General features: G+C 42.3%; 1 protein-coding gene and 1 long non-coding RNA gene across 2 annotated transcripts; one reads left to right on the top strand and one right to left on the bottom strand.

Moving 5' to 3' along the window:
• Window positions 1–32,554: 32,554 nt before the first annotated feature.
• sft2a (Vesicle transport protein SFT2A) lies at window positions 32,555–64,601 on the bottom strand. The gene is given in 8 exon segments (NM_001146389.1): window positions 32,555–33,348; window positions 40,773–40,802; window positions 48,748–48,806; window positions 49,078–49,113; window positions 50,362–50,443; window positions 58,782–58,864; window positions 63,209–63,295; window positions 64,443–64,601. Coding segments are annotated over 8 exon segments (483 nt in total). The 5' UTR covers window positions 64,509–64,601; the 3' UTR covers window positions 32,555–33,308.
• A 4,981-nt stretch (window positions 64,602–69,582) lies between these two features.
• On the top strand, window positions 69,583–69,969 carry LOC123731443 (uncharacterized). Its single transcript, XR_006762567.1, has 2 exons — window positions 69,583–69,648; window positions 69,700–69,969. It is a non-coding gene; the product is annotated as an uncharacterized lncRNA (long non-coding RNA).
• Window positions 69,970–72,089: the final 2,120 nt, after the last annotated feature.

The raw sequence follows: 72,089 nt of genomic DNA, 5'->3' as shown, positions 1-72,089 counted from the left end.
ACCACATAACAGCCTTCTGAGGGGGTGTTATTCCACTACATAACAGCCTTCTGAGGGGGTGTTATTCCACTACATAACAGCCTTCTGAGGGGGTGTTATTCTACCACATAACAGCCTTCTGAGGGGGTGTTATTCCACTACATAACAGCCTTCTGAGGGGGTGTTATTCCACTACATAACAGCCTTCTGAGGGGGTGTTATTCCACTACATAACAGCCTTCTGAGGGGGTGTTATTCCACTACATTACAGCCTTCTGAGGGGGTGTTATTTCACTACATAACAGCCTTCTGAGGGGGTGTTATTCCACTACATAACAGCCTTCTGAGGGGGTGTTATTCCACTACATAACAGCTTTCTGAGGGGGTGTTATTCCACCACATAACAGCCTTATGAGGGGGTGTTATTCTACCACATAACAGCCTTCTGAGGGGGTGTTATTCCACTACATAACAGCCTTCTGAGGGGGTGTTATTCCACCACATAACAGCCTTCTTAGGGGGTGTTATTCCACCACATAACAGCCTTCTGAGGGGGTGTTATTCTACCACATAACAGCCTTCTGAGGGGGTGTTATTCCACTACATAACAGCCTTCTGAGGGGGTGTTATTCCACTACATAACAGCCTTCTGAGGGGGTGTTATTCCACTACATAACAGCCTTCTGAGGGGGTGTTATTCCACCACATAACAGCCTTCTGAGGGGGTGTTATTCCACTACATAACAGCCTTCTGAGGGGGTGTTATTCCACCACATAACAGCCTTCTTAGGGGGTGTTATTCCACCACATAACAGCCTTCTGAGGGGGTGTTATTCCACTACATAACAGCCTTCTGAGGGGGTGTTATTCCACTACATAACAGCCTTCTGAGGGGGTGTTATTCCACTACATAACAGCCTTCTGAGGGGGTGTTATTCTACCACATAACAGCCTTCTGAGGGGGTGTTATTCCACTACATAACAGCCTTCTGAGGGGGTGTTATTCCACTACATAACAGCCTTCTGAGGGGGTGTTTTTCCACTACATTACAGCCTTCTGAGGGGGTGTTATTTCACTACATAACAGCCTTCTGAGGGGGTGTCATTCCACTACATAACAGCCTTCTGAGGGGGTGTTATTCTACCACATAACAGCCTTCTGAGGGGGTGTTATTCCACTACATAACAGCCTTCTGAGGGGGTGTTATTCTACCACATAACAGCCTTCTGAGGGGGTGTTATTCCACTACATAACAGCCTTCTGAGGGGGTGTTATTCTACCACATAACAGCCTTCTGAGGGGGTGTTATTCCACCACATAACAGCCTTCTGAGGGGGTGTTATTCCACTACATAACAGCCTTCTGAGGGGGTGTTATTCTACCACATAACAGCCTTCTGAGGGGGTGTTATTCTACCACATAACAGCCTTCTGAGGGGGTGTTATTCCACCACATAACAGCCTTCTGAGGGGGTGTTATTCCACTACATAACAGCCTTCTGAGGGGGTGTTATTCCACTACATAACAGCCTTCTGAAGGGGTGTTATTCTACCACATAACAGCCTTCTGAGGGGGTGTTATTCTACCACATAACAGCCTTCTGAGGGGGTGTTATTCCACTACATAACAGCCTTCTGAGGGGGTGTTATTCTACCACATAACAGCCTTCTGAGGGGGTGTTATTCCACCACATAACAGCCTTCTGAGGGGGTGTTATTCCACTACATAACAGCCTTCTGAGGGGGTGTTATTCCACTACATAACAGCCTTCTGAGGGGGTGTTATTCTACCACATAACAGCCTTCTGAGGGGGTGTTATTCTACCACATAACAGCCTTCTGAGGGGGTGTTATTCCACCACATAACAGCCTTCTGAGGGGGTGTTATTCCACTACATAACAGCCTTCTGAGGGGGTGTTATTCCACTACATAACAGCCTTCTGAAGGGGTGTTATTCTACCACATAACAGCCTTCTGAGGGGGTGTTATTCTACCACATAACAGCCTTCTGAGGGGGTGTTATTCCACTACATAACAGCCTTCTGAGGGGGTGTTATTCTACCACATAACAGCCTTCTGAGGGGGTGTTATTCTACCACATAACAGCCTTCTGAGGGGGTGTTATTCCACTACATAGCAGCCTTCTGAGGGGGTGTTATTCTACCACATAACAGCCTTCTGAGGGGGTGTTATTCTACCACATAACAGCCTTCTGAGGGGGTGTTATTCTACCACATAACAGCCTTCTGAGGGGGTGTTATTCCACTACATAACAGCCTTCTGAGGGGGTGTTATTCCACCACATAACAGCCTTCTGAGGGGGTGTTATTCTACCACATAACAGCCTTCTGAGGGGGTATTATTCCACTACATAACAGCCTTCTGAGGGGGTGTTATTCCATTACATAACAGCCTTCTGAGGGGGTATTATTCCACTACATAACAGCCTTCTGAGGGGGTGTTATTCCACTACATAACAGCCTTCTGAGGGGGTGTTATTCTACCACATAACAGCCTTCTGAGGGGGTGTTATTCTACCACATAACAGCCTTCTGAGGGGGTGTTATTCTACCACATAACAGCCTTCTGAGGGGGTGTTATTCTACCACATAACAGCCTTCTGAGGGGGTGTTATTCTACCACATAACAGCCTTCTGAGGGGGTGTTATTCCATTACATAACAGCCTTCTGAGGGGGTGTTATTCTAACACATAACAGCCTTCTGAGGGGGTGTTATTCTACCACATAACAGCCTTCTGAGGGGGTGTTATTCCACTACATAACAGCATTCTGAGGGGGTGTTATTCTACCACATAACAGCCTTCTGAGGGGGTGTTATTCCACTACATAACAGCCTTCTGAGGGGGTGTTATTCCACCACATAACAGCCTTCTGAGGGGGTGTTATTCCACTACATAACAGCCTTCTGAGGGGGTGTTATTCCACCACATAACTGCCTTCTGAGGGATGTTATTCCACTACATAACAGATGATCCCTCCTTACTGAACCTGAGAGGATGCTCCTGATGGGAAGATACACAGCCCACTGCCCACCACTGCAATGCACCACATACACACACACAAAGGGACTCACACACACACACACACACACACTTGCCAGGGATGCAGTCACTGTCATATCTTATTAAAAACACCTCCTATGACAAGGGACTCACTTAGGATGTTACACACTACTGCTGTGATCAGACAGGAAGCAGAATCTACTTCTGTGATCAGACAGGAAGCAGAATATACTGCTGTGATCAGACAGGAAGCAGAATCTACTGCTGTGATCAGACAGGAAGCAGAATCTACTGCTGTGATCAGACAGGAAGCAGAATCTACTGCTGTGATCAGACAGGAAGCAGAATCTACTGCTGTGATCAGACAGGAAGCAGAATCTACTGCCGTGATCAGACAGGAAGCAGAATCTACTGCTGTGATCAGACAGGAAGCAGAATCTACTGCTGTGATCAGACAGGAAGCAGGATCTACTGCTGTGATCAGACAGGAAGCAGAATCTACTGCTGTGATCAGACAGGAAGCAGAATCTACTGCTGTGATCAGACAGGAAGCAGAATCTTTGGGGAGTGGATGGTCACTCTTCCTTGGATAGTAAATGACATGTATTCATATATTATCTAGTGTTATATACATATATTATATGGGCAACACTGACAGTGGTAGTGTGTTTATTGTGTATACTGTATATGCCAAGTGCAAATACAGAAGGAGAGACAAGAGAGAGAAGTCAGGGGAGGGGAAAGGCTTCTCAATATCTGTCTGGAGGGGAAAGGCTTCTCAATATCTGTCTGGAGGGGAAAGGCTTCTCAATATCTGTCTGGAGGGGAAAGGCTTCTCAACATCTGTCTGGAGGGGAAAGGCTTCTCAACATATGTCTGGAGGGGAAAGGCTTCTCAATATCTGTCTGGGGAAGTAAATGCCCAAATCTGGAACTCTCTTTAAGTTTGTTCATCATCAGTCTCATTCTCATCAGGTTGTAGTGTTCAAGTCCCATTCTCATCAGGTTGTAGTGTTCAAGTCCCATTCTCATCAGTTTGTAGTGTTCAAGTCCCATTCTCATCAGGTTGTGGTGTTCAAGTCCCATTCTCATCAGGTTGTGGTGTTCAAGTCCCATTCTCACCAGGTTGTAGTGTTCAAGTCCCATTCTCATTAGGTTGTAGTGTTCAAGTCCCATTCTCATCAGGTTGTAGTGTTCAAGTCCCATTCTCATCAGGTTGTAGTGTTCAAGTCCCATTCTCATTAGGTTGTGGTGTTCAAGTCCCATTCTCACCAGGTTGTAGTGTTCAAGTCCCATTCTCATCAGGTTGTGGTGTTCAAGTCCCATTCTCATCAGGTTGTAGTGTTCAAGTCCCATTCTCACCAGGTTGTGGTGTTCAAGTCCCATTCTCATCAGGTTGTGGTGTTCAAGTCCCATTCTCATCAGGTTGTAGTGTTCAAGTCCCATTCTCATCAGGTTGTGGTGTTCAAGTCCCATTCTCATCAGGTTGTAGTGTTCAAGTCCCATTCTCACCAGGTTGTAGTGTTCAAGTCCCATTCTCGTCCCTTTCTCCCCTGTTAAAGAGCACGTTGCCTCCTTGGTCACCACTGAATAACCAAGTCAAATCAATTTGCATTGGTCGCATGAACATATATTGCTGTTGTTATCGCAGGTGCAAACATATGTGAAATGCTAATATTAATATGTCATGGTGTGTGTATAGACAGTAATCACAGTATATGAATAGAAAAGGTGTGTACAGCAGTAGTTACATAGGATGAACCATAACTAGAATACAGTATATACATATGAAGTGGACAGCAGTAGTTGTTATATAGGATGAAGCATGACTAGAATACAGTATATACATATGAAGTGGACAGCAGTAGTTATATAGGATGAACCATGACTAGAATACAGTATATACATATGAAGTGGACAGCAGTAGTTATATAGGATGAACCATGACTAGAATACAGTATATACATATGAAGTGGACAGCAGTAGTTATATAGGATGAACCATGACTAGAATACAGTATATACATATGAAGTGGACAGCAGTAGTTATATAGGATGAACCGTGACTAGAATACAGTATATACATATGAAGTAGGTACAACTGTATGTAAACATTATTAAAGTGGCCAGTGATTCCATGTCTATCTACATAAGGCAGCAGTCTCTAAGGTGCAGGTTAGAGATCCGGGTGATCGCTGGCTAGTTACAGTAACTAAGGTTCAGGGCAGGGTACTGGGGCGTAGGCCGGCTCGTGGTGACTATTTAGTAATCTGATGACCTTGAGATAGAAGCTGGTTTTAAGTCTCTTGGTTCCAGCTTTGATGCACCTGTACTGTCTCTGCCTTCTAGATGGTAGAGGGGTGAACAGGCTGTGGCTCGTGGCTGAGGTCCTTGATGATCTTCTAGATGGTAGAGGGGTGAACAGGCTGTGGCTCGTGGCTGAGGTCCTTGATGATCTTCTAGATGGTAGAGGGGTGAACAGGCCGTGGCTCGTGGCTGAGGTCCTTGATGATCTTCTAGATGGTAGAGGGGTGAACAGGCTGTGGCTCGTGGCTGAGGTCCTTGATGATCTTCTAGATGGTAGAGGGGTGAACAGGCTGTGGCTCGTGGCTGAGGTCCTTGATGATCTTCTAGATGGTAGTGGGGTGAACAGGCCGTGGCTCGTGGCTGAGGTCCTTGATGATCTTCTAGATGGTAGAGGGGTGAACAGGCCGTGACTCAGGTGGCTGAGGTCCTTGATGATCTTCTGGATGGTAACGGGGTGAATACCCCACATTACTACTGACTGTTACTGAATACCCCACATTACTACTGAATACCCCACATTACTACTGACTGTTACTGAATACCCCACATTACTACTGACTGTTACTGAATACCCCACATTACTACTGACTGTTACTGAATACCCCACATTACTACTGACTGTTACTGAATACCCCACATTACTACTGACTGTTACTGAGTACCCCACATTACTACTGACTGTTACTGAATACCCCACATTACTACTGACTGTTACTGAATACCTCACATTACTACTGACTGTTACTGAATACCCCACATTACTACTGACTGTTACTGAGTACCCCACATTACTACTGACTGTTACTGAATACCTCACATTACTACTGACTGTTACTGAATACCTCACATTACTACTGAATACCCCACATTACTACTGGCTGTTACTGAGTACCCCACATTACTACTGGCTGTTACTGAATACCCCACATTACTACTGACTGTTACTGAGTACCCCACATTACTACTGAATACCCCACATTACTACTGGCTGTTACTGAGTACCCCACATTACTACTGGCTGTTACTGAATACCCCACACTACTACTGACTGTTACTGAATACCCCACATTACTACTGACTGTTACTGAGTACCCCACATTACTACTGGCTGTTACTGAATACCCCACATTACTACTGACTGTTACTGAATACCCCACATTACTACTGACTGTTACTGAATACCCCACATTACTACTGACTGTTACTGAATACCTCACATTACTACTGACTGTTACTGAATACCCCACATTACTACTGACTGTTACTGAGTACCCCACATTACTACTGGCTGTTACTGAATACCCCACATTACTACTGGCTGTTACTGAATACCCCACATTACTACTGGCTGTTACTGAATACCCCACATTACTACTGACTGTTACTGAATACCCCACATGACTAAGTGGTCTGTGTCTCCCCTCACCAAGGCCATTAGGATTGATTAGTGTGTGTGTGTGTGTGTGTGTGTGTGTGTGTGTGTGTGTGTGTGTGTGTGTGTGTGTGTGTGTGTGTGTGTGTGTGTGTGTGTGTGTGTGTGTGTGTGATGGGAACACTGCAAGGCGAAGGCAGCACGCTCTAACAATATGAGAGAGGAGATAGAGAGGAGAAGGGGGAGAGAGAGGAGAAGGGGGAGAGAGAGGGAGGGAGAGAGAGAGAGGGGGAGAGAGAGGGGGAGGGGGAGAGAGAGGGGGGAGAGGAAGAGAGAGAGAGGAGAAGGAGAGAAAGAAGGAGAGAGAGAAGGAGAGAGAGAAGGAGAGAGAGAAGGAGAGAGAGAAGGAGAGAGAGAGAAGGAGAGAGAGAAGGAGAGAGAGAGAGGAAGAGAGAGAGAAAGAGGAAGAGAGAGAGAGACAGAATGAGAGCGATGGCAGGGGAGGGGAGAGGCGGGGAGGGACGGGGAGGGGAGGGGCGGGGCATGGTAAACAATACTATGATTGAGATTTTACAATGGAGTTACAGTTAGAACCCTGATGTCATTCTAAATGGCAGCCTATTCCCTCTATAGATCATTACTATTGCCCTATGGGCCTGGTCAAAAGAAGTGTGCTTCATAGGGAATAGGGTGCCATTTGTTCCTCTGTACCGGACTGGCAGCATCATGTCATTGCAGATACTGTACAGTACAATAGAGAGAGAACTAGGTCTTGGTACCCAAACGTGCACACACACACACACACACACACACACACACACACACACACACACACACACACACACACACACACACACACACACACACACACACACACACACAGCTGGCTTGGTACAGACAGGACACACTGCTAGCCATGACGCCATATCTGATAAATTACTTCCATTCGAGGCTTTCATTATCAGACCCAAACAAATGTTTTAGTGAACTCCTTCAGTAAGAACACAAATGTTTTAGTGAACTCCTTTACACTCCTCCCGCTCTACCCTGAACAGCATGTTGTTATGAGTCCATAGGCTAGGGTTTACACTCCTCCAATAAAACTCTATGGTTACTCAATAGAAATGTTCTATTGTGTTATTGACTGTACGATTGTTTATCCCATGTGTAACTCTGTGTTGTTGTTTTTGTCGCACTGCTTTGCTTTATCGGAGGGCCTGTTGTCCGGACCTCTGGCAGTCTCTATGGGGGTGCCACAGGGTTCCATTCTTGGGCCAACTCTTTTCTCTGTATACATCAATGATGTTGCTCTTGCTGCTGGTGAGTCTCTGATCCACCTCTACGCAGACGACACCATTCTGTATACTTCTGGCCCTTCTTTGGACACTGTGTTAACTAACCTCCAGACAAGCTTCAATGCCATACAACTCTCCTTCCGTGGCCTCCAACTGCTCTTAAATACTAGGAAAAACTAAGTGCATGCTCTTCAACCGATCGCTGCCTGCACCTGCCCGCCCGTCCAGCATCACTACTCTGGACGGTTCTGACTTAGAATATGTGGACAACTACAAATACCTAGGTGTCTGGTTAGACTGTAAACTCTCCTTCCAGACTCACATTAAGCATCTCCAATCCAAAATTAAATCTAGAATCGGCTTCCTATTTCGCAACAAAGCCTCCTTCACTCATGCTGCCAAACATACCCTCGTAAAACTGACCATCCTACCAATCCTCGACTTCGGTGATGTCATCTATAAAATAGCCTCCAAGACTCTACTCAACAAATTGGATGCAGTCTATCACAGTGCCATCCGTTTTGTCACCAAAGCCCCATATACTACCCACCACTGCGACCTGTACGCTCTCATTGGCTGGGCCTCGCTTCATATTCATCGCCAAACCCACTGGCTCCAGGTCATCTACAAGTCTCTGCTAGGTAAAGCCCCGCCTTATCTCAGCTCACTGGTCACCATAGCAGCACCCACTCGTAGCACGCGCTCCAGCAAGTTTAATATCTCACTGGTCACCCCCAAAGCCAATTCTTCCTTTGGCCGTCTCTCCTTCCAGTTCTCTGCTGCCAATGACTGGAACGAACTGCAAAAATCACTGAAGCTGGAGACTCATATCTCCCTCACTAGCTTTAAGCACCAGCTGTCAGAGCAGCTCACAGATCACTGCACCTGTACATAGCCCATCTGTAAATAGCCCATCCAACTACCTCATCCCCATACTGTTATTTATTTATTTATCTTGCTCCTTTGCACCCCAGTATCTCTACTTGCACATTCATCTTCTGCACATCCTACCATTCCAGTGTTTAATTGCTATATTGTAATTACTTTGCCACCATGGCCTATTTATTGCCTTACCTCCCTTATCCTACCTCATTTGCACATGCTGTATATAGACTTTTTTTTCTGCTGCATTATTTACTGTATGTTTGTTTTATTCCATGTTTAACTCTGTGTTGTTGTTTTTGTCTCACTGCTTTGCTTTATCTTGGCCAGGTCGCAGTTGTAAATGAGAACTTGTTCTCAACTAACCTACCTGGTTATAATAAAGGTGAAATAAAAATAAATAAAATAAAACACAGAACAATGTGAAAGACAGCTTATTATTATATATTTTTTTACCTTTCAATCAAATCGATGTCTGACCGGCTATAAAAATTGAATTAGCTAAAGTGTTATGAAAGGAAAGGACTAATTATTTTTACCTTTATTTAACTAGGCAAGTCAGTTAAGAACAAATTCTTATTTACAATTGACTACGCCTATCTATTGTACCCTGATAACTCACTAAGTTCTTCCGCTGCTCTGCCCGTTCGCTTCGTCTGTGGTAAGTAGGCGAAAGTTGTTTGAGGTAACGAGGGGCACAAGGGGTTGTCGCTAGTTACCACAGACACAAAGTCAAAAATGACTATATAGTCAAATCAAATCAAATGTTATTTGTCACATGCGCCGAATACAACAGGTATAGATAGACCTTACAGTGATTTGCTTACTTACAAACCCTTAAAAATGCTTTAAGAAGTTAAGAAAAAAGAAAGAAAAAGTGTTAACTAAAAAGTAGAAAAATAAAATAAAAGTAACAAGTGAGGCTATATACAGGGTGTTACGGTACAGAGTCAATGTGGAGGCTATATACAGGGTGTTACGGTACAGAGTCAATGTGGAGGCTATATACAGGGGGTACAGGTACAGAGTTAATGTGGAGGCTATATACAGGGGGTACCGGTACAGAGTCAATGTGGAGGCTATATACAGGGGGGTACCGGTACAGAGTCAATGTGGAGGCTATATACAGGGGGTACCGGTACAGAGTCAATGTGGAGGCTATATACAGGGGGTACCGGTACAGAGTCAATGTGGAGGCTATATACAGGGGGTACAGGTACAGAGTCAATGTGGAGGCTATATACAGGGGGTACAGGTACAGAGTCAATGTGGAGGTTATATACAGGGTGTTACGGTACAGAGTCAATGTGGAGGCTATATGCAGGGGGTACCGGTACAGAGTCAATGTGGAGGCTATATACGGGGGTACCCGTACAGAGTCAATGTGGAGGCTATATACAGGGGGTACCGGTACAGAGTCAATGTGGAGGCTATATACAGGGTGTTACGGTACAGAGTCAATGTGGAGGTTATATACAGGGGGTACCGGTACAGAGTGAATGTGGAGGCTATATACAGGGTGTTACAGTACAGAGTCAATGTGGAGGCTATATACAGGGTGTTATGGTACAGAGTCAATGTGGAGGCTATATACAGGGGGTACCGGTACAGAGTCAATGTGGAGGCTATATACAGGGGGGTACCGGTACAGAGTCAATGTGGAGGCTATATACAGGGGGTACCCGTACAGAGTCAATGTGGAGGCTATATACAGGGTGTTACGGTACAGAGTCAATGTGGAGGCTATATACAGGGTGTTACGGTACAGAGTCAATGTGGAGGTTATATACAGGGTGTTACGGTACAGAGTCAATGTGGAGGCTATATACAGGGTGTTACGGTACAGAGTCAATGTGGAGGCTATATACAGGGGGTACAGGTACAGAGTCAATGTGGAGGCTATATACAGGGTGTTACGGTACAGAGTCAATGTGGAGGTTATATACAGGGGGTACCGGTACAGAGTGAATGTGGAGGCTATATACAGGGTGTTACAGTACAGAGTCAATGTGGAGGCTATATACAGGGTGTTATGGTACAGAGTCAATGTGGAGGCTATATACAGGGGGTACCGGTACAGAGTCAATGTGGAGGCTATATACAGGGGGGTACCGGTACAGAGTCAATGTGGAGGCTATATACAGGGGGTACCCGTACAGAGTCAATGTGGAGGCTGTATACAGGGGGTACCGGTACAGAGTCAATGTGGAGGCTATATACAGGGGGTACCGGTACAGAGTCAATGTGGAGGCTATATACAGGGGGTACTGGTATAGAGTCAATGTGGAGGCTATATACAGGGGGGTACCGGTACAGAGTCAATGTGGAGGCTATATACAGGGGGTACCGGTACAGAGTCAATGTGGAGGCTATATACAGGGGGTACCGGTACAGAGTCAATGTGGAGGCTATATACAGGGGGTATTGGTACAGAGTCAATGTGCGGGGCCACCGGTTTGTTGGTGATGTGGACACCAAGGAACTTGAAACTCTCAACCTGCTCCACTACAGCCCCGTCGATGAGAATGGGGGCATGCTCGTTCCTCCTTTTCCTATAGTCCACAATCATCTCCTTTGTTTTGATCACGTTGAGGTAGAGGTTGTTGTCCTGGCACCACGCAACCAGGTCTCTGACCTCCTCCCTATAGGCTGTCTCATCGTTATCGGTGATCAGGCCTACGACTGTTGTGTCATCGGCAAACTTGATGATGGTGTTGGAGTCGTGCCTGGCCGTGCAGTCATGGGTGAACAGGGAGTATAGGAGGGGACTGACCACACACCCCTGAGGGGCCCCCGTGTCGAGGATCAGCGTAAACATTCATGAAAACCCCCCCAAAAAATGTTGGTCTTAATTTAAGGTTAGGATTTGCCATAAGGTTAGCAGTGTGGTTAAGGTTAGGGTTAGGCTTAAAATTAAATTTTAAGATGAGAAATTGTAGAAATAGGCAAGGTTTAGACATAATTCTGACTCTGTGGCTGTGGTAACTAGTGACGACAAGGGATGTTGTACAAAACAAAGTCATCAGAGATTGGATCATCTATAACCAATCAGAGTATCAAAGACAATTTTTCAAACCACAGTTTTTCCCCACGTGTGTTCTGGCTCTGGCCCAACCCGCCGGTTTCTGGACCAATCAGACGGCCCCGAATGTGTTCTCATTCGGTGAAGGGTAGGGGAGGTATTCAGATCCAGACTCATTGTGGAGAAGAAATTAACATCCGTGGGCGTGGCTTAGCGTTTGGCAAGAGCAAGGAGTCTGGGTAGCCAGGCAATATCTATTGATGTTTATTTGCATAATGACTTCTTCAATTCTACCTGGCCTGTTCGTATTCTGTTGTCTAGTCAGCCTAGGCTACGTTTTGAGTCAGGATGGGCATTTATTAGTATTTATTTTTTACATTAGCAAATATTGTAGTCTAACAACAATGTGCGGAAAAACGTACTTTCTCACTCAGGAATTTAACAAATCAGAGTCGTAAACATGTGAAGAAATGCCTTTGACGATTATATTATCCTGAATCAGCGTTCAGTGTGACATTACAAAACTGTCCCAACAACAGGGGTTAACTGGTCTGTTTAATGTCTGTGTTTATAAACTGTCCCAACAACAGGGGTGAACTGGTCTGTTTAATGTCTGTGTTTATAAACTGTACCAACAACAGGGGTTAACTGGTCTGTTTAATGTCTGTGTTTATAAACTGTCCTAATAGCAACAACAGGGGTTAACTGGTCTGTTTAATGTCTGTGTTTATAAACTGTCCCAACAACAGGGGTGAACTGGACTGTTTAATGTCTGTGTTTATAAACTGTCCCAACAACAGGGGTGAACTGGTCTGTTTAATGTCTGTGTTTATAAACTGTCCCAACAACAGGGGTTAACTGGTCTGTTTAATGTCTGTGTTTATAAACTGTCCCAACAACAGGGGTGAACTGGTCTGTTTAATGTCTGTGTTTATAAACTGTCCCAACAACAGGGGTTAACTGGTCTGTTTAATGTCTGTGTTTATAAACTGTCCCAACAACAGGGGTTAACTGGTCTGTTTAATGTCTGTTTTTATAAACTGTCCTAATAGCAACAACAGGGGTTAACTGGTCTGTTTAATGTCTGTGTTTATAAACTGTCCCAACAACAGGGGTTAACTGGTCTGTTTAATGTCTGTGTTTATAAACTGTCCTAATAGCAACAACAGGGGTTAACTGGTCTGTTTAATGTCTGTGTTTATAAACTGTCCCAACAACAGGGGTTAACTGGTCTGTTTAATGTCTGTGTTTATAAACTAACAGTATAGCTTCCGTCTCTCTTCCTTGCCCCAACCTGGGCTTGAACCAGGGACTCTCTGGACACATCAACCACTGACACCCCACGAAGCATCGTTACCCATCGCAGCCCTTGAAGAGCAATTAGCGCGCACCACCGCTAACTAACTAGCCATTTCACATCGGTTACATGTATAGAGTATTTGCCATGATACCAATAGACCCCACTCAGTTGTTTTGACTAGATGGTATACAGCTACTGTCAGAAGACACTTTTTGTAGCAGGTTAGGAGAATTAATGTAGCAGATTATGAGAATTTACACAGCAGGTTATGAGAATTTACACAGCAGGTTATGAGAATTTACACAGCAGGTTATGAGAATTTACACAGCAGGTTATGAGAATTTACGCAGTAGGTTATGAGAATTTACACAGCAGGTTATGAGAATTTACACAGCAGGTTATGAGAATTTACGCAGTAGGTTATGAGAATTTATGCAGCAGATTTATGCAGCAGATTGTGAGAATTTACACAGCAGGTTAGGAGAATTTACACAGCAGGTTATGAGAATTTACACAGCAGGTTATGAGAATTTACACAGCAGGTTATGAGAATTTACACAGCAGGTTATGAGAATTTACGCAGTAGGTTATGAGAATTTATGCAGCAGATTTATGCAGCAGATTGTGAGAATTTACACAGCAGGTTAGGAGAATTAATGAGAATTAATGTAGCAGGTTTAGAATTATATAACGGTTAGATAAAGGGTTGGGGTTAGGGTGAGCAAAAGTGCAAACATTCTCCCCAATTTGACTAGCTTTGACATAAACTGTAATCCGTATAGCCATGACCCTACTCAATAGGCCATATTCAACAAGCTCATCCTGAGTGGCCCATCTCTCTTGCCAACAGCAGGCCCATGCAAATCCTCTCTCTCACCATCTGACCACTTCTACAACACTATAGGCTACATGATTTTGGTCCGATGGCTTATGTCAATAACGGGGTGATGTATCCGATATGATAGCATTAAAATACATTTTGTTCAGCTGAAAACAAGTTAATTGACACTAAAAGCCTTTTGTAAGCTACAAGGCATATTGACTGAATCAATGGCTCATAGGCCTAATAGCATTATTGCATGTACTGTACTAGTCTACTCTACAGTAATGGCTCGTCAGTTGACAGCGGGCGCTGTGCGCGAAAGCGCTCTGACAACTCTGATTAATGCACAGTCTAACAAGGCTGCGTTTACACAGTCAGCCAAATTCAGATCTTTTTTTCACTAATTGGTCTTTTGACCAATCAGATCAATTCTGAAAAAGATCTGATGTATAATAATCGGATATGATTGGTCATAAATACCAATTAGTGGAAATATCATAATTGGACAGCTTATTTGAAGCTTATTTGCTTCTACATCCGCATCGCTTGCTGTTTGGGGGTTTTAGGCTGGGTTTCTGTACAGCACTTTGTGACATCGGTTGATGTAAAAAGGGCTTTGTAAAGTTGATTGATTGATATTTAATTAGAGCCTAAATGACAGATATACAAGCCACTCTGGGAAACCTAAGCTTTCAATTTTTCAATTTACATTTTAGTAATTTAGCAGACACTCTTATCCAGAGCGACTTACAGTAGTGAATGCATACATTTCATACATTTTTTTATACTTTTGTACTGGCCCCCCGTGGGAATCGAACCCACAACCCTGGCATTGTACACACCATGCTGGCATTGCAAACACCATGCTCTACCAACTGAGCCACAGGGAAGGCCCAATGACACCTGAGTCATGTCATTCTTGACTTTTGACCCAGGACAGGGCTAAGAATAGCCCATATTAACATATGTAGCCTTAGAAATAAGGTTCATGAAACTTGATAACATCAGATTACATGTGATATATATATATATATATATATATACATATATATATATATATATATATATACACTGCTCCAAAAAATAAAGGGAACACTTAAACAACACAATGTAACTCCAAGTCAATCACACTTCTGTGAAATCAAACTGTCCACTTAGGAAGCAACACTGATTGACAATAAATTTCACATGCTGTTGTGCAAATGGAATAGACAACAGGTGGAAATTATAGGCAATTAGCAAGACACCCCCAATAAAGGAGTGGTTCTGCAGGTGGGGACCACAGACCACTTCTCAGTTCCTATGCTTCCTGGCTGATGTTTTGGTCACTTTTGAATGCTGGCGGTGTTTTCACTCTAGTGGTAGCATGAGACGGAGTCTACAACCCACACAAGTGGCTCAGGTAGTGCAGCTCATCCAGGATGGCACATCAATGCGAGCTGTAGCAAGAAGGTTTGCTGTGTCTGTTAGCGTAGTGTCCAGAGCATGGAGGCGCTACCAGGAGACAGGCCAGTACATCAGGAGATGTGGAGGAGGCCGTAGGAGGGGAACAACCCAGCAGCAGGACCGCTACCTCCGCCTTTGTGCAAGGAGGAGCAGGAGAAGCACTGCCAGAGCCCTGTAAAATGACCTCCAGCAGACCACAAATGTGCATGTGTCTGCTCAAACGGTCAGAAACAGACTCCATGAGGGTGGTATGAGGGCCCGACGTCCACAGGTGGGGGTTGTGCTTACAGCCCAACACCGTGCAGGACGTTTGGCATTTGCCAGAGAACACCAAGATTGGCAAATTCGCCACTGGCGCCCTATGCTCTTCACAGATGAAAGCAGGTTCACACTGAGCACGTGACAGACGTGACAGAGTCTGGAGACGCCATGGAGAACGTTCTGTTGCCTGCAACATCCTCCAGCATGACCGGTTTGGCGGTGGGTCAGTCATAGTGTGGGGTGGCATTTCTTTGGGGGGGCGCACAGCCCTCCATGTGCTCGCCAGAGGTAGCCTGACTGCCATTAGGTACCGAGATGAGATCCTCAGACCCCTTGTGAGACCATATGCTGGTGCGGTTGGCCCTGGGTTCCTCCTAATGCAAGACAATGCTAGACCTCATGTGGCTGGAGTGTGTCAGCAGTTCCTGCAAGAGGAAGGCATTGATGCTATGGACTGGCCCACCCGTTCCCCAGACCTGAATCCAATTGAGCACATCTGGGACATCATGTCTCGCTCCATCCACCAACGCCACGTTGCACCACAGACTGTCCAGGAGTTGGCGGATGCTTTAGTCCAGGTCTGGGAGGAGATCCCTCAGGAGACCATCCGCCACCTCATCAGGAGCATGCCCAGGCGTTGTAGGGAGGTCATACAGGTACGTGGAGGCCACACACACTACTGAGCCTCATTTTGACTTGTTTTAAGGACATTACATCAAAGTTGGATCAGCCTGTAGTGTGATTTTACACTTTAATTTTGAGTGTGACTCCAAATCCAGACCTCCATGGGTTGATAAATTGGATTTACATTGATTATTTTTGTGTGATTTTGTTGTCAGCACATTCAACTATGTAAAGAAAAAAGTATTTAATAAGATGAATTCTTTCATTCAGATCTAGGATGTGTTGTTTGTGTTCCCTTTATTTTTTTGAGCAGTATATATACATACACTACCGTTCAAAAATGTGTGGTCACTTAGAAATGTACTTGTTTTTGAAAGAAAAGCAAAAAAAATTGTCCATTAAATAACATCAAATTGATCAGAAATACAGTGTAGACATTGTTAATGTTGTAAATGACTATTGTAGCTGGAAACGGTAGATTTTTAATGGAATATCTACGTAGGCGTACAGAGGCCCATTATCAGCAACCATCACTCCTGTGTTCCAATGGCACGTTGTGTTAGCTAATCCCAGTGTATAATTTTAAAAAGGCTAATTGATCATTAGAAAACCCTTTTGCAATTATGTTAGCACAGCTGAAAACTGTTGTCCTGATTAAAGAAGCTTTCTTCTGAAACTCGTCAGTCGATTCTTGTTCTGAGAAATGAAGGCTATTCCATGAGAGAAATTGCCATGAAACTGAAGATCTCGTACAACGCTGTGTACTACTCCCTTCACAGAACAGCGCAAACTGGCTCTAACCAGAATAGAAAGAGGAGTGGGAGGCCCCGGTGCACAACTGAGCAAGAGGAAAAGTACAGAGTGTCTAGTTTGAGAAATAGACACCTCACAAGTCCTCAACTGGCAGCTTCATTAAATAGTACCCACAAAACAGCAGTCTCAACGTCAACAGTGAAGAGGCGATTCCGGGATGCTGGCAATAGTACATGTACAAACAATAGTACGCAAGTATAAACACCATGGGACCACGCAGCCATCATACTGCTCAGGAAGGAGACACGTTCTGTCTCCTAGAGATGAATGTACTTTGATGCGAAAAGTGCAAATCAATCCCAGAACAACAGCAAAGGACCTTGTGAAGATGCTGGAGGAAACAGGTACAAAAGTATCTATATCCACAGTAAAACGAGTCCTATATCGACATAGCCTGAAAGGCCGCTCAGCAAGGAAGAAGCCACTGCTCCAAAAACGCCATAAAAAAGCCAGACTACAGTTTGCAACTGCACATGGGGACAAAGATCGTACCTTTTGGAGAAATGTTCTCTGGTCTGTTGAAACCTAAATAGAACTGTTTGGCCATAATGACAATCGTTATGTTTGGAGGAAAAAGGGGGAAGCTTGCAAGCCAAAGAACACCATCCCAACAGTGAAGCACGGGGGTGGCAGCATCATGTTGTGGGGGTGCTTTGCTGCAGGAGGGACTGGTGCACTTCACAAAATAGATGGCATCATGAGGTAGGAAAATGTTGTGGATATATTGAAGCAGCATCTCAAGACATCAGTCAGGAAGTTAAAGCTTGGTCGCAAATGGGTCTTCCAAATGGACAATGACTCCAAGCATACTTCCAAAGTTGTGGCAAAATGGCTTAAGGATGGCAAAGTCAAGGTGTTGGAGTGGCCATCACAAAGCCCTGACCTCAATCCCATAGAAAATGTGTGGGCAGAACTGAAAAAGCGTGTGTGAGCAAAGAGGCCTACAAACCTGACTCAGTTACACCAGCTCTGTCAGGAGGAATGGGCCAAAATTCCCCCAACTTATTGTGGGAAACTTGTGGAAGGCTACCCGAAACGTTTGACCCAATTTAAACAATTTAAAGGCAATGCTACCAAATACTAATTAAGTGTATGTAAACTTCTGACCCACTGGGAATGTGATGAAAGAAATAAAAGCTGAAATAAATCATTGTCTCTACTATTATTCTGACATTTCACATTCTTAAAATAAAGTGGTGATCCTAACTGACCTAAGACAGGGAATATTTACTAGTATTAAATGTCAGGAATTGTAAAAAAAAAAAAAGAGTTTAAATGTATTTGGCTAAGATGTATGTAAACTTCCGACTTCAACTATATACACACACACACACACACACACACACACACACACACACACACACACACTGGCTGTCTCTGAAACTCACTTAGATTATAGAATTATCTTTTGGGGTGCTGCTATAGGCCACCAAGGGCTAACAGTCAGTATTTGGATAATATGTGTGCAATGCTAGTTAACAGCGAGGTCTATTTTCTGGGTGACCTAAACATTGATTGGTTAGCAACTAGCTGTCCTTTTGAGGGGAAGCTTCTCACTGTGACTAATAGAAGCATATCTATGACCCAGGTTATATCCATCAACCAAGTAGAATGCATACCAACAGCTTTGGATCTGTGACATCCACTTGTATTGATCAATATCTTCACTAATGCTGCAGAGCTTTGTTCCAAAGCAACATCAGTTCTCATTGGCTGTAATGACCATAACACTGTGGCAATGACAAGGACCGCCAAAGGTTGTGCTTAAAGTCAAACAAAATATTTTTTTTCAGGACTGTTTTGTTGAAGATGTAAAAAAAAAAAAGGAAGTGAATCCAGAAGCAGGATGTTGACATACTGTAAATTGAGAAATTTTGTGACTAAACTTAACAAAAATTTAAATAAATTATATTAACAAACCATGATAAATTACATAAAACACAATGAGAGAAGACTTGAAGACATTATTTATTTTATTTTCACATTAAATTACTACATTTATGTGCACACTAATACTTCCATATTAAACTGATTATGGCAGTAAGCATAGGATGGCATTAGACATGTAAACACCATACTCTACCTTATCTTAAATCGGCAATAAGGTCATAATCGAAGTAAACATAGGCCGATTTAAAACACCTGGTTTTCTGAGCAATCTTTCTAATTATTAGGACGTGTAAACGAGTTACAGCTCAGTATTTCATCTGCACAAGTGTGCTAGCACGAATAGTGCAAGCTTTCATCATTTGCGCGAGTGAAGTGAGTTGGGGAAAAACTGAAAGTATTCAGCTTAAAAAATTGGTTTCACATACAAACTTTATACTGTATGTCTAAACTCAGAATCAAATAGCTTTCACAAAAATAACATGGTCGCTCTGGTTAAAACTTCTATTTTGGATTGGTGATTTTCTGCATTTATCAGAATTCCCATCAGGTAGCTTGATTTCAGATGTGTCCATGGAAACAGGATTATTATGGAAAATCGTTCTTCTTGCAAAACCTGTAAATGTTTAAATTTAACTACAATATTAATCTGACTATTCACAATCGTTGTATTATTGTGTGCGTGTAACCGTACTCATTGATATCATGGGCGGAAAACTCAATTCATCTCCGTCGTTCATTGAAGTTTAAGGGTCATTTATAAGAAAACCATTCGATAAAATCAATAATTGACATGACTATTTCACTAGTAAAGTGGAAAAACTCAGAAGAGAAATGACAACATTGAACAGCATAAAAGATCTAATATTGAAAGATTTTGCTGTTTTTTGCATTTGGTCAAGCTAAGTTGGGAGAGAGTGTAAAAACGACTGTTAAACATCAATAATGATAAGCCACCTGATATTGACAACCTAGATTTTGAAAAGTATTGAGAATAGTAGCAGACTGTATTGCCACAGCCATTTGTCAGGTATTTAACCAAAGCCTAAAGGAGAGTGTGTGCCCACAGACGTGGAAGGAAGCTAAAGTAATTCCACAGCCTAAACATAGTAAAGCACCATTTTGTTGGCTCTAACAGCCACCCAATCAGTTTGCTGCCTGTTCTTAGTATACTGGTGGAGAAATTTGTTGACCAAAATACAATGCTATTTTTCAGAAAAACCAAGTTAACTACTGACTTTCAGTATGCATATTGAGAAGGGCACTCAACTAGTACTGCACTGACTCAGATGACTGATTGGTTAAAATAAATGGATAACAAGATGATAGTTTGAGTTATATTGTTAGATTTCAGTGCAGCCTTTGATGTTACTGATCATACATTGCTATTGGAAAAAATTAACTTGCTATGACTTTACATCACCTGCCATCACATGGTTGGAGAGTTACTTATCCAACAGAACTCAGAGACTGTTCTTCAATGGAAGCTTCTCTAACATCAGATACGTACAGTACAGAGCGGTGTCCCGCTGGGCAGTTGCCTCGGGGCTGTTACTCTTCACTATTTGTACAAATTATTTGGTCACTGGTCTTAAATACATCTACAATGAAAAACATTTTATTTGGTTCAAAACATTCTCTAAGACCTAAACCAGAGTTGTGTATAAAGGGTGTGACCAGTAGGCATGTTGAGGAAGATAAACTCTTAGGTAGAACATTGGATGGTCAATGATAATGGTGAAGTCATATTGACAAAGTTATTGTGAAGATGAGGAGGGGTATGTCTGTTTTTTTACTCAGAAATTGACATAGAAATTGTGTCAATTTCACAGAAATTGTTAATATGTAAGGTAACATGTTAATATGTAAGGTAACATGTTAATATGTAAGGTACCATGTAACATGTTAATATGTAAGGTAACATGTTAATATATAAGGTAACATGTTAATATATAAGGTAACATGTTTATATGTAAGGTAACATGTTTATATGTAAGGTAACATGTTTATATGTAAGGTAACATGTTTATATGTAAGGTAAGATGTTAGTATGTAAGGTAACATGTTAATATGTAAGGTAACATGTTAATATGTAAGGTAACATGTTAATATGTAAGGTAACATGTTAGTATGTAAGGTAACATGTTAATATGTAAGGTAACATGTTTATATGTAAGGTAACATGTTTGTATGTAAGGTAACATGTTAATATGTAAGGTAACATATTAATATGTAAGGTAACATGTAATATGTAAGGTAACATGTTAATATGTAAGGTAACATGTTAATATGTAAGGTAACATGTTTATATGTAAGGTAAAATGTTAATATGTAAGGTAACATGTAACATGTTAATATGTAAGGTAACATGTTAATATGTAAGGTAACATGTAACATGGTAATATGTAAGGTAAAATGTTAATATGTAAGGTAACATGTTAATATGTAAGGTAACATGTTAATATGTAAGGTAACATGTAACATGTTAATATGTAAGGTAACATGTTTATATGTAAGGTAAAATTTTAATATGTAAGGTAACATGTAACATGTTAATATGTAAGGTAACATGTTAATATGTAAGGTAACATGTAACATGGTAATATGTAAGGTAACATGTTAGTATGTAAGGTAACATGTTAATATGTAAGGTAACATGTTTATATGTAAGGTAACATGTTTATATGTAAGGTAACATGTTTGTATGTAAGGTAACATGTTAATATGTAAGGTAACATATTAATATGTAAGGTAACATGTAATATGTAAGGTAACATGTTAATATGTAAGGTAACATGTTAATATGTAAGGTAACATGTTTATATGTAAGGTAAAATGTTAATATGTAAGGTAACATGTAACATGTTAATATGTAAGGTAACATGTTAATATGTAAGGTAACATGTAACATGGTAATATGTAAGGTAAAATGTTAATATGTAAGGTAACATGTTAATATGTAAGGTAACATGTTAATATGTAAGGTAACATGTAACATGTTAATATGTAAGGTAACATGTTTATATGTAAGGTAAAATTTTAATATGTAAGGTAACATGTAACATGTTAATATGTAAGGTAACATGTTAATATGTAAGGTAACATGTAACATGGTAATATGTAAGGTAACATGTTAATATGTAAGGTAACATGTTAATATGTAAGGTAACATGTTAATATGTAAGGTAACATGTAACATGGTAATATGTAAGGTAACATGTTAGTATGTAAGGTAACATGTTAATATGTAAGGTAACATGTTTATATGTAAGGTAACATGTTTATATGTAAGGTAACATGTTTGTATGTAAGGTAACATGTTAATATGTAAGGTAACATATTAATATGTAAGGTAACATGTAATATGTAAGGTAACATGTTAATATGTAAGGTAACATGTTAATATGTAAGGTAACATGTTTATATGTAAGGTAAAATGTTAATATGTAAGGTAACATGTAACATGTTAATATGTAAGGTAACATGTTAATATGTAAGGTAACATGTAACATGGTAATATGTAAGGTAAAATGTTAATATGTAAGGTAACATGTTAATATGTAAGGTAACATGTTAATATGTAAGGTAACATGTAACATGTTAATATGTAAGGTAACATGTTTATATGTAAGGTAAAATTTTAATATGTAAGGTAACATGTAACATGTTAATATGTAAGGTAACATGTTAATATGTAAGGTAACATGTAACATGGTAATATGTAAGGTAACATGTTAATATGTAAGGTAACATGTTAATATGTAAGGTGACATGTAACATGTTAATATGTAAGGTAACATGTTTATATGTAAGGTAACATGTTTATATGTAAGGTAACATGTTTATATGTAAGGTAACATGTTTATATGTAAGGTAACATGTTTATATGTAAGGTAACATGTTTAATATGTAAGGTAACATGTTAATATGTAAGGTAACATGTAATATGTAAGGTAACATGTTAATATGTAAGGTAACATGTTTATATGTAAGGTAACATGTTTATATGTAAGGTAAAATGTTAATATGTAAGGTGACATGTAACATGTTAATATGTAAGGTAACATGTTAATATGTAAGGTAACATGTAACATGGTAAAATGTAAGGTAACATGTTAATATGTAAGGTAACGTGTTAATATGTAAGGTAACATGTTAATATGTAAGGTAACATGTAACATGTTAATATGTAAGGTAACATGTTTATATGTAAGGTAACATGTTTGTATGTAAGGTAACATGTTAATATGTAAGGTAACATGTTAATATGTAAGGTAACATGTAATATGTAAGGTAACATGTTAATATGTAAGGTAACATGTTAATATGTAAGGTAACATGTTTATATGTAAGGTAAAGTGTTAATATGTAAGGTAACATGTAACATGTTAATATGTAAGGTAACATGTTAATATGTAAGGTAACATGTAACATGGTAATATGTAAGGTAACATGTTAATATGTAAGGTAACATGTTAATATGTAAGGTGACATGTAACATGTTAATATGTAAGGTAACATGTTTATATGTAAGGTAACATGTTTATATGTAAGGTAACATGTTAATATGTAAGGTAACATGTTTATATGTAAGGTAACATGTTTGTATGTAAGGTAACAGTTTAATATGTAAGGTAACATGTTAATATGTAAGGTAACATGTAATATGTAAGGTAACATGTTAATATGTAAGGTAACATGTTTATATGTAAGGTAACATGTTTATATGTAAGGTAACATGTTTATATGTAAGGTAAAATGTTAATATGTAAGGTGACATGTAACATGTTAATATGTAAGGTAACATGTTAATATGTAAGGTAACATGTAACATGGTAATATGTAAGGTAACATGTTAATATGTAAGGTAACGTGTTAATATGTAAGGTAACATGTTAATATGTAAGGTAACATGTAACATGTTAATATGTAAGGTAACATGTTTATATGTAAGGTAACATGTTTGTATGTAAGGTAACATGTTAATATGTAAGGTAACATGTTAATATGTAAGGTAACATGTAATATGTAAGGTAACATGTTAATATGTAAGGTAACATGTTAATATGTAAGGTAACATGTTTATATGTAAGGTAAAGTGTTAATATGTAAGGTAACATGTAACATGTTAATATGTAAGGTAACATGTTAATATGTAAGGTAACATGTAACGTGGTAATATGTAAGGTAACATGTTAATATGTAAGGTAACATGTTAATATGTAAGGTAACATGTTAATATGTAAGGTAACATGTAACATGTTAATATGTAAGGTAACATGTTTATATGTAAGGTAACATGTTAATATGTAAGGTAACATGTTAATATGTAAGGTAACATGTTAATATGTAAGGTAACATGTAACATGTTAATATGTACGGTAACATGTTAATATGTAAGGTAACATGTAACATGTTTATATGTAAGGTAACATGTTTATATGTAAGGTAACATGTTAATATGTAAGGTAACATGTTAATATGTAAGGTAACATGTTAATATGTAAGGTAACATGTTAATATGTAAGGTAACATGTTAATATGTAAGGTAACATGTAACATGTTAATATGTAAGGTAACATGTTAATATGTAAGGTAACATGTAACATGTTAATATGTAAGGTAACATGTTAATATGTAAGGTAACATGTTAATATATAAGGTAACATGTTAATATATAAGGTAACATGTTAATATGTAAGGTAACATGTTTATATGTAAGGTAACATGTTTATATGTAAGGTAACATGTTTATATGTAAGGTAACATGTTTATATGTAAGGTAACATGTTTATATGTAAGGTAAGATGTTAGTATGTAAGGTAACATGTTAATATGTAAGGTAACATGTTAATATGTAAGGTAACATGTTAATATGTAAGGTAACATGTTAATATGTAAGGTAACATGTTTATATGTAAGGTAACATGTTTATATGTAAGGTAACATGTTTATATGTAAGGTAACATGTTAATATGTAAGGTAACATGTTAATATGTAAGGTAACATGTAATATGTAAGGTAACATGTTAATATGTAAGGTAACATGTTAATATGTAAGGTAACATGTTAATATGTAAGGTAACATGTTAATATGTAAGGTAACATGTTAATATGTAAGGTAACATGTAACATGTTAATATGTAAGGTAACATGTTAATATGTAAGGTAACATGTTAATATGTAAGGTAACATGTAACATGTTAATATGTAAAGTAACATGTTAATATGTAAGGTAACATGTTAATATGTAAGGTAACATGTTAGTATGTAAGGTAACATGTTAGTATGTAAGGTAACATGTTAATATATAAGGTAACATGTTTATATGTAAGGTAACATGTTTATATGTAAGGTAACATGTTAATATGTAAGGTAACATGTTAATATGTAAGGTAACATGTTTATATGTAAGGTAACATGTTAATATGTACCCCATACATACCCCAACATGCCACAGTACCCCAAGTCCAAACTGAATTCACGGCAACTCAGTATTATAGAGAGCCGTGATCGCATGGAACTCCCTTCCATCTCCTATTACTCAAGCAAACCGCAAAATGACCTTTAAATACACGGATTAGACAACAAGTAGCTGCTGCTAATGAGGATCCTCATTAACAAAATACAGACTTGTTGATTAAGCAGAATCAATAGGTAGTTATTGGTTACAGTTGTCATAGCAACAGACCTTCATTCCAGTAATGTAGTATACAGGAGGATATGGCTATCATTTGGATAAGCCTGTAGATGGTGTACTAGACACTGCATTCAAAACTAATTACTGCCATACAGGACCTCTATACCAGGCGGTGTCAGAGGAAGGTGCACATTTTTTGGGGGGGGGGGCCAAAGACTCCAGCCACCGTAGTCATAGAATGTTCTCTCTGCTACCGCACGGCAAGTCCAGGTCCAAAAGGCTTCTAAAACGCTTCTACCCCCCAAAGCCATAAAGACTCCTGAACAGCTAATCAAATGGCTACCCGGACGATTTGCATTGCATTTGCATTTGCAATTTTACGCTGCTTCTACTCTCTGTTTATTATCTATGCATAATCACTTTACCTCTACCTACATGTAAATATTACCTCAATTACCTCAACTAACTTGTGCCCCCTCACATTGACTCTGTACCGGTACCCCCTGTATAGAGCCTCCACATTGACTCTGTACCGGTACTCCCTGTATAGAGCCTCCACATTGACTCTGTACCGGTACCCCCCTGTATATAGTCTCCACATTGACTCTGTTCCAGTACCCCCTGTATAAAGCCTCCACATTGACTCTGTACCTGTACCCCCCTTTATATAGCCTCCACATTGACTCGGTACCGGTACCCCCTGTATATAGCCTTCACATTGACTCTGTACCGGTAGCCCCTGTATATAGCCTCCACATTGACTCTGTACCGGTACACCCTGTATATAGCCTCCACATTGACTCTGTACTGGTACCCTCCTGTATATAGCCTCCACATTCACTCGGTACCGGTACCCCCTGTATATAGCCTCCACATTGACTCTGTATCGGTACCCCCTGTATGTAGCCTCCACATTGACTCTGTACCGTAACACCCTGTATGTAGCCTCCACATTGACTCTGTACCGGTACCCCCTGTATATAGCCTCCACATTGACTCTGTACCGTAACACCCTGTATATAGCCTCCACAATGACTCTGTACCGTAACACCCTGTATATAGCCTCCACATTGACTCTGTACCGGTACCCCCTGTATATAGCCTCCACATTGACTCTGTACCGTAACACCCTGTATATAGCCTCCACATTGACTCTGTACCGGTACCCCCTGTATATAGCCTCCACATTGACTCTGTACCGTAACACCCTGTATATAGCCTCCACAATGACTCTGTACCGTAACACCCTGTATATAGGTACCCCCTGTATATAGCCTCCACATTGTTATTTTATTCTTGCTCTTTAATTATTTATTTTTCTATTTTCTTTTACTTCAGTTTATTTTAGTAAATACTTTAACACTTATTTTTCTTAAAACTGCATTGTTGGTTAAGGGCTTGTAAGTAAGCATTTTCACTGTAAGGTCTACTACACCTGTTGTATTCGGCGCATGTGACAAATAAAATACAATTTGATTTATTTTGATTTGTATTGTGTTTCTTAATCACATAACTGTCAGAGGTCATTTCTATACTAATGAATTAAGTCAAATGTTTATTCTCAGTGAATGTAGATTTCATAAGAAATGTCGAAGTAGAAGGAAACATTTGAGCTGATACAAACATAAGCCCTGTCCCTCATAATAAATACTGTACAAATCTGATCCACCTTTAAAACATGTTTTACTTTACTTTTCCAGACAATGCGAGAGAAAAAATTTTAAGAGGGTAAAAAAACGGTCATTTATTCCCCAAAAGAAAATGCACAAATTAACCCTGTCGTCGCAGTTGACAGCTATTGTTATTGGACACAAAGGAACTGGGTCCATGGATCGCAGGCTGCTCATACAGGCACATCATTCCATTCCGTCAGATCCCTTAACCAGCCAAACAACGAATAAAACAGCCTCAATAAAAAAAAAAAAAAACACGTGCAAAAGAAGAGAACACAGGATTCTGCCCGTGTCAACATTAACAGGGTATTCAATTCTGACATTAGAAATAGACTAGTAAAAACAACATTCCCATCGGTGTGGAAAGTGTTCGCCGTGCGTAATGGTGAGCAGTGTCAGTGAACAGGCTACAAATGATCCACGTCCTTTGTGTAGGCTAGAATGTGTAATGTTCATAGCTTGCCATATCCACATCATATTATTAAAGTCCTATAATATCACAAGCGGTAGTCAGCAGCTTTTTAGGTGCGGAAGGGCAGATCGTTTGTCCCCTTTTACAAAAGCAGAAGCGCTTTCAACTCCTTTCAGCCATTCTTTGCATTTCCTCACCACGGTCTCATCCACATGTCCATCTTCTTCTTCATACTCCACGTCATCGTATTTATATTGATCATTTAGTAAAGAGATTTTAACTATGGATGTAATGTCCTCAGCGTGTTTCAGATTGGTGACGGGAGTGGTAGTGCTTTTGGAACCACCTTGAGTCCGTTTGGATGGAAAGACTCGCCTGTGCCGAAAGTCTACGGACGCACAACACTTCTGTTGTTTGGCTAATATCTGTTTTTCTAAACTGCGCTTTTGAATAACGAGAATGGCCTCCGGTGTGAGGCTCAGAGAGAATTGAATCTCTCTTTCTTCTCCTGCCTCGTCCTTTCCCACGGAACTCCGCGAGAACTGCTTACTCCTGTCCGGGTACGTGGTGGCTTCCACCGAACTGGAACGCGGAACGCTCTTGCACGAGTCCTGAGATTGTTTGGGTAAAGTTAGAAGGTCTAAAGAACTCCTGGCTGTCTCCTGAATCGGGAGTTTGGATTTCTGTTGCTGAGGTTTTCGCCCTAAATTCCTCAGATTGGCTGTAGTCCAAGACTTCGACATCTTTTCCTTCTCCGAGTCTTTTTGCTCCAGCTGTTTCTTTTTCTTGAGCAGCTCTCTGCCAGGAGAAGAGATTCGTTGGAGATTTATCGGTGGAAAAGGCATTATTGGGATTTATGTGATCCGAACACAAACAGCAACGTCGCCTTTTAAGAATAAACTAAATAAGAATAAACTCGTCGACTGTGAAGAAATATATTGTATTCCAATTGCATTATCCGATCCCCCCTAAAAAATAATATATCTCTCTAGACCGTTAGGTGCACCTTTGCTGTAGTCCGTTTTGTAATACAACTGGAGTGAAGGCGAAGCTGCCGGTTGTCTGGAATTTCTACGGCTCGTCCGTGGGAGGCGTGGCGAACGGCAGCACGCGGCTAAACAAAGACCGAATAAAAAACAGCTCCTGCGGAGGCATCTATGATAGTGATGTCATCGATACCGGCTACCGTTAACATCTGAAGGACTGTATGTCAACGGTAGCCTATTCTTGTTCAATTTATAACGGAAAAACGGACCAATGCCATGTTTGGCTTACACTTAAAACGTTGACTTTATTATAGGGTTATAGTAGTTTTGTTATGGGGGACTGTTAAAATAGGGAGGTTACTCCTAATTGGAATTCCAGTGGAAGAATGGTCACATTTTTTTTTTTTTCATTTTACATTTACATTTTAGTCATTTAGCAGACGCTCTTATCCAGAGCGACTTACAGTAGTGAACGCATACATTTCATTTCATGCATGTATTTTTTTGTACTGTCATTCTTGAACAGGAAATTCAGTCCATAAACTAAATAAAATAGATGAAAGACATTTAGAGGTCATATGAAATAGTTTTTTATCAATGCTCAATAGACATATTTATGTCAGGCGTCTCTATAAACATTTTATTTAAGTACAATAAAATTGTATTGGTCGCATACACATGTTTAAGCAGATGTTATTGCGGTCGTAGCGAAATGCTTATGCAAAGTCGCTTAGGAGCCTGAAACATTGTGGCCATGTCTATCGGCACCATCTTAGACACAACATGTATCTAGACTATATACTGTATCTGCCTATATTTAATAACCCATAAAAGTCTAAGCCCTGTCTATTAAGCTATGTGGAATTGTTTTAAGTCCTGTCTATTAAGCTATGTGGAATTGTTTTAAGATGGTCATACCATGGATCATTTAGCTATTTGAGTTAGAATTTTAAGACCCCTTGAAGAGTCAACAAAATATATACAAATATATTATTGGATGTAAAAAGATTTTTGTCCTTCCTGCTATTAGTCCATATAAATGCATGGTGATGGTGCTCTTCACTGACGAGTCGCGGTTTTGTCTCACCAGGGGTGATGGTCGGATTCGCGTTTATCGTCGAAGGAATGAGCGTTACACCGAGCCCTGTACTCTGGAGCGGGATCGATTTGGAGGTGGAGGGTCCGTCATGGTCTGGGGTGATGTGTCACAGCATCATCAGACTGAGCTTGTTGTCATTGCAGGCGATCTCAACGCTGTGCGTTACAGGGAAGACATCCTCCTCCTTCATGTGGTACCCTTCCTGCAGGCTCATCCTGACATGATCCTCCAGCATGACAATGCCACCATGGCGACGTTGTTTCCAGTGATGTCTGGCGAGGACCTGCCTTACAACAGGCCTACAAGCCCTCAGTCCAGCCTCTCTCAGCCTATTGCAGACAGTCTGAGCACTGATGGAGGGATTGTGCGTTCCTGGTGTAACTCGGGCAGTTGTTGCCATCCTGTACCTGTCCCGCAGGTGTGATGTTCAGATGTACCGATCCTATGCAGGGGTTGTTACACGTGGTCTGTCACTGCGAGGACGATCAGCTGTCCGTCCTGTCTCCCTGTAGCGCTGTCTTAGGCGTCTCACAGTACGGACATTGCAATTTATTGCCCTGGCCATATCTGCAGTCCTCATGCCTCCTTGCAGCATGCCTAAGGCACGTTCACGCAGATGAGCAGGGACCCTGGGCATCTTTCTTTTGGTCTTTTTCAGAGTCAGTAGAAAGGCCTCTTTAGTGTCCTAAGTTTTCATAACTGTGACCTTAGTTGCCTACCGTCTGTAAGCTGTTAGTGTCTTAACGACCGTTCCACAGGTGCATGTTCATTAATTGTTTATGGTTCATTGAACAAGCATGGGAAACAGTGTTTAAACACTTTTACAATGAAGATCTGTGAAGTTATTTGGATTTTTAGGAATTATCTTTGAAAGACAAGGTCCTGAAAAAGGGAAGTTTATTTTTTCCCCCTGAGTTTAGTCTATACATCCAACCCACACACATCTGATATTGCTCATCCAAATATTTCTATATTTCTTTATTCCACTATTTTACTTTTTAGATATGTGTATTGTTAGATATTACTGCACTGTCGGAACTAGGAACACAAGCACAGTAGCTCCTTTCCCTTTGTTGTCTTTGGCTGAGAAAAGCCGAGTGTCTGTCTGTCTGTCTGTCTGTCGCCCCAGGCAGGGATCTGGGTTTAATGTGGTGTCTGTCTGTCTGTCTGTCGCCCCAGGCAGGGATCTGGGTTTAATGTGGTGTCTGTCTGTCTGTCGCCCCAGGCAGGGATCTGGGTTTAATGTGGTGTCTGTCTGTCTGTCTGTCGCCCCAGGCAGGGATCTGGGTTTAATGTGGTGTCTGTCTGTCTGTCTCCCCCAGGCAGGGATCTGGGTTTAATGTGGTGTCTGTCTGTCTCCCCCAGGCAGGGATCTGGGTTTAATGTGGTGTCTGTCTGTCTCCCCAAGCAGGGATCTGGGTTTAATGTGATGTCTGTCTCCCCAGGCAGGGATCTGGGTTTAATGTGATGTCTGTCTGTCTGTCTCCCCAAGCAGGGATCTGGGTTTAATGTGGTGTCTGTCTGTCTGTCCCTCCAGGCAGGGCTTTGGGTTTAATGTGGTGTCTGTCTGTCTGTCTGTCTGCTGTCTGTCTGTCTGTCTGTCTCCCCAAGCAGGGATCTGGGTTTAATGTGGTGTCTGTCTGTCTGTCCCTCCAGGCAGGGCTTTGGGTTTAATGTGGTGTCTGTCTGTCTGTCTGTCTGTCTCCCCAAGCAGGGATCTGGGTTTAATGTGGTGTCTGTCTGTCTCCCCAAGCAGGGATCTGGGTTTAATGTGATGTCTGTCTGTCTGTCTCCCCAGGCAGGGATCTGGGTTTAATGTGATGTCTGTCTGTCTGTCTCCCCAAGCAAGGATCTGGGTTTAATGTGGTGTCTGTCTGTCTGTCCCTCCAGGCAGGGCTTTGGGTTTAATGTGGTGTCTGTCTGTCTCCCCAAGCAGGGATCTGGGTTTAATGTGGTGTCTGTCTGTCTCCCCAAGCAGGGATCTGGATTTAATGTGGTGTCTGTCTGTCTCCCCAAGCAGGGATCTGGGTTTAATGTGGTGTCTGTCTGTCTCCCCAGGCAGGGCTCAGTGGGGTACTATAGTTTATTAAGCATTTAGTAACATAACTCAATGTGACTATCAGCCACATGACATACACATCACTGACTTAGACACATGGGGTACGTACACTGCACTTAGACACATGGAGTAAGGAGATTCAATTATGTTTTAAGGAATCCCTTACATAAGCATGCTCGCAGGAGCACACGCACAGACAGATGTGTATGCTTCTGCATTTTAGGAAATTATATCACACACACACACACACAAACACACACACGCGCCTCTGCTCCTAGAAAATGCTAAGCATCACACCAACATTTGAGGGTGAACTAAATTAGTTTACTGAAAGGAGCGCAGTTTTAAAATGAAAACAGTTGTCATTCATCAAAAATAGTCTTCCCATTCTTGTAAAGTCTCAGCAAGTCTGATTTTCATTAGACAAAATCCAAAAGTGGAAAAAATTAAGGCATTGAGTTGAAATTTTCAGATTTAAAGGCATCATATTGTAAATGTCTATAGGCTTTAACCAGCTCTGAAAGAACAAGATAGGACATTTTATATTTTTGCAAGGTTGGTGTCAATTCAAATTTAAAGCAGAAAAACAAAAAATTCCAATTCAATAATTGAAAAAAAAAAGTAATCTATTTGAATGACTTTGCCACTAACTGAAACGTAAAAGATATTTATTAGGAGAGTTGTTAAAAAAAAAAAAAAATTGAAATTTACATTACTTCTGGAATGGACTGCCTTCAATTCTAATTGACACCAACCCTTTCTTCATGGATATTTCAATTTCACCTCTCACTTTCACCGGAAGCATTTAAAAACGTCAGACAGAATTTGAGTGTAACAAACAAAAATATGAGATTTTGCAGACAAGCATCAAGCAGGGTCAATTCCATTTCAACTCAAGTCAATTCAGGAAGTAAACTGATATCTCGTCAATGCTTCTCAATGAGAACAATAGAATTTCGAATTTCAGTCAACTTCCTGAATTAAATAAATTGACCCCAACCCTGGTAAGCATAATATGAATACACTTTAGTTTCAGATAACTGTTATACAATTATTGGAAATATTAATGATTCATAGTATGAAACAGCAATGAAAAATATATATATATATATATTAGAAAATAAAGAAGGAAAAACACAATTCCAAAAACAAAATATTTTACATATATCCACTCTGCATACTAGTCTTCACATGAAAAAGTGGACAGTCTGGAAACATTAGACCTGGGTTTCAATACAATTCAAAATCTTTCAAATAACTAGACAAATTGCTCTAGCTTTCCTGGAGTGTTAAGATGGGTGAGGTTTGCAGTTTTGCAATTTTCTATTGGTTCCATCACGCCAGGCATGCTCAATCAAGCCCAGCTAAACTGATTTCAAATAGTGTTTGAACCCACGTCTGTTCTCTTAACTCAGACAGCTGGTGAAGACCTTCATCACGGCGTCCCTGGAGAAGAAGGGAAAAACAGAAGTGTTAGGAGAATCGGTGATAAACGTCAAAAGACTTCATCATGAAGGATGTTTGCATGAACAATCCAGTAGGCTATATTTATCTGAAAAGTAGAAGAACAAAAAAAACAAGAATGATGAAAGCAATTGTGAATAACACTGATTTCTTTCTCGTTCTATCTAGTATTTTAAATTTAAAAAAAATTGGTACCCACCACAGACATTTGACCCTTTCTTGATAACAATTATAGTATATCACCATAAATGTACTTTACAGTATTGTGATTGCATTTTTTTTTTATTGTTATAGGTGTGGCTCACGAATATTTAATTACGTTTTGGCGGGAAATCAGCACATGCTTAGTGATGCCCCTCCCCCTTCCAGATATTGGAATGATGCGTCACCACAGCAACAGCAAAACAAGGTCACTCATCCCATCTCAATTCTCTCTCCCTCATTCTCACTGTCAACCGCTCACTCTACCCCTATCCATGTGTTGCAAGGCAGACTTTCCTTGCCTGCCACCTTCAACACCTACTGAAGGAGCTGTGAAGCTGAACCAGTAAAGGTTTAAAAGAGGGCGAGCGAGGGCGAGCGCGAGAGAGAACGAGAGAGAACGAGTGGGTTGGTGGAAAAGACAGGTGACTCTCCTGCTTCTCTGACTTGCAGTGAGCTCCCCTCCTTCACACACACACACACACACACCTTTCCTCTATCCTTATTGGCTCTACACTGGAGGCAACAGACTGCAATTTTAACAACCGGCTTCTTAAAACACACCACATAAATAAACGATAATTGACTGAAATGGATAACACTCCGGTGCAAGTCTATTCTAGGATACCCCAGATTAGGTGCGTCTCAAAAGGGCACCCTATTCCCTATAAAGCGCACTAACTTTGACCAGAGCCTTTTGGGATACCCTATGGGCCTTGGTCAAAAGTAGTGCACTATATATATATATATATATAGCTCGTCTGGAGGTTAGTTAACACAGTGTCCAAAGAAGGGCCAGAAGTATACAGAATGGTGTCGTCTGCGTAGAGGTGGATCAGATTCACCAGCAGCAAGAGCGACATCATTGATGTATACAGAGAAGAGAGTCGGCCCAAGAATTGAACCCTGTGGCACCCCCATAGAGACTGTTAGAGGTCCGGACAGCAGGCCATCCGATTTGACACATTGAACTCTATCATAGAACCATTTTTCTTGGTTAAATAACATAAATAATGCATGTATTATGTTTTTGAAAGGGAAACGGCTCCATACTATAGGGAGGAAGTGGGTTAACCCTGGCTGTCTATGTTGTTTACGGACTCAACTGGTTAAACGTTATGCTCCAAGGGAAACTATAATCATTTCATCATTGAAATATTACTCAGGCCGCGTGATAACAAAAGGAAAACAATAGAGGGTCAAATCAATAATAAAATCTTTCTGAAATGAAAACGGATTTACATTCGACTTCACATTCATTCATATGTACTTTGGATGGCGTCCATATTGAGCTTGTCCCTGCTTACAAATATCTGGGCATCTGGACAGATGAAAAGGCATCTTTTAAAAAAAACACACTGTTGAGTTAATTAAGAAGTTGAGAATAAAATATTTTAAAAAAGGGCTTCTTCTATAGAAATAGGTCACTAAAGGCTCACTAAAATAGTAGAAAGCAGATCTTTCAGTCAACGTTCCTATCGGTTCTAGACTATGGCCACATCATCTATATGAACGCAGCTGCCACTTCATTACAGCCGTTAGATGCAGTTGATCATTAGCGCACTGCGCTTTATTACGGGCGACATTTTTAGTACTCATCACCGCATTCTCTACCAGAAAGTCGGTCGGCGCCTCTGTGATGTCATCACGGCATTCTCTACCAGGAAGTCGGTCGGCGCCTCTGTGATGTCATCACCGCATTCTCTACCAGAAAGTCGGTCGGCGCCTCTGTGATGTCATCACCGCATTCTCTACCAGAAAGTCGGTCGGCGCCTCTGTGATGTCATCACCGCATTCTCTACCAGAAAGTCGGTCGGCGCCTCTGTGATGTCATCACCGCATTCTCTACCAGGAAGTCGGTCGGCGCCTCTGTGACGTCATCACCGCATTCTCTACCAGGAAGTCGGTCGGCGCCTCTGTGACGTCATCACCGCATTCTCTACCAGAAAGTCGGTCGGCGCCTCTGTGATGTCATCACCGCATTCTCTACCAGAAAGTCGGTCGGCACCTCTGTGATGTCACATAGGTTGATGCATTGCTATGTTTTCATTTATAAAGCCCTTTTACAAATAGCGCCACTGTGCCTAACATCGTTACTCAACTTTAGACATAGGAGTTACCACACCCGGTCTCTACTGAGTTAGGTAAATCAGCTTTTATTTTCCTTGTAATGACGACGACGTGAGGAGCGTTTTATAGCCACGACGCCGACGTGAGGAGCGTTTTATAGCCACGACGCCGACGTGAGGAGCGTTTTACAGGCAGATCAGATGTAGACGCTGTTACTCTTCCATATGGGAATATTTCACATCACCTTTGTGTTGGTACAGAGATGAATGCAGGAGGAGACCCATTTTAGAGGAGGGGGTGGAAGCCTCACCCAAACCTCACACTAAAGGGAGAGAAATCTCTGACTCAGTCACAGCTGGGCTGAACAAGCCATGCCTTTAAGGGCTGACGATGGGGGGGGGCTCAGATTGTATGTGTTTAATCCTCCATGATCTTCAGAGAGAGGGATTCCAAGACAGAAATCACCACTAAAATCCCCCAAAAGCCAACTTGCAAGGGGTCAATCAGAGGTTATCACTGATAATAATATGAATACTACACAACAACAAAAAAATAACAGCACAGGAAAATAATTCTATGAAATGTATGAATTCACTACTGTAAGTCGCTCTGGATAAGAGCGTCTGCTAAATGACTAAAATGTAAACGTAAAAAAAAAAAAAAAACGACATATTAGCAAGTTTTCAAAAACTGGAAGCCTGGAGCAGGGAAGGGTGGGTGAGAACAAACCAATAGCTGGCCACCTTGACTATTTACATTGACCCCATTTTGTTTTTAACACTGCTCGCTGTTTATTATTTATGCATAGTCACTTTTCAAATTACATTGACTCGGTACCGGTACCCCTTTATATTCTTCTTTTTTTTTTTTTTTTGTATTTTATTTTTTTTTTTTTTTCAAACTCTTTCTTGAACTGCATTGTTGGTTAAGGGCTTGTAAGTAAGCATTTCACGGTAAGGTTTACACCTGTTATATTCGGCGCACGTGAGCAATAACATTTGATTTGGAGCAGGGCAGGGTGGGTGAGAACATTAAACCAACAGCTGAAACAGGGCAGGGTGGGGGAGAACATTAAACCAACAGCTGAAACGGGGCAGGGTGGGTGAGAACATTAAACCAACAGCTGAAACAGGGCAGGGTGGGTGAGAACATTAAACCAACAGCTGAAACAGGGCAGGGTGGGTGAGAACATTAAACCAACAGCTGAAACAGGGCAGGGTGGGTGAGAACATTAAACCAACAGCTGAAACAGGGCAGGGTGGGTGAGAACATTAAACCAACAGCTGAAACAGGGCAGGGTGGGTGAGAACATTAAACCAACAGCTGAAACAGGACAGGGTGGGTGAGAACATTAAACCAACAGCTGAAACAGGGCAGGGTGGGTGAGAACATTAAACCAACAGCTGAAACAGGGCAGGGTGGGTGAGAACATTAAACCAACAGCTGAAACAGGGCAGGGTGGGTGAGAACATTAAACCAACAGCTGAAACAGGGCAGGGTGGGTGAGAACATTAAACCAACAGCTGAAACAGGGCAGGGTGGGTGAGAACATTAAACCAACAGCTGAAACAGGGCAGGGTGGGTGAGAACATTAAACCAACAGCTGAAACAGGGCAGGGTGGGTGAGAACATTAAACCAACAGCTGAAACAGGGCAGGGTGGGTGAGAACATTAAACCAACAGCTGAAACAGGGCAGGGTGGGTGAGAACATTAAACCAACAGCTGAAACAGGGCAGGGTGGGTGAGAACATTAAACCAACAGCTGAAACAGGGCAGGGTGGGTGAGAACATTAAACCAACAGCTGAAACAGGACAGGGTGGGTGAGAACATTAAACCAACAGCTGAAACAGGGCAGGGTGGGTGAGAACATTAAACCAACAGCTGAAACAGGGCAGGGTGGGTGAGAACATTAAACCAACAGCTGAAACAGGGACAGGGTGGGTGAGAACATTAAACCAACAGCTGAAACAGGGCAGGGTGGGTGAGAACATTAAACCAACAGCTGAAACAGGGCAGGGTGGGTGAGAACATTAAACCAACAGCTGAAACAGGGCAGGGTGGGTGAGAACATTAAACCAACAGCTGAAACAGGGCAGGGTGGGTGAGAACATTAAACCAACAGCTGAAACAGGGCAGGGTGGGTGAGAACATTAAACCAACAGCTGAAACAGGGCAGGGTGGGTGAGAACATTAAACCAACAGCTGAAACAGGACAGGGTGGGTGAGCTTCCATTTGCATGGCTCTGTCTGATGAGCTCCGTGGGCTTAGGGCTTAGGGCTGTGTCCGAAATGGCACCCTATTCCCTATATAGTGCACTACTTTTGACCAGGGCCCTTAAGGGAGGCCCATATGGGGCTCTGGTCTAAAGTAGTGCAAGATGTAGAGAATAGACTTCCATTTGGGACGCAACCTAGAGGGGATTATCAACATATGGTGGAACCAAACAGCGGGGTGTTTAGAAGTGAATAAAAACATGTTTTCATTTAGGGACCAGTGACCAGTGTGTGTGTACTTAGTTCAGTTGGCACTTTGCCATTTGTAGATGGACGACTGCTGCTCTCAAAGATAAAAATCAGTCTCTGGGAGATTGTCATTATTCCCATAAAAGGGCGACTGCACTTCCTTATTTCGGCCTCATTATGAAGATAGGCTAAAAATGGCTTCTCCAATAGAAATCCCCGATCACACTTGTAGGCGATGCCATGGCGACGTCGGCTCGCTAAAGGTCTAGAGTAGAAACACGTCGTTGCGTCTAACGGTTATCTGACGCCAAACTGCAGCTCTGGGTTTAGAAACTGACTGTACATTAAGAAATGCTAGCAGCAAGGCCTCCCTAGTGGCGGCAGTGGTCTGTGGCACTGCATCGCAATGCTTGAGGAGTCACTACAGACCAGGGTTCGTTCCCAGGCTGTATCATAACCAGACGTGACCGGGAGGTCCCATAGGGCGGTGCACAATTGGTCCAGCGTCGTCCGGGTTAAGGGAGGGTTCAGTGCCGTTTAGAAAGTTGTAAACAACTAACTATTACCTGCCTATTACCTTACCTGTCTGGCAGTGTCTCATCGGAGATTATGTTACTACTCAGGTCGCAGGGAGGACACAAGATGCTCGTGAATGGATTTTGGAATATTGACAAGTTGCAGTTGGGATACAAGTGCTCTCTGATCATCATAACTCTAATTTTGCCCGCCAAAAAGTGGCGGACTAGAGTGAATGACAGTATCAAACACATCAGCAAGTGGCCACTCCATTAAGGGCTTAGGGCCAAGCATTATTTCAACGTAACATCGGCTGAGCGTTGTCTTATGTAAACAAGTCTGAAGCGCTGAGTAAAACGGGCAGGTCCGCCTGCGTAAAAAACGGGCAGGTCCGCCTGCGTAAAAAACGGGCAGGTCCGCCTGCGTAAAAAACGGGCAGGTCCGCCTGCGTAAAAAACGGGCAGGTCCGCCTGCGTAAAAAACGGGCAGGTCCGTCTCGCGTAAAAACGGGCAGGTCCGTCTCTGTAAAACGGGCAGGTCTGTCTGCCTGTCTGGAGGTTCGGACTGCTCTGATTGGATAGAGCTGATTCTCTCGTATTAGTGGGCACGATGGTAATCCAAACCCTCCCAGTACGTCACGATCAAACTTCATGACTAACGTAACACTTTGTAGTCAATTTTGACACTAGAATAAATGTTTCTGACTCATAGATGCCACACAGGACGTTTAAAAACAGAGAAGTTGGTTCTAAGGGGCAGTTGACCTTTAACCTTGTCCATGAGGTTTGTGTCAACTAAAGAATGTGCCAACTGGACCACTGAAATCACACACACACACACACCATTAGAACCCAGGGTTCTAAAGTGCGACCAATGTGGTTGCATCGAAATATTTAGCTGTGCGACCATGAGTTTTATTTTGGGAGCCCTGTGCGACAACACAAACCTCTCCCAGATAATAGCTGTAGTAATGATAAAGCTTCGCTGTACCGTTGTTTCCCAGTGTCCTAGAGAAAAAAAGTGAGTGCAGATTCGATTGGACCATTTCTACAGCGGCTTCCTTCTAGACCAAACAGGTCAAAAAATCTGACCCATAGTACATTTTTATCTTCCAACAGCGGATCGGCCAGGACCGCATTGTACATTAATAAACCATGCCGTGGTGGGGGGGGGGTTCTAAAACAGCTTGTTATTTTGATGTTAACAAACTGGTAACTTTACCACTATATTCACACATCTGGAGGCAGAGAAAGGACAAAAATTGTACAATTTTCAATGTAACTCAATAGGAAAATAGTGCTTTTACACAATGTAGAAACCTCATTTCAATGACAGGTATTTGTATCAACATTTAAGGTTTTTATAATAAATAACACTAAAAGACATTTAGTTTATCAGTTTCTTGGACATAACATGTGCTTCAAAAGCAGCTAGAATTCATACAGGTCCAATACAGGCTGTAAATCAGTCAATTTATACAATCTTATTCTCATGTGGTGCTTCTAACCCTTCTTCTTTTAAACTTAGGAGCACCACTCGCTCTAAATTACAGCCCTGGGTGCACCTTATGTACGGCGCTTTGACTGAAATAACACCAACAGACAGTATTGTCAGACTGAGAAGTAAAAGAGAAACAGGGTAGCACTGAACGTTAAGTTGCTCTTCTACCTGTGTAGTAAGACACTAATAAACAAATGTATTTATTACAGTTAAAACATTGGTATATAACAAAGTAAATAAGTAACAACTTTCCCCCCCGCTTCCCAATGATCCAAACCTAGCCCATAGGGGGCGTGGCTATATAGGGTGCGTGGCCTAGCCCATAGGGGGCGTGGCTATATAGGGGGCGTGGCCTAGCCCATAGGGGGCGTGGCCTAGCCCATAGGGGTGCGTGGCCTAGCCCATAGGGTGCGTGGCCTAGCCCATAGGGTGCGTGGCCTAGCCCATAGGGTGCGTGGCCTAGCCCATAGGGTGCGTGGCCTAGCCCATAGGGTGCGTGGCTATATAGGGTGCGTGGCCTAGCCCATAGGGTGCGTGGTGGTGGCAGTCAAGGCACTGGGTTCCACAAATCACACCAGATAAGGTTAAGTTAGTTAGACTAACTGGATCCACAAAAGGGTTAATGTACTGTAGTTTGAAACATAATCCTCTTACCTGGCAAATGGAATATAAGAGATGCTGTACCTAAAAGAGAAAACAAGGGGGGGAACGGTGAGTATAAACACCATACAGGTGAACCAATCAGGTACAGTATCAGGTAACCTATATTATAATATACAGGTATAGTATCAGGTAACCTATATTATACAGGTACAGTATCAGGTAACCTATATTATAATATACAGGTATAGTATCAGGTAACCTATATTATAATATACAGGTATAGTATCAGGTAACCTATATTATAATATACAGGTATAGTATCAGGTAACCTATATTATAATATACAGGTATAGTATCAGGTAACCTATATTATAATATACAGGTACAGTATCAGGTAACCTATATTATAATATACAGGTATAGTATCAGGTAACCTATATTATAATATACAGGTATAGTATCAGGTAACCTATATTATAATATACAGGTACAGTATCAGGTAACCTATATTATAATATACAGGTATAGTATCAGGTAACCTATATTATAATATACAGGTACAGTATCAGGTAACCTATATTATAATATACAGGTATAGTATCAGGTAACCTATATTATACAGGTACAGTATCAGGTAACCTATATTATAATATACAGGTATAGTATCAGGTAACCTATATTATAATATACAGGTATAGTATCAGGTAACCTATATTATAATATACAGGTACAGTATCAGGTAACCTATATTATAATATACAGGTATAGTATCAGGTAACCTATATTATAATATACAGGTACAGTATCAGGTAACCTATATTATAATATACAGGTATAGTATCAGGTAACCTATATTATAATATACAGGTACAGTATCAGGTAACCTATATTATAATATACAGGTACAGTATCAGGTAACCTATATTATAATATACAGGTATAGTATCAGGTAACCTATATTATAATATACAGGTACAGTATCAGGTAACCTATATTATAATATACAGGTATAGTATCAGGTAACCTATATTATACAGGTACAGTATCAGGTAACCTATATTATAATATACAGGTATAGTATCAGGTAACCTATATTATACAGGTATAGTATCAGGTAACCTATATTATAATATACAGGTACAGTATCAGGTAACCTATATTATAATATACAGGTATAGTATCAGGTAACCTATATTATAATATACAGGTACAGTATCAGGTAACCTATATTATAATATACAGGTACAGTATCAGATAACCTATATTATAATATACAGGTATAGTATCAGGTAACCTATATTATAATATACAGGTACAGTATCAGGTAACCTATATTATAATATACAGGTATAGTATCAGGTAACCTATATTATAATATACAGGTACAGTATCAGGTAACCTATATTATAATATACAGGTATAGTATCAGGTAACCTATATTATAATATACAGGTACAGTATCAGGTAACCTATATTATAATATACAGGTACAGTATCAGGTAACCTATATTATAATATACAGGTATAGTATCAGGTAACCTATATTATAATATACAGGTATAGTATCAGGTAACCTATATTATACAGGTACAGTATCAGGTAACCTATATTATAATATACAGGTATAGTATCAGGTAACCTATATTATACAGGTACAGTATCAGGTAACCTATATTATAATATACAGGTATAGTATTGGCAGCATACTGTAACAGTGGCAGCCTATCAGACGATTGCAGGCGATTCGAGGCCTAGCTTTCAGCGAGCTGTTCTTGGTCTCCCATAAGAGGGAACGTCATCAGTAGTTGTCACAAAGTGCTTTACAGATACCCAGTCTAAAACCCCAAAACAGCAAGCAATGCAGAGGCACAGTGGAATTATTAGTACCTCATTTGATGAATACCCAGTCAGTACTGCCCAGTCAGTACTATCAACGAATAATGTACACCAGGCCTTCCCTATGTGGTCTGCCAACTCCAGTGTGTGTACTCTAATCTGATCCTTCATGTCAACATATGCTGGGCTGGTTTAGTGTCTGTCTCTCTCGGTTTACATCTCGCTCTCTCTCGCTCGTCCATCTCCGTCTCTCGCTTTCCTATCCCCATCTCCTCCTGATAATAATATCACAGCATATTCTATAATAACATTGTTTCATCGATAAAAATAACTATTTGGTCTGTAAACAACAACAAAAACATTCTTATGCTGGGCAAAAATCGTACTTAAAATGTCGATGAAACAGTAGAAAAACAGGTTGAGTTAGAGAAATAAGATCGTAACAGCTGGTGTTCTACTTTGTAGTGGCTGAGCTCAACTCCAAGAGGATAACAGTCAACAATCCCACCAGTCAGGTTGTATCTAGGACACACGGGTACAACAGAGTGGCTGCGTCTTGAGTATTTAACCACTTAAGGACGTTCGCCACTGGACTTTAACTGGATTTTTGCCCAGTGACCCAAATCAGCTTGAGCCAAGTCACCTCTGCTCTCAAAGGCCAATCAAGTGAATAGCAGTCAGGTGGTAAGTGACTAACAGAATCCAATGTAGGTATGTGGTTATGTTATGACATCATGCAAATGTGCTAAGGCGGTATCCCCTTTGTGTGGCCATAAATACCCCCCAACCCCCTCAAAAAAAGATCCATGCCTTTTGCGGCCAAAGTGGCCGTTGTGCCCTTGGGCTGAACATAATAATTATTTAAAAAAATTCCCTTCTCTTGGCTGCCGATCGCTGTGCTCCGAAGCACCTCTCACTCACATGGTTCGCTCAAGATATCTTAATTCTTACCAGCCAATGCCGGTCACGTGATCAGGTGACTTCTCACAAGCATCTCAGCTAAGAAATAGGCTACAAGTGAAGACGGACGCAACTGCGCGCCTCCTTCTTATTGAATTCCGAGGCGCATTTTGAAGACGTTAGACGAAACGTCCGCAATTTAACTTTTCGTCAGCCAACAAGATAAGTAACAGACAGCACTAGCCTGTGTTAATCTACTATCCCCCCCATAGTACAACTGTTTACCTATTTCTATTGGTCAACTTGTCCTTCTGCGCAATAAATAAATATTCCAAACATAGTCTGGGACCGTTGTGGAATGCGATGGAGCCCAAATTATTACAACCACTGCAGATCCCAAAAAAAATGTTTTAGACATTTTTAAAAGCAAAATGAGGCTGATGCAATAGATCAGAATGTTTAGCTTTAAATGTTGATAAAGTATTAGGCAATTTCTTCACATTGCTGCTCTTATAATGCGCAGTAGGCAGTAAGCACAAATGTTTAGCGGGAAAACGGCATTCTCAAAAGTGACCGCAAATGTGATTATACATGTAATGCTTCATTATATAAAAAAAAAAAAAAAAACTTCACTCACCTATGTATGCCAGTTAGGCTCTACACCAGTTGTAAAGCGGATTAATGTGCTTCATTTTAACAAGTTATTTGGCCACTTTAGTTGTGATACAAACCTTATCAAAACATATAGGTATATGGACTAGGCTACATGAGGTGTGCGCCTATGATTTGCCATACTGCACACAAGCTAGGCATCATTCACAGGTGATAATATATCAATCACAAATCACAGGCTAATATTGTCACCCATCAGACTATTCTTAATTTAATGTTGTCTTTACATTTACTAAATAATATGTGTGTGAATTTAGTTTAGATTTAGAATGGACCATTAACATGCATCGGTCTGGAAACAGGGGCATGAAAAAAACTATGCACTTAAATAGCAATGAGGACCCTTTTCCTGTGGTTCATTTTCATGCCAGCCAGGTAGGCTATATTCCTGTTGTAAAGAGAAGCAATGTGCTTACTATTAGGAAAGTTGATAAACACATATAGTAGGTCTAGCCTATAGAAAGCTGATGGGATCCTCCTCTTTTTAGTAGAGGCCATCATTCCGTTTTCTCATGCTATTACATAGCCTATAGAAATGTATAGCAACACGGGCTTTCATGAAGTGTTTGATTAGATTTTTGATTACATTTGCATTGATGTCAGGGACAATAGAGTGCTGAGTACCAGACAGTTAACAAGTTTGGTAGGCTACTAATGACCATCAGCAGCATCAGAGCTTGGAGAAACATAATCATGACTCGTGAACACCGGTGTGGCGGGCAACACGGTGACCGTAACAGCCCTAGGCCAGAGTGTGCAAGGCGGTACTGAATGTGTCCGTCTGTCACTTTGATTACTCCAACTTGTCTCTTGACCTGTGTGCACCTACGTTGTAATGTTTCATTCATAGGCTAGGTTGTAGCAACCTCATGATGGGTACAGGGACGATTAGAGTATCGTATAGTAACCTAAACCTATCAATGTTACATTGAGCTGGGTGAATGGAATATGAATGACAGTCATCCAATATGCTGTAATAGAAATAAGGCCATGCTCATCCTCCCTCATCTGAAACAACACTGACTGCCACTGGATGTGAGACTATGGGTATACTGTGTAGGCACATGATCTGAGCCATAAGGGAGACTAGGGATATATCAGATTGGGGGGGGGTCAATGTAACCTGTGTTTCTGTCCCCCGCCCCACTTTGGTTCTGAAATCATTATTATTCCACTAACTAACTTGTGTTTGATCTAGTAATGTACCAATATTTATCATTTATAAAATTAGCTATGACATAGTCAATAATTATATAGCACAATGTTGGATTTAACCCCCACTGTTTCCAGACCGATGCATGTTAACGGTCCATTCTAAATCAAAACTAAATTTCACACGCATATTATTTAGTAAATGTAAAGACAACATTCAATTAAGAATAGTCTGATGGGTGACAATATTAGCCTGTGATTTGTGATTGATATATTATCACCTGTGAATGATGCCTAGCTTGTGTGCAGTATGGCAAATTATAGTCACACACCTCATGTAGCCTAGTCCATATACCTATATGTTTTGATAAGGTTTGTATCACAACTAAAGTGGCCAAATAATTCTAAGAAGTTAAGCACGTTAATCCCCATCTCAATCTAAATGGTTTTGAAAAAATGTTAAAACAGAGAGGAAGAGAAGCGAGGTCTTCCCTAGCAGGTGGGATTGTTTATTTTGCTCACCAAGCCAAGAGTTTTTATATAGGAGGTCAATGAGTGTCAAATCTGGTCAACAAATAAATAAAAAAATGGAGTGGCTTATTTGCTAAGTGAGGTTTATAAATCTAAGTTTCTTAATGCTTAGGTTGTTACGCGTATAAGTTGGACACATGACACCCCGGGTTGTCTCCCCGAGTTGTCTCGAGACGGCTATAGATAATCATGGGTAGAGGTAAAGCATCTCGCTCCATTGAATACAGGTGGTTAATGTCGACAATCCTCATCGAATATAGAAAAAAAAAAAAAAAATTCTAATAAATTAGATGCATCCACCAACCTAAAGAGAAGAATAGTTGAGAGCCGCTTTGTGGACAACGACTGCCGTTGTCAGGGCGAAGAGACAAGCATCTTGTCAGTACATCCATAAAAACTGTTTTTTAATTTTATTTTTTATAGTGAGCTTCTTTTTTCTTCCTCCCACTTTAGACATGCAGTGCGTCTCGCAAAAGTGGTTCATCGTTATGAAAGGATCAAGTTAAAGCCTGCTTATTTAAAATGATCATATACTGTACACTGATTGTTTAAAGCAAAACTACCAAAACCATTGCTGATGGTGGTGAACCTGAACAAACAAAAAAAATACATTGTAAGCCCTTTCAGGAGGCAGGCTATAGCCAGGTGAGAGTAGAGTCTCTGTTTGCTAACTTTAAATCCATTAAAAACACAATTTTCAACAGCGCATAGATTAAAAAAATAAATAATAATGTTTTAAAACATATCAAATTACATTAGGTAGTCACCCAACTAATAAAGACTAATATTGCATAAGCCATTGTAGAATTAAAATGTTGAAGGTACCACGCAGATGTGCAAGATCAGAAACAGGGTGCCGACCTCGTGTTGGTCAGCGCGTAAAGCGGGGCACATCCACAGACTGTCACTAGGCATGCCTGATGTTCCCTGGGGGGCTGTGAGGCATGACTGATGTTCCCTGGGGGGCTGTGAGGCATGACTGATGTTCCCTGGGGGGCTGTGAGGCATGCCTGATGTTCCCTGGGGGGCTGTGAGGCATGACTGATGTTCCCTGGGGGGCTGTGAGGCATGACTGATGTTCCCTGGGGGGCTGTGAGGCATGACTGATGTTCCCTGGGGGGCTGTGAGGCATGACTGATGTTCCCTGGGGGCTGTGAGGCATGACTGATGTTCCCTGGGGGGCTGTGAGGCATGACTGATGTTCCCTGGGGGCTGTGAGGCATGACTGATGTTCCCTGGGGGCTGTGAGGCATGACTGATGTTCCCTGGGGGGCTGTGAGGCATGACTGATGTTCCCTGGGGGGCTGTGAGGCATGCCTGATGTTCCCTGGGGGGGCTGTGAGGCATGACTGATGTTCCCTGGGGGGCTGTGAGGCATGACTGATGTTCCCTGGGGGCTGTGAGGCATGCAAAATGACTGATGTTCCCTGGGGGGCTATGAGGCATGCAAAATGACTGATGTTCCCTGGGGGGCTGTAAGGCATGCAAAATGACTGATGTTCCCTGGGGGCTGTGAGGCATGACTGATGTTCCCTGGGGGCTGTGAGGCATGACTGATGTTCCCTGGGGGGCTGTGAGGCATGACTGATGTTCCCTGGGGGGCTGTGAGGCATGACTGATGTTCCCTGGGGGCTGTGAGGCATGCCTGATGTTCCCTGGGGGGCTGTGAGGCATGACTGATGTTCCCTGGGGGCTGTGAGGCATGACTGATGTTCCCTGGGGGGCTGTGAGGCATGACTGATGTTCCCTGGGGGGCTGTGAGGCATGCAAAATGACTGATGTTCCCTGGGGGGGCTGTGAGGCATGCAAAATGACTGATGTTCCCTGGGGGGCTGTGAGGCATGACTGATGTTCCCTGGGGGGCTGTGAGGCATGCCTGATGTTCCCTGGGGGGCTGTGAGGCATGCCTGATGTTCCCTGGGGGGCTGTGAGGCATGCCTGATGTTCCCTGGGGGGCTGTGAGGCATGCCTGATGTTCCCTGGGGGCTGTGAGGCATGCCTGATGTTCCCTGGGGGCTGTGAGGCATGCCTGATGTTCCCTGGGGGGCTGTGAGGCATGCCTGATGTTCCCTGGGGGGCTGTGAGGCATGACTGATGTTCCCTGGGGGGCTGTGAGGCATGACTGATGTTCCCTGGGGGCTGTGAGGCATGACTGATGTTCCCTGGGGGCTGTGAGGCATGACTGATGTTCCCTGGGGGGCTGTGAGGCATGACTGATGTTCCCTGGGGGCTGTGAGGCATGCAAAATCACTGATGTTCCCTGGGGGCTGTGAGGCATGACTGATGTTCCCTGGGGGGCTGTGAGGCATGCAAAATGACCGATGTTCCCTGGGGGGGCTGTGAGGCATGCAAAATGACTGATGTTCCCTGGGGGGCTGTGAGGCATGCCTGATGTTCCCTGGGGGGCTGTGAGGCATGCCTGATGTTCCCTGGGGGGCTGTGAGGCATGCCTGATGTTCCCTGGGGGGCTGTGAGGCATGCCTGATGTTCCCTGGGGGCTGTGAGGCATGCAAAATGACTGATGTTCCCTGGGGGGCTGTGAGGCATGCAAAATGACTGATGTTCCCTGGGGGGCTGTAAGGCATGCAAAATGACTGATGTTCCCTGGGGGGCTGTGAGGCATGACTGATGTTCCCTGGGGGCTGTGAGGCATGCAAAATGACTGATGTTCCCTGGGGGGCTGCGAGGCATGCAAAATGACTTGAAGATCAATGACTGTCAACACTATTACAAGCCTAGTTTGACACTGAAGGAGAGGACGCGTCAGTTGTCACAAAATATGAGGTATTTTAGGAAGGTAGAAGGATAGCAATACGAGCAACAGCAAAAAAAATAAAAAAATGTAAATCTGCAATTCGTAATGTCCGATTGAGCCGACATATACGGATTGAATCTAGGCCTAAATTGAACGCACTGTAAGTGGAGTGTTACTTACCACGTCATAGCCAAGAACTGTAGAATGCAGAAGATGATGGCCAATCCCTTCTTTCCCCACTACAGAGACAGAGACAACGTCTATTCTCAGACAACGGTGTTAAAAATATGTGTTATAGTGCATTAGGCCAGCGTTTAAAACATCTGCTAACCATGTGTATGTGACAAATACAATTGGATTTGAAATCAGCTGTGTAGTGCTACGGCAACAAACAAAAAAATACTAAAATTCTGCAACCCCAGTGGGGACCCCAAAAACTGAGTTCTGGGAAACGCTGCCATAGGGTCACGATGTAGGCTACTGAACTGTTTGAGGCTTTCAGATACTTACCCAGAAAACTGCACAAAGCGTCAAAATGAGACAGAGCTGGAGGCAGAAAGAGAAAAACTAGATTTAAAAAAAACTTTTAAAATATTGATTAAATTAATGAATTATCTGATTAATCTTCTATGAGGGATTTACTTCAGATTACCACTCAGCTTTGTGCCCTAAAGGCAGATCAACTTTAAAAGATGTAATCCGCATTAGTGAAAACAACGCCGCTGTTCGCCCCCCCCCCCCAGCGTCTTTGTTATTGTTTTGCTGATGAAGACGGAGGAGAAGAGCATCTGGGAACGTGGTCAAAATATATTCTGCTGCCCACCCACCGACAGGCTAGGCCTAAACCCAAACCCACCGACAGGCTAGGCCTAAACCCAAACCCACCGACAGGCTAGGCCTAAACCCAAACCCACCGACAGGCTAGGCCTAAACCCAAACCCACCGACAGGCTAGGCCTAAACCCAAACCCACCGACAGGCTAGGCCTAAACCCAAACCCACCGACAGGCTAGGCCTAAACCCAAACCCACCGACAGGCTAGGCCTAAACCCAAACCCACCGACAGGCTAGGCCTAAACCCACCCACCGACAGGCTAGGCCTAAACCCACCCACCGACAGGCTAGGCCTAAACCCACCCACCGACAGGCTAGGCCTAAACCCACCCACCGACAGGCTAGGCCTAAACCCACCCACCGACAGGCTAGGCCTAAACCCACCGACAGGCTAGGCCTAAACCCACCGACAGCTTACGAGCAGAAGTATCATGCAACACTGAATAAACCAGTGTCTTAAAAAGGAGAGAACGGCTGAATCCCTTAAGGCCTACATAATAGAATGATTCTTAAATAAAAAAATAAAAAAATGTAATATTTACAGCCATGTCATTTAAAATAATGTTTATAAATTCATTTTTGACAAATATAGACTAACTTAGAAATGCCTAGTGCAACATCTGTCCAGCCACATCCCTCAGTTATGGGATTACTTGCAATGATTGTGATATATGTGGTTGTTTAACATTACACGTGTGTATGTATTTTTATAATGTCAAATAAACTCAAATCTTTACAATTTTATCTTTATTTAACTGGCAAGTCAGTTAAGAACAAATTCTTATTTACAACAGCCTACCTAGGAACAGTGGGTTAACTGCCTTGTTCATGGAGCCAAACGACAGATTTGTACCTTGTCAGCTCGGGGATTCGATCTTGCAACCTTTCGGTTACTAGTCCAACGCTCTAACCACTAGGCTACGCTGCCACCCACAATACATGAAGTACAGTAGCTAGTTACCAGCATAACACAGGTGGCTATCAGTCTGGTGGGTTCAAACATTCTCTTCAGCTGCTTCAGAGGTCCCATCAGGAAACAGGTGCTGCAGACACAAGGAGAAAACACACAGGTTTAAAACCGTATAAATAAAAATGTCACATGGATTCTATTTCTATTATTTATATGTTGGAAAGACTACAGATTGATCAAAAGAGACCAGGAAAAATAAACTTTTTGTTGTTGCGGATATTATTGATGAGAGACCTTGACATGAATGCAACAACACTAAAAAAAAACAGACAAGCAAAAATAATACATTCTTATTTGAAATGTGAATAGGTATCCACTGGGGAGCCAGGCCCAGCCACTGGGGAGCCAGGCCCAGCCACTGGGGAGCCAGGCCCAGCCACTGGGGAGCCAGGCCCAGCCACTGGGGAGCCAGGCCCAGCCACTGGGGAGCCAGGCCCAGCCACTGGGGAGCCAGGCCCAGCCACTGGGGAGCCAGGCGCAGCCACTGGGGAGCCAGGCCCAGCCACTGGGGAGCCAGGCCCAGCCACTGGGGAGCCAGGCCCAGCCAATTAGAATGAGTTTATTCCCACAAAAAGGCTTTATTATAGACAGAAATACTCCTCCGTTTCATCAGCTGTCTGGGTGGCTGGTCGCAGACGATGCCGCAGATGAAGAAGCTGCTCAAAAAAATAAAGGGAACACTTAAACAACACATCCTAGATCTGAATGAAAGAAATAATCTTATTAAATACTTTTTTCTTTACATAGTTGAATGTGCTGACAACAAAATCACACAAAAACAATCAATGGAAATCCAATTTATCAACCCATGGAGGTCTGGATTTGGAGTCACACTCAAAATTAAAGTGGAAAACCACACTACAGGCTGATCCAACTTTGATGTAATGTCCTTAAAACAAGTCAAAATGAGGCTCAGTAGTGTGTGTGGCCTCCACGTGCCTGTATGACCTCCCTACAACGCCTGGGCATGCTCCTGATGAGTTGGCGGATGGTCTCCTGAGGGATCTCCTCCCAGACCTGGACTAAAGCATCTGCCAACTCCTGAACAGTCTGTGGTGCAACGTGACGTTGGTGGATGGAGCAAGACATGATGTCCCAGATGTGCTCAATTGGATTCAGGTCTGGGGAACGGGGGGGCCAGTCCATAGCATCAATGCCTTCCTCATGCAGGAACTGCTGACACACCCCAGCCACATGAGGTCTAGCATTGTCTTGCATTAGGAGGAACCCAGGGACAACCGCACCAGCATATGGTCTCACAAAGGGTCTGAGGATCTCATCTCAGTACCTAATGGCAGTCAGGCTACCTCTGGCGAGCACATGGAGGGCTGTGCGGCCCCCGCAAAGAAATGCCACCCCACACCATGACTGACCCACCGCCAAACCGGTCATGCTGGAGGATGTTGCAGGCAGCAGAACGTTCTCCACGGCGTCTCCAGACTCTGTCACGTCTGTCACGTGCTCAGTGTGAACCTGCTTTCATCTGTGAAGAGCACAGGGTGCAAGTGGCGAATTTGCCAATCTTGGTGTTCTCTGGCAAATGCCAAACGTCCTGCACGGTGTTGGGCTGTAAGCACAACCCCCACCTGTGGACGTCGGGCCCTCATACCACCCTCATGGAGTCTGTTTCTGACCGCTTGAGCAGACACATGCACCTTTGTGGCCTGCTGGAGGTCATTTTGCAGGGCTCTGGCAGTGCTCCTCCTGCACCTCCTTGCACAAAGGCGGAGGTAGCGGTCCTGCTGCTGGGTTGTTGCCCTCCTACGACCTCCTCCACGTCTCCTGATGTACTGGCCTGTCTCCTGGTAGCGCCTCCATGCTCTGGACACTACGCTGACAGACACAGCAAACCTTCTTGCCACAGCTCGCATTGATGTGCCATCCTGGATGAGCTGCACTACCTGAGCCACTTGTGTGGGTTGTAGACTCCGTCTCATGCTACCACTAGAGTGAAAGCACCGCCAGCATTCAAAAGTGACCAAAACATCAGCCAGGAAGCATAGGAACTGAGAAGTGGTCTGTGGTCCCCACCAGCAGAACCACTCCTTTATTGGGGGTGTCTTGCTAATTGCCTATAATTTCCACCTGTTGTCTATTCCATTTGCACAACAGCATGTGAAATTTATTGTCAGTGTTGCTTCCTAAGTGGACAGTTTGATTTCACAGAAGTGTGATTGACTTGGAGTTACATTGTGTTGTTTAAGTGTTCCCTTTATTTTTTTGAGCAGTGTATATATATTGCAATTATTCCGGAATGAGTGAGCGTTCATGTGCAAAGGCTTAGCATTTCAATTGTTATAACTCAGCTGACCCCCACTTCCCTTTTGTCCACCAAGCCGGTTTAGCCCACATTCCCCTCTAACCATATCTACTTGTTTGTTTGTTTGTGTGCATTTCTGTGATTGATTATTTAGTTAAATAATTTATTTACTAAGACAATTGATGTATGGATGACTCATAGTGAAGACTGGGTTCGTGCAGATAACCAACAATTTACGACGTTTGGAATGAGACTGACGTGAGGTAAAGAATAATTCATTAATTAGAAGACTAATTGATCAGATATTAAAATATCTGAAAGTTATATTAGGAAAATTATAACTTTGTAATCTGAATATTTTCCTTGGTGCCCCGACTTCCTAGTTAATTACAGTTACATGATTAAGTTAGTTTAATCACGTCATAATAATAATAATAATTACAGAGAATTTATTTGATAAAAATAGGTCTTCAGTTTAATGATGCCAAAGACACGACATGTATGTATTTGTATAATGGTTTTATAGGGACCTGCTGGTGGGCCTAGGTGTATATATATTATGCAACATGAAACGCATGGTTACTTATACACCTGCCTACCTGAATATACGCCTTCAATTCAAATATGACGGTCTGAGCACTTCAAGTTACTGTGTGGACAAAAGCCCTTGTCTGCATTACAAATGGCACACTATTCCTTACATAGTGTACAATAGGCCCTAGTCAAAAAAGTAGTGCACTACATAGGGAATAGGGTGCCATTTGGTGAAAAAGGCCCAGTGTAAACATGACACTACTGTTTGTGGTTCAGAACAGTAAGTTAGGACACACTGAACCAGTTTCTTTTCACAGTGTTGTCGTTGTGGAAACACATAGGATGACAGAAGACACGTGAAACAAAGAGATGTCACAGTTCACCGTCCGGTAGGAAAATGATACCGTGTCAAAAAAGACAGCTACACGAGGTTGTGATGACGCGACGCCCGTCTGTGATAACCAATCAAATGAATTTCAGTAAGCAGAAGCACAGTGGCATGGAAACACTCCCAAATAAGGGAGAAGAAGAAAAAAAACTTAGAGGGGAGGAACCAGGCTCAGAGGAGAAGAACCGCGAAAGAAGTGTTGGTCCCATGTTTCATGAGTTGAATCACAAAAAGCTATTTCTCTCAACGTTTATTCACAAATTTGTTTACATCCCTGTTTTGTGAGCATTTCTCCTTTGCCAAGATAATCCATCCACCTGACAGTTGTGGCATATCAAGAAGCTGATTAAACAGCATGATCATTATACAGGTGCACCTTGTGCTGGGGACAACAACAAAAAAGGACACTCTAAAATGTGCAGTTTTGTCACGCAACACAATGCCACAGATGTGTCATGTTTTGAGGGAGCGTAGAATTGGCATGCTGACTGAAGGAATGTCCCCCAGAGCTGTTTCCAAATCATTTAATGTTCATTTATCTACAACAAGCTGCCTCCAATGTTTTTTGTTTTCAAAAACAACATTTTAAGATATATATATTTTTTTTTTATAAAAAAATTCTGCAGTACGTCCACCAGGCCTCACAACCGCAGACCACAGGTAACCATGCCAGCCCAGGACCCCCACATCCGGCTTCTACACCTGCGGCATCATCTGAGGCGGGGTGGAGGGGTGCTGAGGAATATTTCTGTCTGTAATAAAGCCCTTTTGTGAAGAAAAACTCATTCTGATTGGCTGGACCTGGCTCCCCAGTGGGTGTGCATGGCTGCCAAGTGGGTGGGCCTATGCCCTCTAAGGCCCACCCATGGCTGCACCCCTGCCAGTCATGTAAAATCCATAGATTAGGGCCTAAAACTTAAAGAGAGAGAGGGTACCTCATGATAAGATGTAGACCACACTAAGACTGTCTATTTACCAGGACAAATCAACTAATGCTGGCACTAAGACCGCACTGAACGAGCGAAATAGGGCCATAAGAAAACAAGAAAATGCTCATCAAGAAGAGGCGCTCCTAGTGGCCGGGGTCTTTAATGCAGGCAAACTTAAATCCGTTTTACCTCATTTCTACCAGCATGTTAAATGTGCAACCAGAGAAGAAAAAAAAATACCTCTAGACCACCTATCAAACAAGAAAAGCATCAATACAGGACTAAGATGGAATCGTACTACACTGGCTCTGACGCTCGTCGAATGTGGCAGGATTTGCAAACTATTACGGACTACAAAAGGAAACCCAGCCGCGAGCTGCCCAGTGAATCGAGCCTACCAGATAGGCTGAATGCTTTTTATTCTCGCTTTTTATGCTTGCGTCGAGGCAAGCAACACTGAAGCATACAGCTGACATTTTCAACCTCTCCCTGACCAAGTCTGTAATACCTACATGTTTCAAGCAGACCACCATAGTCCCTGTGCCCAAGGAAGCAAAGGTAACCTGCCTAAATGACTACCGCCCTGTAGCTCTCACGTCAGTAGCCATTTAGTGCTTTGAAAGGCTGGTCATGGCTCACATCAACACCATCATCCTGGAAACCCTAGACCCACTCCAATTCACACATCACCCCAAAGGATCCACAGATGACACAATCTCAATCGCACTACACACTGCCCTTTCCCACGTGGACAAAAGGAACACCTATGTGAGAATGCTGTTCATCGACTACAGCTCAGCGATCAACACCATAGTGCCCACAAAGCTCATCACTAAGCTAAGGACCCTGGGACTAAACACCTCCCCCTGCAACTGGATCCTGGACTTCCTGATGGGCCGTCCCCAGGTGTTAAGGTATGCAACAACACGTCTATCACGCTAATCCTCAACATGGGGGCACCACAGGGGTGCATGCTTAGTCCCCTCCTGTACTCCCTGTTCACTCATGACTGCATGGCCAAACACGACTCCCAACACCGTCATTAAGTTTGCTGACGACACAACAGTGGTAGGCCTGATCACCGACAACGATGAGACAACCAATAAGGAGGTGGTCAGAGACCTGGCAGTGTGGTGCCAGGACAACAACCTCCCCCTCAACGTGAGCAAGACAAAGGATCTGATCGCAGACTACAGGAAAAGGAGGACTGAGTATGCCCCCATTCTCATCGAAGGGGCTGCAGTGGAGCAGAATGAGAGCTTCAAGTTCCTTGGCGTCCACATCACCAAACTATCATGGTCCAAACACGCCAAGACAGTCATGAAGAGGGCACGACAACACCTTTTCCCCCCTCAGGAGACTGACAGATCCTCAAAAAGTTCTACAGCTGCACCATCGAGAGCATCCTGACCGGTTGCGTCACCGCCTGGTATGGTAACTACTCGGCATCCAACCGTAAGGCGTGTAGTGTACACGGCCCAGTTCATCACTGGGACAAAGCTTCCTGCCATCCAGGACCAGGCGGTGTCAGAGGAAGGCCCCCCAAAAAATAGTCAGAGACTCCAGTCACCCAAGTCATAGACTGTTTTCTCTGCTACCACACGGCATGTGGTACCGGAGCGCCAAGTCTAGGACCAACTAGGCAAGTCAGCTACCGTCCCACCTGGCCAACATCCAGTGAAATTGCAGAGCGCCAAATTCAAAAACAGAAATACTCATTATAAAAATTCAGAAAACATACAAGTGTTATACATGGGTTTAAAGATGAACTTCAGTGCCAGATTTCAAGAAGGCTTTACGGCGAAAGCATACCATGCGATTATCTGAGAACAGCGCCCAGCAGACAAATCATTCCAAATAGTTACCAGCCAAGTAGAGGAGTTCCACAAGTCAGAGATAGCAATAGAATTAATCACTTACCTTTGATGATCTTCATATGGTTGCAACTCACAAGACTCCCATTTACTCAATAAAATGTTTGTTTTGTTCGATAAAGTCCCTCTTTATATCCAAAAACCTCAGGTTTTTTTGCGTGTTTTGTTCAGTAATCCACAGGCTCAAAGGCAGTCAGAACAGACAGACAAAAAATCCGAAAAGTATCAGTGACGTTCGTAGAAACATGCCAAACGATGTTTATAATCAATCCTCAGGTTGTTTTTAGTCATAATAATCAATAACATTTCAACGGGACAAAAGCTTCGTCAATATAAAAGGTCTTACACTCCCTCATTTTTCAGAATACAAGCCTGAAACAATTTCTAAAGACTGTTGACATCTAGTGGAAGCCATAGGAAGTGCAATTTGAGTCCTAAGTCAATGGATACTGTAATGGTATTCAATAGAAAACTACAAACATTTAAAAAATCCCACTTCCTTGATGGATTTTTCTCAGGTTTTCACCTGCCATATCGGTTCTGTTATACTCACAAGACATTATTTTAACAGTTTTGGAAACTTTAGAGTGTTTTCTATCCAAAATCTACCAATTATAAGCATATCCTAGCTTCTGGGCCTGAGTAGCAGGAAGTTTACTTTAGGCATGCTTTTCATCCGGAGGTGAAAATAGTGCCCCTACCCTAATGAAGTTAAGAAAAAAAAATCTTATTTACAATGACGGCTTACCCCGGAAGACGCTGGGCCAATTGTGCGCCGCCCTATGGGACTCCCAATCACAGTCGGATGTGATGCAGCCTGGATTCAAACCAGGGACTGCAGTGACTCCTCTTGCACTGAGATGCAGTGTCTTAGACGACAGCGCCACTCGGGAGGGGATAACTATTCATTTATTTAGTAAATGTTTTCTTAACTGCATCGTTGGTTAAGAGCTTGAAAGTAAGCATTTCACTCTAAGGTGTACCCGCTGTATTTGGTGCATGTGACAAAAATTGGATTTGATTTAATGAATTTATTGAAAATTGACTGATTTCCTTATATGAACTGTAACTCAGTAAAATCTTTGAAATTGTTGCATGTTGAGTTTATATATTTTAGTTCAGTGTTATAGTAAGTAAGCATTTGACAAGTTAGCCTTGTCCGAGCCGGAACGGCCCATAGGGGCAGGAGCCCATCTCCTGATTAGAGCAGCACAGAAAAAAATAAAATAATCTATGAAATGAAATGTATGCATTCACTACTGTAAGTCGCTCTGGATAAGAGCGTCTGCTAAATGACTAAAATGTAAAAATGTAATTAGAATTACAATCCCTGGACAAAACGCAAGTCTGTCGTGGGGCCTTATCCCCAATCAATCTCCTTCATGCCGAGTGCCAAGCAAGGCATTGGGTCCCATTTTTAGAGTCTATTGGTATGACTGGTATGTTGGAGAGAGTCACGTGTAATACATTTATCTGACAGCTCAACCCTCTCTTGATTCTAAACCCAACACACCTGTTCCACCATCAGGAATTCAATCAAAAGACATTACTGAACTGTACAAAAATGTAATGAACTATAGAAACCCTTTACCACAATGAATCCTAGACAGCTGTGCATTGTGTCCAAAGCAACTTACTTAGAGTACAGTGAGTGCATGGGGACAACAAAAAATGGTGTGTGTGTGGTCCCTGCGGGAAATTACCCTACGACCTTGGTGTTCGTTAGTGCCATGCTCTTACCTACTGAGCCACACAGGACTACCACATCAAGCTCAATGGCGAACCCGTCCAATGTGCTTCTGTTCTGTCTGAACATTTAAAAAAAAAAAAAAATGCTACACAGTATGTCAGACAAACCGAATGGTCTTACTGACACCTGAAACATAGAAATAGAACCGCTAGAACAGGGGACTGAATTCTACATTCCGTGACTTGGAACACCCCTGGACAATGAACTCAAAGTAGACTTTGGCAGCTACTTTACAGACTGCTACTGAGTACACTCCAAGCTGAGTGACGGGACAGCAGATCAATAATTGATAGGTCATTTGTAAAGTGTGGACCAAAAAAATTAAAAAACATTTAAAAAAAGGTTCGGCACCCCATCAATCACGTTAGTGGAGCGTTGCTAAACATTCAAATCAACGCACAGATGTTAGAAAACACCAACAACTCAATGTGTCTGGGTCAAGTCCATCCAAAGTCAAGTTAAATGGATAGGAGGGAACTTAGTGAAATTACCTCACATTAAAATTACAATAGAAGTGTAATGCAATTTTAAAAATGTAAAAAGTATATCAAATAAGTATGCATTTAGTGTAGCTTAATTCCTGAATTGTTTGTAGTGGAAATAGCTTTGTCTTTAGCTCTGGCAGTAACAACAGCATTGGTAGCAGACCATGAACATAACGAATGAATGGACTCACCTGGAGAGTGCAGCAAGGTTACCTAGTGTGTAGAACACAGCAAACAGCTTGGTGCCATTGGGTAAGAACAGCAGTGCAGTGCCCTGGTTAAAACACACACAACATGAAATCATTACCATGTCCACCTAGGCATCATCCTACCATTCAGTTTGTATGAGCAGTCTGATCGGCTAAAGAAACTCCTGGAAGACAAGATCAATGTTACCTGGAATTAGACTATTTGGTAAATAACAGGGAAGTCAAATTATTTAAAAATGCTAATATTTGTATTGTTTCTGTATTTTATTTTGAACAAGAAGGATTAGTGGGCCTAAGGAAAACGGTTTCCTGAAATGTTACAAATACAGTGTTACGTGATCGCCACCTAGTGGTGAAACACCATATCAACTTCTACAGATGGACCTGCTGGTTCACAAACACAGGATCCTTCAGTCATTAAGCTTTTCCTTTTTAAAGTTCATCATATAGTCCAGGGCTCTACAACCCTGTTCCAGGAGCGCTACCGTCCTGTAGGTTTTCGCTCGGCTGATTCAGCTTATCAACCAGCTATATATTAAAATGAGGTGTGCCAGATAACCTGCAGGAGTGTTCTTCTCCTGGCTGTGTCTCCTACAGTGTAAACCTACAGGAGGGTTTCTATCCAGGAACAGGGTTGGAGAGCCCTGCTGTAAACCTACAGGAGGGTATCTCTCCAGGAACAGGGTTGGAGTTAAAACCTACAGGAGGGTATCTCTCCAGGAACAGGGTTGGAGTTAAAACCTACAGGACGGTATCTCTCCAGGAACAGGGTTGGAGTTAAAACCTACAGGACGGTATCTCTCCAGGAACAGGGTTGGAGTTAAAACCTACAGGATGGTATCTCTCCAGGAACAGGGTTGGAGTTAAAACCTACAGGAGGGTAACTCTCCAGGAACAGGGTTGGAGTTAAAACCTACAGGAGGGTATCTCTCCAGGAACAGGGTTGGAGAGCCCTGATGTAAACCTACAGGAGGGTATCTCTCCAGGAACAGGGTTGGAGTTAAAACCTACAGGAGGGTAACTCTCCAGGAACAGGGTTGGAGTTAAAATCTACAGGAAGGTATCTCTCCAGGAACAGGGTTGGAGTTAAAACCTACAGGACGGTATCTCTCCAGGAACAGGGTTGGAGTTAAAACCTACAGGAAGGTATCTCTCCAGGAACAGGGTTGGAGTTAAAACCTACAGGAGGGTATCTCTCCAGGAACAGGGTTGGAGTTAAAACCTACAGGATGGTATCTCTCCAGGAACAGGGTTGGAGTTAAAACCTACAGGAAGGTATCTCTCCAGGAACAGGGTTGGAGTTAAAACCTACAGGAAGGTATCTCTCCAGGAACAGGGTTGGAGTTAAAATCTACAGGACGGTATCTCTCCAGGAACAGGGTTGGAGAGAAATGCTGTAGGTTATTAGATAAAGGCTCTGTTCTTGTGGAATAAACCCATGGTGTTTAACACCAACCTGACCACTCTCCTTAAGAAAGACCAAATGGTGCATACAAATACATGATTCATGTTAGACATATTCCTGAACTAGTAGAATCAATGACGAATGAGGGGATAATATAGAGGGCCTCTGTTATGAATGGCACTCAACAGTTTTATTAACGCAGTGTGAATAATCACTCTCCAGAGGTGTTATCAGTACAACCCTTTTGTAGACAGACCATAACCACACTAACAGAGGAGATAACTGATCTGTAGACAGACCATAACCACACTAACAGAGGAGATAACTGATCTGTAGACAGACCACACTAACAGAGGAGATAACTGATCTGTAGACAGACCAGACCACACTAACAGAGGAGATAACTGATCTGTAGACAGACCAGACCACACTAACAGAGTGGATAACTGATCTGTAGACAGACCAGACCACACTAACAGAGGAGATAACTGATCTGTAGACAGACCAGACCACACTAACAGAGGAGATAACTGATCTGTAGACAGACCAGACCACACTAACAGAGGAGATAACTGATCTGTAGACAGACCATAACCACACTAACAGAGTGGATAACTGATCTGTAGACAGACCAGACCAGACTAACAGAGGAGATAACTGATCTGTAGACAGACCAGACCAGACTAACAGAGGAGATAACTGATCTGTAGACAGACCAGACCAGACTAACAGAGGAGATAACTGATCTGTAGACAGACCAGACCAGACTAACAGAGGAGATAACTGATCTGTAGACAGACCAGACCACACTAACAGAGGAGATAACTGATCTGTAGACAGACCAGACCAGACTAACAGAGGAGATAACTGATCTGTAGACAGACCAGACCAGACTAACAGAGGAGATAACTGATCTGTAGACAGACCAGACCACACTAACAGAGTGGATAACTGATCTGTAGACAGACCAGACCAGACTAACAGAGGAGATAACTGATCTGTAGACAGACCAGACCACACTAACAGAGTGGATAACTGATCTGTAGACAGACCAGACCACACTAACAGAGGAGATAACTGATCTGTAGACAGACCAGAACCACACTAACAGAGTGGATAACTGATCTGTAGACAGACCAGACCACACTAACAGAGGAGATAACTGATCTGTAGACAGACCAGACCACACTAACAGAGGAGATAACTGATCTGTAGACAGACCAGACCACACTAACAGAGGAGATAACTGATCTGTAGACAGACCAGAACCACACTAACAGAGGAGATAACTGATCTGTAGACAGACCAGACCACACTAACAGAGGAGATAACTGATCTGTAGACAGACCAGACCACACTAACAGAGGAGATAACTGATCTGTAGACAGACCAGAACCACACTAACAGAGTGGATAACTGATCTGTAGACAGACCAGACCAGACTAACAGAGGAGATAACTGATCTGTAGACAGACCAGACCACACTAACAGAGGAGATAACTGATCTGTAGACAGACCAGACCAGACCACACTAACAGAGGAGATAACTGATCTGTAGACAGACCAGACCACACTAACAGAGTGGAAAGGTACAGATACTATCCACTGTGACTAAGGTTTTACTTTTGTTTTCTCTGACACAGAGACTGAACTCATGTACCTTCTCACCTGAGGGTGAGATCCCCAACAGAATTAGGAAAAGGTCAACAAAACACGTCAATCAGCTGTCCAAACAACGGTGGGAACGGACTCTAGAACAAGCTCCGGGGAAACTTAGTTGGACAAGGAAATGCTGAATAACCTTACGGCTTGATAGAGCTGCTGTGGTTTACTGTAGAGTACAGTCATCACTGGCATCATGCCGTGGTTTACTGTAGAGTACAGTCATCACTGGCATCATGTGGTTTACTGTAGAGTACAGTCATCACTGGTATCATGCTGTGGACAGATACTTGTTTGTGGAGGTGGATGGCAGAAGGAGAATACTGTACAGTGTAAACAAGGAAGAGAATGTGAAAACAAAGTGCTTTGTGGATGGAAACAGCCGTGGGTATTGGAAGGGAAGAGGGGAATGTGCAACCAAACATTACAACAGATAGTGAAACAATAATAAGTATTTTCTACAACTAAAAACGTCAACAACACACAAACTGATGAAACTACCGGCGTGGTCCAGACAGACAGGCCACAGCCTGTAAACTGCCTCAGAGTAGTATTGATCTCTATTGATCTCTGATCAGTTTGGCCTTTTAGATTACAGTTTACGCAATTATATGGACGGGGGGGCCTAACTCATATAGGCTGGTTAGCTGACGTCGTCACCAAAACCATGCGTGCTCGTCAACGCGGCAGAAGGCCGTGTGTTGCTATGGTTCTGAATGGCCAGATAGCCAGCAACAATGACGAAGAAGCTGTCATGATGGGAATGGTCAGTGACTCCTTCCAGCTAGTCTCATCTTGTTATTGATACCATGTCTTGTTTTGAATGATGCTAATATGGTTAAAATTAGCTAGCTAGTCAACTACTGTAACAATATATTTGAAAAGACAAGTGGTCATTGTCTAACTTTATGTTTTCAATAAACATTAAAGATGAAATATAGTTTACATTGGGGTGGCGGGTAACCTAGTGGTTAGAGCGTTGGACTAGTAACCGGAAGGTTGCTAGATCGAATCCCCCGAGCTGACAAGGTAAAAATCTGTCGTTCTGCCCCCAGAACAAGGCAGTTAACCCACTGTTCCTAGGCTGTCATTGTAAATAAGAACTTGTTCTTAACTGACTTGCCTAGTTAAAAAAAAGTTTTATTAAAACATACCATCAATAATCTAAGCCAAACCCCATCTGTTTTGTCCCATAGTTGCACATGCATCAGTTTTGTTGCTAAAAAAACCAACCCATCTATAGGTCTATAGAGTACAGCCCGGGTCAACAATAGTGCACTATATTAGGGAAAAGGGTACGATTACAGACTCAGAATACCACTGAAATAGGGTGAAATCTCACCAGTATGGAGCACAGGATGCCTGACGCGAAGCATATGACGAACCACTTCACCCGGGTGCTGTAGCTGAGCGTCGAGGCATCCAGGACCTGAGGAGAGAGAGAGAGAGAGAACAATGGCAGGATGTCACAAGACAGACGGGCAACAACCCAAAGCACAGACCCAGGATCCCAAGGTCTCTCTTCCTACTGGATGGTTCTACCAAGCTGACCAGTGGCAAAGAAGAGAGTGTAAGTTAAAGTAAGGTCAATGTTTGTGTACACACACAAAAAAAACATCCAATTACACAAACAGTTACACACAAACAAAGGAACATAGGTCAACTTCTATGACACCAGCGCAAATCAATATTTGTTTCAAGACATTGATAAACACAAGACAGGAAATGGAAAGCCATGTAATGTAAATTAGCTGAGCATCATTGTGTTTTTTTAAACTAATGTTCGGTTTTTGAAGTGTCCATTACTAGCAGGGGAAATAAACACAACGTCTACATGTCTTCAAACTAAGTGAATAAATTAGACACAGCTTGTCTTCTTCATGTGGATGAAAACCAGTGTTCAACACAAACCTTACCTCATCTGATCCATCTCCTTATGAAAGCATGTAAAAAAGAGCAGCGATGCATAACAATACACAGGATTAAAACGATAAGAAGACAGTATTAGTTGTCAAAAGAGCCATACAATTCAATTAGGGATGTCTATGGTCACAACTCGCTAGTTTTACTCCTACTACCTAGTTTACCAAACTAGATTTCAGCTACAGTCGACATACAACACAACACAATGTGTATTAGTTATAAACACAAGCTATATAGAGTGGAGAGATTAAAATAGTCGTGACTCCAAGAACAAGGAAATAATGCATTTGATGTGGTCCCACATTAATGTACCACTCGACTCAAGGTTGTTAGCTAGTTAGTTAGTTAGCTAGTTAGTTAGTTAGCTAGTTAGTTAGCTAGTTAGTTAGCTAGCCAGTTAGTTAGTTAGCTAGCCAGTTAGTTAGTTAGCTAGCCAGTTAGTTAGTTAGTTAGCTAGTTAGTTAGCTAGCCAGTTAGCTAGTCAGTCCTTTAGCTAGCCAGTTAGCTAGCCAGTTAGCTAGCCAGTTAGCTAGTTAGTTAGCTAGTCAGTTAGCTAGCCAGTTAGTTAGTTAGCCAGTTAGTTAGTTAGCTTGCTAGCTAACTGGCTAACTAACTCAAAGCCCAGATAAAATACAACACCCCGCTGTGTTTACCTGCGCCGTGAGCCCTGCTTCCTCGTTGTCTTCTCGTCCTCCTATCATACTACGAAGTTTGTCCATCGTTGACAATAAATATGTCTATAAGTGTATTTATTTATTTGTTTTAGGAGCTAAATGAGCTAGCTAAGTAAATAACTTCCGGAGACCTTCACGGTGAGGCGTGTCTGTTTGTTACCACCTGACAGAGCAGAGGAAAAACACACCGGTGAACCACGGCCCGTAATAATGTTTTAATAATGTCTCAGCTGGCATTAAAAGTGGCCTCTCTGATCCGCGGTTTACACTGATCCAACACTGGCCGGTTTGCACTGATCCAACACTGGCCGGTTTATACTGATCCAACACTGGCCGGTTTGCACTGATCCAACACTGGCCGGTTTACACTGATCCAACACTGGCCGGTTTGCACTGATCCAACACTGGCCGGTTTGCACTGATCCAACACTGGCCGGTTTGCACTGATCCAACACTGGCCGGTTTATACTGATCCAACACTGGCCGGTTTGCACTGATCCAACACTGGCCGGTTTACACTGATCCAACACTGGCCGGTTTGCACTGATCCAACACTGGCCGGTCTATACTGCTACGTTAACTGCGGCGTAAATTCTCCTAACCTGGTACGTTAACTGCGGCGTAAATTCTCCTAACCTGGTACGTTAACTATACTGCTACGTTAACTGCGGCGTAAATTCTCCTAACTTGCTACGTTAACTATACTGCTACGTTAACTGCGGCGTAAATTCTCCTAACTTGCTACGTTAACTATACTGCTACGTTAACTGCGGCGTAAATTCTCCTAACTTGCTACGTTAACTATACTGCTACGTTAACTGCGGCGTAAATTCTCCTAACCTGCTACGTTAACTATACTGCTACGTTAACTGCGGCGTAAATTCTCCTAACCTGCTACGTTAACTATACTGCTACGTTAACTGCGGTGTAAATTCTCCTAACCTGCTGCGAAAAGAGTGCTTTCCATTTACGGTTCAGGCAGAGAGGAAGAGGTGTATGGAAGCATCTAGGTGCTTATTCATAATTCCAATTTCCTTTCATCTTGTCAAGGCCAAAAACAATAGGACATTCAGCGTTTTATCATTTTTGTAGTTGAAAACAAAAAACATTGTATATCAACTCGTGTTCTCGTTTATAGTTTCCAAATTGGGCATCGAGTAAAAGAAAACAAATATGTAAAAAAAAGACAAAATGTAAAAAAATAACAAAATATCTGTTTCTTCATATCTGGAAGGACACGGTATGGGGGCAGAATGTGCCCGCTGGAGGAGGACACAGTATGGGGGGTTCAGAATGTGCCCGCTGGAGGAGAACACGGTATGGGGGGGTTCAGAATGTGCCCGCTGGAGGTGAACACGGTATGGGGCAGAATGTGCCCGCTGGAGGAGAACACAGTATGTGGGGTTCAGAATTTGCCCGCTGGAGGAGAACACGGTATGGGGGCAGAATGTGCCCGCTGGAGGAGAACACGGTATGGAGGCGGGTTCAGAATGTGCCCGCTGGAGGAGAACACGGTATGGAGGCGGGTTCAGAATGTGCCCGCTGGAGGAGAACACGGTATGGAGGCGGGTTCAGAATGTGCCCGCTGGAGGAGAACACGGTATGGGGGCAGAATGTGCCCGCTGGAGGAGAACACGATATGGGGGGGTTCAGAATGTGCCCGCTGGAGGAGACAACAGTATGGCATCTGAGCAGATCATCATGAACTTAATCCAGTTACATCAGCCAATACAATAAATAAAAAAATCTGCCTTTTTTTTATTGGTGTGGGCATAATTCACAAACCTCCTTTCCTGCTTACTGAAAGGCAGATGTAGAAAAGGAGTAATGGTGAGGACACTACATGAATTGATATGACAAAATGGCCTACTTTTCTTAATGTATATCTACCACCTTTCAGGGGAGCAGATGATCAATGATATACAGAGAAAGTCTGATATTACTTGATTATGGAACTTGAAGCATAAAGCCCATTTTCCAGTTGGGTTTGGCTCAGTAAAACACACCAATCCCTGTCCTAATTTCAACAATGGGTACTAATGTGGTATATCTTGTATTTGTTTTGTAGTAAATCTCACTAATTTGTGAGATTGTAAACGGTCATATTTTTTTTTAACATATTTCCAACTTCAGTATCCAAAATGTTTTGGCTGCTCCCATAGGATATAATAATTACAAAAATGTACAACGCTGAAAGTCGGGCTTTGGTGTTTGTCATTAGCATTTTGGTGAGCACTATGCTGGCCAGCCCAAAGGTTACATGGCCACAATCAAGCTACATTATGACTCAAAATGTCATGGGAATTTTACACCACAATTCATTTGACCAGGAAAAGAGGACTGACTGCCAGATGCCTCTGGATCTGCAGATAGAGAAGATATTGGCTCAACACTCACCTTCCAATCGGTGTTGGCAACTCAAAAAGCATTGTAAATTACGCCCTTCAAGTACTGAGCAAATATCATAATTAATGAAAATGCCCTTCATTTGCATTGCGAATGTTGCTTTGATGGTTGTGATCAACAATACGAATGTAAGAGTGGTAATGAAATGAATTACAGGAGTATTTTTATGACCCAGCAGATGGCTGTAGTCCACCTTCAATAACAGCCCAATGAGTTGGTGCCAGAGGTTCAGGCTTGAGATCCAAAGGCCTTGAATTCACACAAAATGTGCCTATGATCCAGGGTTTCCCAAACTCAGTCCTCGGGACCCCAAGGGGTGCACATTTTGGTTTTTGCACCTAGCACTACACAGCTGATTCAAATCATCAAGCTTTGAACATTTATCAACTGTGTAAATTCTTATTTACAATGACTGCCAAACACAGACAACGCTGGGCCAATTGTGCGCCGCCCTATGGCCTTTTTTGCCTTTACCTCCCTTATCTCACATAATTTGCTCACATTGTATATAGTCTTATTTTTTTCTACTGCATCATTGATTGTATGTTGTTTTACTCCATGTGTAACTCTGTGTTTTTGTATGTTGTCGAACTGCTTTGCTTTATCTTGGCCAGGTCGCAATTGTAAATGAGAACTTGTTCTCAACTTGCCTACCTGGTTAAATAAAGGTGAAATAAAAAAAAATGGGACTCCCAATCACAGCCAGATGTGATGCAGCCTGGATTTGAACCAGGGGATGTAGTGACACCTCTTGCACTGAGCTGCAGTGCCTTAAACCGCTGCGCCACTCAGGACAAACACCAAAATGTGCACCCCTTGGACCGAGTTTGGGAAACACTGCTTTATCCAAATGGAGCAGCATGAGGGCCATTTGCTCAGTGTTGAAGTCATTAAACCCACAGCATGAGGGCCATTTGCTCAGTGTTGAAGTCATTAAACCCACAGCATGAGGGCCATTTGCTCAGTGTTGAAGTCATTAAACCCACAGCTTGAGGGCCATTTGCTCAGTGTTGAAGTCATTAAACCCACAGCATGAGGGCCATTTGCTCAGTGTTGAAGTCATTAAACCCACAGCATGAGGGCCATTTGCTCAGTGTTGAAGTCATTAAACCCACAGCTTGAGGGCCATTTGCTCAGTGTTGAAGTCATTAAACCCACAGCATGAGGGCCATTTGCTCAGTGTTGAAGTCATTAAACCCACAGCTTGAGGGCCATTTGCTCAGTGTTGAAGTCATTAAACCCACAGCATGAGGGCCATTTGCTCAGTGTTGAAGTCATTAAACCCACAGCTTGAGGGCCATTTGCTCAGTGTTGAAGTCATTAAACCCACAGCTTGAGGGCCATTTGCTCAGTGTTGAAGTCATTAAACCCACAGCATGAGGGCCATTTGCTCAGTGTTGAAGTCATTAAACCCACAGCTTGAGGGCCATTTGCTCAGTGTTGAAGTCATTAAACCCACAGCATGAGGGCCATTTGCTCAGTGTTGAAGTCATTAAACCCACAGCTTGAGGGCCATTTGCTCAGTGTTGAAGTCATTAAACCCACAGCATGAGGGCCATTTGCTCAGTGTTGAAGTCATTAAACCCACAGCTTGAGAGCCATTTGCTCAGTGTTGAAGTCATTAAACCCACAGCTTGAGGGCCATTTGCTCAGTGTTGAAGTCATTCCCACCTATGTGATACTGTGGGACAATGTCAGTTTCCACCGAGCTGCTCAGGTAAGGGAATGGTTTAACATCAATGGGCAGTTTATGAACTTGTACCTCCCTCCATACTCGCCTTTCCTGAATCCGATTGAGGAGTTTTTCTCCTCTTGGAGATGGAAAGTGTATGATAGACAACCCTACACCAGAGTAAATCTGCTGCAAGCCATGGATTTAACCTGTGGTGAAATAGGTGAGGAATCATGTCGGGGCTGGATACGGCACACAAGAGGCTTCTTCCCCCGTTGCCTCAGGAGGGACAATATTGCTTGTGATGTCGACGAAGTGCTCTGGCCTGACCCAGCCCAAAGACAAGAAGAAGCACATTGATCACATGTTTACTCCTTTGATTTTTGTCCCTTTTAGTATTGTATACTGTAGTACAGTGCATTGTAGGCTGTATACTGTACAATGGACAAATTGTATGGCCCTGAACATTGTGCTTAACATTTATTAACAGTACTGACTGCTCAATAGATTTTGACTGGTTGCAGGTTCATATCAACAAAGAACAATAATTACAGTATCACAGAGACAAAGGACACGTTTGTGAGATGCAGGGTACAGTACTGTAAAAATAGGGGTACAAGGAGGAGGAAGAACAAAAAACGAAATTGCAAAGAGCAAAGCCTTCCCTGTGGCTCAGTTGGTAGAGCATAGTGTGTGCAATGCCAGGGTTTTGGGTTCAATTCCCACGTGGGGTGAGTACAAAAAAAAAATGCATGAAATGAAATGTATGCATTCACTACTGTAAGTCGCTCTGGATAAGAGCGTCTGCTAAGTGACTAAAATGTCATTTCTGACCAATTTTGAGCTACTATGACAGAACATGTTTTCGTTCATCAAAAGACAATGACGGAAAAATATGAATATTTTTTTAGATTAAAAATGTACTTCTCCCTGAGAATTGTATGTTTTGAACAATGTGTTTTCTATTTTTCGGTGTATTGTTTACTGACTGTTTGAGAGTGTATATCATTTTGAGCACTTTGTTTATGATGTGAGAGCAGTGTTTGATTTTGAACACAGGTAAAACTGTTTTGAGGCGAATGTTTCATTTTGCGAGAGGAGTCAGAGGTTATGTAAATAGTGCTTGAAGATGAGGAGAGGAGAGGAGAGGAGTCAGAGGTTATGTAAATAGTGCTTGAAGATGAGGTTTTGTGTTTAATGTTTTCAGGAAATGAAGCAAGGTTTCAGAAATTGTGTTTTAGCGATTGAGAAAAACTGTAAACCCACAGCTTGAACTGCCATTACTCAGTGTTGAAGTCATTACAGTTTTTCTCAGTCGCTTTGGTGCATTTCTTAGATCAAAAGTGCCATTCTTGATACTACTTGTACAAATTCCAAATCATCTAGTCACTTGTGCACATCATTAAAGCAATTTCTTATTCCTTTGAACAAATTGCAATTGCTTTTGTACATATTGCAATTGATAATGTACAAGTGTCAGCTTTTTTCCACCTTTTCAATTGCTCATGTCATGTTGATCAAAATATAGTAGATGGTTCTCTGTTGAATAGTCTTACCCCTCAAAACATCTAGGCATTAGTTCCTTGCATAAGCCATTACATGCAAAATTGTTGAACTATTTGTCATAAACTGTCAAGCATAGTTTTACACATTTCTATTAGACCTTTTGTACAAAAACGTGAATTGATGAATGATGGGGGTGAAATTGACCCTCACTCATGAAGGAATGTAAAGCGTTAGTTCAACCAACAATCAACCAGTTGTCTAAATTGCTCAAAGGTGCATCTCATGAAGAATCAATTGGCAAGCATATATAGACAGACCACAACACAGAGTTGCAATTTTCCAATAATGGATGGACCAGGAAACGAACAGGGTCAACAGCCAAGAGGAGGAGGAAGAGGAGCAAGGATGTGTGGTGGAAGGCAAAACAGAGGAAGAGGCAGAAGAGGACATACGGGCCACTATTATAGACCATGTTGTCAATCATGGCCTTACAATGGCTGAGGCGGGTCGACGGGTGCAGCCGAATATTGGGAGATCAACCGTGTCCTCAATAGTTCAAACGTTTCGAAGAAAGAACAGGTATGTCCACCAATGTACAGTGCACAGTTACTATATATAAGCAGTATACTGTATACTTCCTACAATGCTTCATATTACAGTAGCCCACTTGTATTTCACAGCATACAGAAATATACTCTATACAGATCCATACTGCACCTTACATGCACCCACCTGTATGTTTTACAGTAAAATGTGTGTTCACATAGTTTTTGTCTATGTGAAAATGTGCGATGCATCACTGCATTTTTTCCCCCCACATAGGACTGCAAGATTACCTCAAACCAGTGGCAGAGGACGCCTTTTCACACCTCAACAGGAGGACGCTATTTGCACCATGGGCCGAGCAAACAATGCCATGAGACTCAGGGAAATACAAAGGACCATTATAGAAGACAACGATGTCTTTGAAAACATCCATACGGTTAGCATCTCAACCATCGACAGGGTGCTGCATAGAAACCAGATGAGTATGAAACAGCTGTACCGTGTACCATTCCAAAGGAATGAGGACAGAGTTAAGGAGCTACGGTACCAGTATATACAGGTAAAACATATATCTATGTAACTACAGCAACATTTTATAGTGATACATAGTACAGTAAGCATAAACTGCACACATTTCCATTGCTGTGGAAGGAACATGCAATATATGTACATTTTATGTCACTCTTCCTTACCAAAACAAATTCAACTGTGTGTTCTGGGATATAGCGTATAATGGAGTTGGAATCAAGTGAACCCTCTCACAACTTTGTATACGTGGATGAGGCTGGCTTCAACCTGACCAAATGCAGGAGGCGGGGTCGGAATATCATCGGTCACAGAGCTACTGTGGATTTGCCAGGCCAACGGGGAGGAAATATCACCATGTGTGCTGCTATTTCGGAAGCATGGTGTCCTAACCCATATCCCCCTTATAGGGCCATACAACACCCAGCATCTACTCAACTTTTTACAGACTCTCTACAGGGCTCTCATCCCTGATGATGAGAGGGGTCTGTTTAGAGAGGATTTGCCAAAGTATGTGGTCATTTGTGATAATGTGAGTTTCCATCGATAAAACATCATAAGGCAATGGTTTGTGACCCACCCGAGGATGCTCATAGAATTCCTCCCACCTTATTCACCATTCCTTAACCCAATTGAGGAGTTATTTTCAGCATGGAGGTGGAAGGTGTACGATCGTCAGCCACACGCACAGATGACCCTGCTGGCTGCAATGGATGCAGCATGTGAGGACATCACAGTAGACAAAGTAAGGAAAAGTTGTGCCTTAGGGGTGGTTTCTTTATAATTTAGTTTTTTTTCCTTTGAGCCCCTTGGGTTGTCCAGTCTCTTTCAATCAATAACCCACATACAGTAATATGTAAATAGTCCTGTTGAAATTGATATATGCCATAGAAGTGCAGCCTTGTGCATTTTCAATACAGTAACTGTCATCCAAACTGTAGCCTAAGTTTACATCAGGTAATACTGTCAAA

Source organism: Salmo salar, chromosome ssa28 (assembly GCF_905237065.1).
Source record: "Salmo salar chromosome ssa28, Ssal_v3.1, whole genome shotgun sequence".
NCBI classification, from domain to species: domain Eukaryota; kingdom Metazoa; phylum Chordata; class Actinopteri; order Salmoniformes; family Salmonidae; genus Salmo; species Salmo salar.
Note: the sequence above shows the minus strand (reverse complement) of the source record. Positions and strands in the feature narration are given on the sequence as shown.